The sequence below is a fragment of the Phoenix dactylifera genome, chromosome 2 (assembly GCF_051530095.1).
Source record: "Phoenix dactylifera cultivar Ajwa chromosome 2, Ajwa_hap1_PhDact_Kaust_v1.1, whole genome shotgun sequence".
NCBI lineage: Eukaryota > Viridiplantae > Streptophyta > Magnoliopsida > Arecales > Arecaceae > Phoenix > Phoenix dactylifera.
This window is the reverse complement of record NC_143191.1, coordinates 35,249,860-35,321,948: the sequence shown is the minus strand read 5'-3', so window position 1 is coordinate 35,321,948 and position 72,089 is coordinate 35,249,860. Positions and strand designations below refer to the sequence as shown.

Sequence of the window (72,089 nt, the reverse complement as noted above, 5' to 3'; positions counted from 1 at the left end):
TAGCTGTCGCCGGCGCTTGTTGTCAGAGGCTTTCCTTAATCCCTCATGGTGGCTGGAAGCTGTGGCCGGAGCTCCGACCACTGGGATGGGTTGGTTTCATATTTTAAAAGGTTGGAATCTCTATTTTTGTTGGTTTTTGCACTGTCAGCCGCTAGTCACCATCGACTGTCAGCCGTCTATTGGCCAGCAATAGGTCTCTAACCTCGGGCATGACCTGCAACCACCCTCTTCCTTTCTCTTCTTTGGTTAGAGAGAGAAGCTTCTTTTCTCTCTTTTTTTCCTCTTTTCTCCCACTTTTTCTTTCTTATTTTGTCTCTATGCAAAGTTTCTCTCTTTTGACTCAAGGCTAGACATATCGATTGATCTAAGTTGACCTGTGCCAATGACAACCAAACTCAAATCCCTGATTGAACTCGAACTGAGATTCTCTCTTTTCTCTCTCTTAATTTTCTCTCTCTACTCGACTTGCTCTCTCCACTCTCTCTAGAGATGATAGAGCTAGTAAGATACTTCTCTTCATGATGGGTCAACCCTAGTGAAGAGTCCTGATCCATGTTCGACGGGCGGTACACCAGCCCCCATCTTGGTCCGTCCCAGACACTATTAGATTTGGTCACCTCTGATCTTTATTAAAGCATATGTACCCTAGTTCGAATATGATCTGATGAGTTTTGCCTTGATTAGACCAACCAGGATATTGGGCACTCCCGCTTGGTCAGTCCTATGAGAATATTGAAATTAGGATTTCTATTTTTAGAATGATCATAATAAATTATGATAATTTTTCAATACCAGGATCTTAGAAGAATTTTTGAAACTGATTGGATTGATGCTTTGGATTCGCTCGTAAAATAAGTAATGTAACTCTTTTTCTAAATCTATTGGCAAATTATAGATTTTTTTTAAATGAATCATTCTTAATTTATAAAATTGATGCATTGTATTTTATTATTATATATGCCTTTTTCTAGAATATTGTATAATTCTTAATTGAACGTATTAATTTCGATATGGATTAAGTTCGATTGATTTCGATGTCGTACAAATTTACGTATCTTACGATTTGGAACACTGAATATAAGAAAATATATTTTTGCTTCAAAATAGATTTGGACTTGCAACCAGACTATATATTGATACCTTACCAGTGGGGGTTATTCGTTGGTATATCAATGCCTTGCTAGTAAAGTTATTTGCTGGGCCTCGATACTCTGTCAGTGGGGGTTATACGTTGGCATATCGACATCCTGCCAATGAGAGTTATACATTAGCATATCGACACCCTGCCACTAGAAATTATACGTTGGCATATCGATACCATGCTAATAGGGATTATAAGTTGGTATTTTGATGAGCTCATATTCTAGCCCAGCCACACGTTATAAATGTTGTCATAACTCATAACTATCGAGATGAACTTGATGATTTGAAAGATAATTGATGAAACCACCGATTTAGGTGATGGATTCAAAATGAGAACGTTGAAGTAAGGAGTGGCAAGCAGATAGCTTTCTCTCACCTTAGCCTATGAGAGCCCACCATCGCGGTCCTCCTTAGCTAGAGCTCGAAGATGGAAGCCTCGAACTCCTCTAACTTTCTAAAGATGTTTCCCACCTCTACTCAGTTCTACCGACGAAGCCTCTACTTAATGAGCTCCCGTTTGTGCGTCACCACCAAGGAGTATGGGACTCCACGAAAATGAAAGAAGAAAAAAAAATAGAACCAGAGAAAGGAAGAAAAAGAAAAGATGCTACTTTGTTGGATGATCAGATGGTTGAATGTATCTACATTTGGCTGAAATTTCAGTATGTTGTTTCTGGCATTGAGAGCTATAGTTTAACGGTTTGAATCATTGAAAAACCTTCTCTATTGATTATTTCAAACATCAACACTCGGTAACATTTATTTTCTATTTTGTTGTTTATTGTTGAAATTCGCCTTATTAGTGATGAATGTTCTTGTTGTAGAAGCGAAGATTAAATCTTATTGATGCTTTTGCAATCTCTAATTGAATTAAAGAGGATCTATTGTAATCCTATTATTCTATATAGTGGAAGTTTTTGGGTGGAATAGGTCTGTGATTTTTTTCGTTCATATGGAAGGGTTTTCTATGTTCAAAATTGCTTGATTATTTTGCCAACTAATTGCTTGAGTAAATTGTAGTAGTTATTGTTGTTTGGCGGGTGATTTCTTATTTTTATTGTTTTTTTTTTTTTTTTTTTTTTTTTTGTCTTCAAGGCCTCAGCTTTGTACGGATGGGGGAGGGCAGGTTAGGGGGAGATGGATCTCCGGATCGAGGCGTTGGTGGCGGAGGGGCCGAGGCCGACGGAGCTGGGGGAGGCGGGGCAGGAGATGCTGCGGAGGTTCGCGAACGTGGACTGCTCACATAAGCTCTCGCCGAAGGAGCTGTGAGCGACGTTTTTACCTAAAAAAAAAAAAAAAAAAGGAGCTGTGAGCGAAGATCTCGGTGTGCGACGCGCTGGTCGTGAGGAGCGGGACGAAGGCGAGGCGGGAGGTGTTCGGCACGACGGCGCCTCAAGGTGGTGAGGAAGGCCGGAGTGGGGATCGACAATGTGGATCTCCACGCCGCCACCGAGCACGGGCGCCTTGTCGTCAACGCGCCAACCGCTAACACCGTCATGGCCCGGAACGTCATAAGCTATCTTTCCCCCCCTCTCTCTCTCTCTCTCTGAAATTGATTTCTTGAGGTGTGGCGTTGAATTATTGCATGGATTAGAAAAAGTCTTGGGTTGTCTTTTCATATATATATATATATATATAATTTTTGATAAAAAAACATATTTAGTCTATATTTTAATTTTACAATCAGCACCAGAGAGAGAGCAAGGGGATAGGGTTAGCAATAAACTCAGAAACAAATGGAGCTCGATGTCGAAAGGAGAGATGGACAACGAGACTCAAGGAGCTGGCACAATCAGATAGAGGTGGTTGAGCCGAGAGCAAGATTGGGCCGAAGAAAAGAGGCCAGCAGAAGAAGAATGAAAATCCAGAATTTCTTCTACCATGATTTCAAAAGTTTATTCATACAAACTAAACCTAACTATTGTGAACGAATCGCATAAATTATCCTTATAATTTTTTATGTTAGTCCTTTCTTCCTCCGTCTGCCATTTATATGTTCCTATATTTGTTTTTCAACCATGAATTGTTAGTGAATTGCTTGGGAAATTTAGGTGATTGCTATGCGCAGATCGCAGACCATCTATTTGTCTTAATTTTGTTTTTTACTTTGTCATTCCAATGACAACTAGAATGACAAAAGAAGTAAATGGAGTGCTTTTGTCATGTTAAGCATTTTTTGAATAAAATATGGTATCCATGTAACAGGTAAAAAAATCATGCAAAATTATGTTCATCATTGTCTTCCAAAACATTCAATAACCTCTGACGGTAGTTTGAAAAAAATGAAAAAAAAAAAAGGGGTATGCCCCATCCTCTAGTAACCAGGCTTGAGGGATCTTGGCTCCATTCTGCCTATGATGCATATAATGCACCGAAACTAGATATTTGTATACCGGCTACTTCTTAAATCTTGGATGCAATTAAGCCGAGCCAAATTAAGTAGTTAGAGGCTCAAGGTCAACTCGATTCAAAGTACTCAACTTCAAAACTCAACTCGAGATCAATCGAGCCTCGATATCCAAGTTCGAACTTGACTCAACTCGAATATCAATCAAGACATACTTGATCTTAAGTTCGAGCTCGAATTAGAGCCTTGGTCATGATTAAAAAATGTAGTTAAAAATCATGAGTTAGGTTAAATTAAAAATATAAATAATATATTTTAAATATTAAATTAATAATATTTCTTATAAATAAAAAATAAAAATATTGTGTGTATGTGTGTGTGTACACTTGACTAGGCTCGCGAGTCTTCCAAGCTGGGTATTTTACTGCTCGAGCCCGATTTAAAAAATATTCGAGCTACTCAAGCTCGACTCGAGCTTAGCAATAATTGAATCAAGTCAAGCTTGTATTTGAGCTGAGCTCAAGTAGCTCACAAGCTACTCGACTCAATTGCACTTCCTAAAGTCCCGACGAAAAAAAATTCTCCAATCCACACACTAGAGAATGTCATATAGAGCGAGCTTCCTACTTTGCCATATTCTTTCTAGCACATATCTTTAAGAGAATCCTAAAAGTCAAATCGAGGTGGGACTCCTCTTACTAATAGAGTCCGTTAGTCCATGATTAAAAAAAGAAAGAAAATCACATGCATGAAGAGAGGCCCTCCGCCCGCATCTTCTCTTTTTCCTTTTCAAACCTCTATATATCAGCTCTCTTCCTTATCATGTCGTCTCTCCCATCCATGAGGCTTTTCTTCTCCTCCCCGAGTCTCTTTCTCCTTCTCTAAATCCCTCTATTTTTTCAAGTATCAAAAAAGTTTACAGTATGTATCAGAAAGCCGACAAGTGTATATCACCTGACCATGTATTATATACTAATGAATACCATATTTTAAAAAAATATATTGTTTTACCTAGAGGTAAGTATTGGAGCGCTGAATGACTATTCTGTTACATATATTTATCACCTAGACATGCAATGTGTATTTGTAAATATAATGTTTTGGAAATTATATATTAATTTACTTGGAGGTGTATTTTGGGATGCTAGATGACTATAGGTATGGACACCTAGCCATGTACTTTATACTGATGAATACCAAACCTACAAACTATGTATCAATTTACCTAGAGGTGCGTATTGACTAGTTGCTGGGTATGTATCAAAGAAACTTATAATATGTATCAAGGAGTTGATAAGTGTATATTACCTGGCCGTATACTGTATACTAGTAAATACCATATTCTAGAACCTATATATCGATTACTTGGAGGTATGTATTGGAATGCTGAATGACTATTTTGCTAGGTGCATATCATCTTACCATATAGTGCATACCGGTAAATACCATGTTCTAAAAACTATATATCGAGTTACCCAGAAGTGTGTATTAGGATGCTAGATGACTATTTTGCCAGGTATGTATCACTTAGTCATGTGCTGTTTACTAGTAAACACCATATTCAAAAAACTGTATCAATTTATTTGAAGATGTATATTAAAATGCTAGATAAATATTTTGCTAGGTATATATTACTTGGCCATGTACTGTATATTAATAATACCATATTTTGGATGTCTTTATGAAGAAGAAGATTCCTAAAATAAAAGAACTTGAGGATGAGAAGAAATGCCAAATAAGAAAGAAAGATTCATGAGCTAAAAGAACTCGAGGATGAGAAGAAAGGCCTAATAAGAAAGAAGAGAGTATACATGCAAAAGACCACTTTTTATGTATATATATATATGTATATGTGTATATATGTATATATATATGTATATATGTATATATGTATATATATATATATGTATATATGTATATATGTATATATATATGTATATATGTATATGTATATGTATATATGTATATATGTGTTACGGGGGAACTTAGCCACCATGCCCCACGTGACCGGCACGCGCGCCTAGGAAGACTACGGCAGCCCCTTGATCCAGCAATCCGACCTCCGCAGCCCGACCCCGAGTCGGCTGCCCTTTGATTCAGCAATCCGACCTCGGATCGGATATCTTCGGCTCCGCAGCCCGACCCCGAGTCGGCTGCCCCTTGATCCAGCAATCCGACCCCGAGTCGGCAATCTCTCGACAACAACAGACTGTTCCTCTGAGGCACGCCGCGGCCCTCTGCTCCACTACTCCCTGGAACGGCCGTATCCGGCGCTGCCCCACGATCCCCTGTAACAGCCGTACAAAGCGGAGCTCCACTATGCCCTGCCATGGCCGTACCCAGCGCTGCCCCACGACGCCCTGTAACGGCCATGTCAGTGGCAGCCCCATCGTGCCACACGATGACGAATCTCCGGATAAACCCCCCAGCCTGATATATATGGGGCTGGGGGGAAAGGGGGAGGGTAAGATATATCTTCCAGAGTATCATCTCACCTGCTACCTTCTCCTTCTCCTTCTCCTTCGATCTCCTCTGACTTGATCGTCGGAGGGCCCCCACTACCCCGGTGGTGGTGCGAGGCTTGCTTGCAGGTTTCACGGCGGAGGGCGGAGCGCAACCAAAGCAACTCAAAGGGAACCCCGTTCACACCGCTGTGCCAATCGTTCTCAGTTTGGACCACCAGCAACAGTTGGCGCTAGAAGGAGGGCCCGGATCTCAGAGCGATCGTAATGGCACGGCGAGATCGTCGTAGAGCTTCCAATGCTTCCGGTCGCGGGGCCTCTCGCGCCACTGGCCGGGAGGCCGCTGCATCCCCAACACGCTCTCAGCAACACTCCACCGCCCCACCGCCCATTCAGATGGTCGAAGCCGCCCAGTTCGACCAGCTAACCCAGCAGGTTCGCACCCTCGCGGAGGCAGTGCAGAATCTGCAGGGTGCGATGTCCCGGGCGCCGCAGCAGGCTCAGGAGCCGCCGCTGCCTGAGCGTTCGCCTGTCCTCCTCAACCCGCGTTCCTTCCTCTCCCATGGGGAGGAGCGCCGGCGCGAGGAGGATTCTCGAGCACGCTCCATTCTGCCGGGACCTTCCCACCGGAGCTGCGCGGGGTACGAGAGGCGGGCCCGGGCGCGTTCCCAGACCCCCCAGTCCTCGAGGAACCCGCGCTCCAGTCGGTCCCCCTCTCGCCGCTCCTTGTCTCCCACCCACCGGTCGCGTTCCCTGGACCGGCGGGTGGACGATCTCCACCGACAACTCCAGGTCCTGAAGGGCCATTCCAAAGATCCCTTCGCCGACTTAGAGATCTCCTTCCAGCCGGCGCTCGCCTCGAGGATCCTGCGGACCCCGAATCCGCCGGGATTCAAAATGCCGGCGATCGAGCCCTATGACGGGGCGGCGGACCCGCGGGATCACGTCGAGAGTTTCAGGACCCTTATGCTCCTCCACGGAGCATCAGATCCCCTTCTCTGCAAGGCTTTCCCGGCAACCCTCCGTGGCCCGGCGAGGGCATGGTTCGCCGGGCTGGAGGCTGACTCAATCCGGTCCTTCGGCCAGTTCACTCGCCTCTTCATCACTCATTTCGCTGTCAGTAGCCGGCGGCGACTGGTCTCCGACTCCCTCTTTGATGTCCGGCAAAACGAGGGAGAAAGCCTGCGGGATTATCTTACCCGCTTCAACAGGGCTACGCTGGAGGTCCGGAACCTGAGTCAGGAGGTAGCTCTTTCAGCCCTGAAGCGTGGCTTCCGGAAGGGCAGACTCACCTTCTCCCTGGACAAACGCCTGCCGCGGAGCTTCCCAGAGCTGTTGTCCCGGGCGAACCAGTATGCGGACGCCGAGGAGGCGGCCGCTCACCGGAGCAAGGAGGCCGCCGAGATCCCACAAAAGTTTGGGAAGAAAAGGCGGAAAGAGGCACGCCAGAGGAGGAGCCCGACGCCCCAGCGTCGGCGCAGAAGCCCGTCGCCGGCGAAGAACCACGGCGCCCCACGCCCTCGTTCTCCGCCCCGACGTTTCAACCGGTACACCCCTCTCCTGACTCCCCGGGCCCTGATCCTTATGGAGATCAAGGGGCGGGAGGACCTCCCGGCCCCGAGACAGATACGAAGGATCCCTGGAAAGAGGCCCTCCCGGGCGTACTGTGAGTACCACCGAGACCACGGCCACGACACAGAGGACTGCTTCCAGCTTCGGGATGAGATCGAGGCTCTTATCCGTCGGGGGCGTCTCGGTCGATATGTGAGCGACCGACGTCCCCCCGCAGACCCGCGTCTGGCCGACCCGGCTCCTCCGGAGCCTCGGGAGCAGAATCGACCCGTTGCGGGCGTGATCCACACTATCACTGGGGGCTGCTCTCGGCCCGTGAGGAACGCAGGGGGCTCGACGGAAGCGTCAGGGACGGCCGTCGTAAAGAGGCAGAGGGTCGGCAATGTAATCACCTTTTCTGATGAGGATGTAAAGGGGGTTCAGACTCCCCACGATGACGCCATGGTGATCTCCCTCACTATGGCAAACTATGATGTAAGGCGTGTTCTTGTGGATAGTGGAAGCTCAGCTGATATTTTGTTTTACGAGGCCTTCCAAAAGATGAGCTTGTCCAGACAGTTGTTGCACAAAATGTCCACCCCCCTCGTAGGATTCACCGGTGACGCTGTCCCGGCGGAAGGTGTCGTTGAGCTGCCTGTGACTGCGGGCGTCGCACCCGCAGAAGCCACGGTGCGACTCGGGTTCTTGGTCGTCTGTGTTCCCTCGGCCTACAACGCTATCCTCGGGCGACCCGGGCTGAACGCCCTTCGCGCGGTGGTCTCCACGTACCACTTGCTCATGCGGTTCCCCACGGCGGTCGGGATCGGAGAGGTCCGAGGTGACCAACCGACCGCACGGCAATGTTTTCTAGCAACCCTCAAAGGGAAGAAGCCCGTGGAAGCCCTAAGCGTCGAGTCCCTTGATGCCAGAGACGAGGTGGCCTTGCGGCAGGGGGAGCCGGCCGAGGGTGTGGTCGAAGTCCCCCTTGAGGAAGGCCGCCCCTACCGGGCGGTCCGGGTCGGCGCCAATCTCGACCCGGGAGCTCGGGCCCGGTTGGTGGAATTCCTCCGAGCCAATGCCGATGTATTTGCCTGGTCGGCGGCCGATGTACCTGAGATCGACCCGGAGGTCATTTCTCACGCCCTCAACGTCGACCCGACCCACCGACCAATAAAGCAGAAGAAGAGACACTGTGCCCCGGATCGGATCCGGATGGTCGACCAGGAGGTAGACAAGCTCTTGGAGGCAGGATTCATAAGGGAGGTAAGCTACCCCGAGTGGCTGGCAAATGTTGTACTTGTCCGGAAGGCGAGCGGGAAGTGGAGGATGTGCGTCGACTATACCGACCTGAACAAGGCGTGCCCTAAGGATAGCTTTCCGCTTCCGCGAATAGACCAACTGGTCGACGCGACTTCCGGATATCAGCTGCTGTCTTTCATGGACGCCTTCTCCGGTTACAACCAGATAATGATGGCCCCACAGGACGAGGAGAAAACTGCCTTTATAACAGACCGGGGGCTGTACTACTACAAGGTAATGCCCTTCGGTCTGAAGAATGCTGGCGCCACTTACCAGCGCCTCGTCAACAAAATCTTCAAAGAGCAAATCGGCCGGAACATGGAGGTGTACGTGGACGATATGCTGGTGAAGAGCCGCCATGCAGACCAGCACATCGCGGATTTGGAGGAGACTTTCACCAGCTTGCGGAAGTTTCGCATGAAGCTGAACCCAGCGAAGTGCGCCTTCGGCGCTTCGGCCGGGAGGTTCCTCGGTTTCATTGTCAACCAGCGGGGTATCGAAGCCAACCCGGACAAAATCAAGGCCATCCAAGGTATGTCCCCTCCGACCAAAGTAAAGGAGGTTCAGGAGCTCGCTGGAAGGGTCGCCGCGCTTGGACGATTTGTGGCAAAATCGGCCGAACGCTGCCAACCATTCTTCAAGGTGTTAAAACGCCCGAAAGACTTCGTCTGGACGGCCGAATGTCAAGCAGCATTCGACCAGCTCAAGGAATACCTGGCGTCTCCTCCTCTACTGTCCAAGCCGCAAGAAGGGGAGATGCTCTACCTCTATCTGGCGGTCTCCCCAACCGCGGTCAGTGCGGTGCTGGTTCGGGAAGAGGCAAAGTTCCAGAAGCCTGTGTACTACATCAGTCGGGTCCTACGGGATGCCGAGACGCGGTACACGAAGGCTGAAAAGATCGCCTTCGCGCTGCTGACCGCGACCAGGAGGCTTCGCCCCTATTTCCAGGCTCATTCGGTCACCCTCTTAACCGATCAACCACTACGGCAGATCCTCAGCAACCCCGAGAATGCGGGACGACTGGTGAAGTGGGCAGTAGAACTCGGTGAGTTCGACATCCGCTACCAGCCTCGACCCGCCATCAAGGCGCAGGTGCTCGCGGACTTCCTCGCTGAGTGCACGGTGCAGGAGGCGGAACCTAGACCGCCGGAAACGCCCAGCATCGACCTCCCGATCTGGACGCTTCACATCGATGGGTCGTCGAACCCCGAGGGTGGAGGGGCCGGGCTGGTCCTTACCAGTCCTGATGGAGTGATAGCCGAGTATGCCTTGAGGTTTGGATTTCCAGTGACCAACAACGAGGCGGAGTACGAGGCCCTAGTCACGGGACTCAAACTCACCAGGGAGCTCGGCATTCGGCGTTTGAAGGTCTTCACCGACTCCCAGCTGGTGGTCGGGCAGGTTCGTGGGGAGTTCGAGGCCCGGAGCCCGACCATGCAGAACTACGTCCGGAAGGTGCAAGCACTCATTCCCGACCTCGGCAGTGTCGACATCCAGCAGGTCCCCAGAAGCGAAAATGCCAGGGCCGACAGGTTGTCCCGCTTGGTGGGCACAGAGGCGCACAACTTGTCGAGGGCAATCTACCTGGAGACCCTGGATGCCCCGAGCATCGGCGAGGCTGGAGCGGTGATGGCGATTGATCCGGAGCCGTCTTGGATGGACCCGCTCGTCGCCTACCTCGCCGAAGGGATCCTCCCTGAAGAAGAAGATCAAGCTCGGCGACTTGTCAAGAAGTCCGCCCACTACGTACTCTATGAAGGGAGGCTGTATCGGACCTCGTTCACCGCCCCCCTTTTAAGGTGCCTCCGCCCCTCGGAGGCGGCCTACGTCCTCGGCGAAGTCCATGAGGGCGTCTGCGGATCGCACTTGGGGGCTAAGTCCTTAGCGCACAAGATCATGAGGCAAGGCTATTATTGGCCTACCTTGTTGGAGGACTCGAAGGATCACGTACGGAAATGCGACGCCTGCCAGCGCCACGCCAACGTCCAGAGAGTCCCTTCTGTCCCCTTGGCACCAATCACCGCGCCCTGGCCCTTCGCACAGTGGGGAATGGATATCCTCGGACCATTCTCCGTCGCTTCAGCCCAGCGGAAATTTTTGATTGTTGCAATCGACTACTTCACCAAGTGGGTGGAAGCAGAGCCGCTGGCCACTATCACGGAGGCGCAAGTCCGGAAGTTCGTGAAGAAAAACATCATTGTCCGATTTGGGGTACCTCGGGTCCTCATCTCGGATAATGGTCGACAGTTCGACAACAAGCATTTCCGTGACTTCTGCGAGGAGTTCGGGATCGAGCATCGGTTCACATCTGTGTCGCATCCCCAAACCAACGGTGAGGCCGAGGTCACAAATCGGACAATCCTCCAAGGAATTAAGGCGCGAATCGGTCGGACGGGGCAAGCTTGGGTCGAAGAACTCGAGAATGTCCTTTGGGCGTATCGGACCACGCATCGGACCCCTACCGGGGAGACGCCTTTCAGCCTAACCTATGGCACGGAAGCGGTTGTTCCCGTGGAGCTCGGACTCCCCTCGCCCCGGGTGGCCGCGCACCGACCCGAGGCCAATTCGGAGCAACTCCGAGGGAACCTGGATCTCTTGGAAGAAGCAAGAGAAATGGCACAGGTTCGGATGGCGATGTATCAGCGGAGGGTGGCCCGATATTATAACTCCAAGGTCCGACCGAAACTTTTCAGAATCGGAGATCTGGTGCTAAGGCGAGCCAAAGCATCTCAACCCGCGGAAGGTGGGAAGCTGGCGCCAAATTGGGAAGGCCCGTATAGGGTTCGCTGGGTAAACCGACCTGGCTCCTACCAGTTGGAGGCCCTAGATGGTCGAGAAATTCCGAGGAGCTGGAATTCCGCTAACCTGCGGGTGTATCACCAGTAGAACGACAAAGCCAGGAAGACAGTTCGAAAAATGTACAATTCTTTTCATTTCAATAATTTCTGGTTACAACGGTGTGTTCGTGTGATTACAAAGAATTCTCAGAGGGGAATTGGGGAGTAAAGAAAACAAGGAAGAGGTGGAGACTCCGTGGAGCTGAAGATTTGGGATCCCGAACCCTCCATCCGAAGCAGCTGCAATCCCACCGGGCGTGGGTGCTTCTCCCCGGAGGCGCCATCGACGCCTCACGCAAAAGGCGAAGAGCCGGCGCGGACGAAGAAGAAGTGGACGAAGGAGGAGTTCCCGCTGCCTCCAGAGGAACGCCACCTCCAAGGGATATTCCGGTCCTCCCCAGGAGAAGGGGAGGGAAGGAATACAAAGGAGAAGAGCGCGAGGAGGCGCGATCCCGGATGAAGCGTCTGGCGCAGAGCTCAATCGGGAGGCGGGGCTGAAAGGAGGGGGGATGTGATCCCGGATGAAACGCCTAGAGCGGAGTTCCGCCGGGGAGAACCCCCTTGTTGATCCCAGATGAAACGGCTAGTTGGCGGAAGTCGCGAGGGGCGCGCCTCCCGTTCCTCCGGCGGGGGTTTCCCAGCCACACGCCGGAGAGGAGGTCCACGATCCATGGCAACCTGAATAGCTCCGGCTTGGCAGGCTCCACCGCGCCTGCATTTATATTTATAGCCAAACTGTGGCCCCCCGGTCGTTCCGATGCGGGTGGCTCCAATAAAGGCGGGCGCACCGAATCCGGAGCCGTTCCAGCTCTCGAGGCGTATCCTCCCACGATCTCCTAAGCGTCGTTCTCCTTAATTGCATTCTTCATGCAGGACACTCCGGGCGGTGTGTATCCCACGGCCCACGTATCTCCGCTCGCGCCCAGACCGCATCCGCCTCGAAGAACGCGCGTATCGCGGCCGCTTAACTGACACTCCTTGCAAGCAGCAACTGGCGATCCGATTTCCCAGGTAACGCCTCAATTAGCATTTAATACCCTTCTGGTGTTCCCCAGGCGACGCTTGGAGAAGAGGAGAAACACGATCGTAGCTGGCCACGGAGAAATTCCGTCGAGCGGCAAGCGACAGGCGCGTGGCCAACGAGCGGAATTTCTCGAGGCTCGGCCCTCGGATGCCAGGCTAACCCGATGATCATCCCGGGAGCAGACTAGCCTGAAGCCCCGACCGGTCGCCTCGGCTTGCGCCAGCCTTGGCCGACCAACGAGCGGAATTCCCCGAGGCTCCGTCCTCGGATGCCAGGCTAACCCGATGATCATCCCGGGAGCAGACTAGCCTGAAGCCCCGACCGGTCGCCTCGGCTTGCGCCAGCCTTGGCCGACCAACGAGCGGAATTCTCCGAGGCTCGGCTCTCGGATGCCAGGCTAACCCGATGATCATCCCGAGAGCAGACTAGCCTGAAGCCCCGACCGGTCGCCTCGGCTTGCGCCAGCCTTGGCCGACCAACGAGCGGAATTCCCCGAGGCTCGGCCCTCGGATGCCAGGCTAACCCGATGATCATCCCGGGAGCAGACTAGCCTGAAGCCCCGACCGGTCGCCTCGGCTTGCGCCAGCCTTGGCCGACCAACGAGCGGAATTCCCCGAGGCTCGGCCCTCGGATGCCAGGCTAATCCGATGATCATCCCGGGAGCAGACTAGCCTGAAGCCCCGACCGGTCGCCTCGGCTTGCGCCAGCCTTGGCCGACCAACGAGCGGAATTCTCCGAGGCTCGGCCCTCGGATGCCAGGCTAACCCGATGATCATCCCGGGAGCAGACTAGCCTGAAGCCCCGACCGGTCGCCTCGGCTTGCGCCAGCCTTGGCCGACCAACGAGCGGAATTCTTCGAGGCTCGGCCCTCGGATGCCAGGCTAACCCGATGATCATCCCGGGAGCAGACTAGCCTGAAGCCCCGACCGGTCGCCTCGGCTTGCGCCAGCCTTGGCCGACCAACGAGCGGAATTCTCCGAGGCTCGGCCCTCGGATGCCAGGCTAACCCGATGATCATCCCGGGAGCAGACTAGCCTGAAGCCCCGATCGGTCGCCTCGGCTTGCGCCAGCCTTGGCCGACCAACGAGCGGAATTCCCCGAGGCTTGGCCCTCGGATGCCAGGCTAACCCGATGATCATCCCGGGAGCAGACTAGCCTGAAGCCCCGACCGGTCGCCTCGGCTTGCGCCAGCTTTGGCCGACCAACGAGCGGAATTCTCCGAGGCTCGGCCCTCGGATGCCAGGCTAACTCGATGATCATCCCGGGAGCAGACTAGCCTGAAGCCCCGACCGGTCGCCTCGGCTTGCGCCAGCCTTGGCCGACCAACGAGCGGAATTCTCCGAGGCTCGGCCCTCGGATGCCAGGCTAACCCGATGATCATCCCGGGAGCAGACTAGCCTGAAGCCCCGACCGGTCGCCTCGGCTTGCGCCAGCCTTGGCCGACCAACGAGCGGAATTCCCCAAGGCTCGGCCCTCGGATGCCAGGCTAACCCGATGATAATCCCGGGAGCAGACTAGCCTGAAGCCCCGACCGGTCGCCTCGGCTTGCGCCAGCCTTGGCCGACCAACGAGCGGAATTCCCCAAGGCTCAGTCCTCGGATGCCTGGCCTAGCGTCGAAAGAATTTTCTGAGGCCTAACCCTCGGATGCCTGGCCTAGCGCCGGAAGAATTTCCTGGGGCCTAACCCTCGGATGCCTGGCCTGGCGCCGGAAGAATTTCCTGAGGCCTAACCCTCGGATGCCTGGCCTGGCGCCGGAAGAATTTCCTGAGGCCTAACCCTCGGATGCCTGGCCTGGCGCCGGAAGAATTTCCTGAGGCCTAATCCTCGGATGCCTGGCCTGGCGCCGGAAGAATTTCCTGAGGCCTAACCCTCGGATGCCTGGCCTGGCGCCGGAAGAATTTCCTGAGGCCTAACCCTCGGATGCCTGGCCTGGCGCCGGAAGAATTTCCTGAGGCCTAACCCTCGGATGCCTGGCCTGGCGCCGGAAGAATTTCCTGAGGCCTAACCCTCGGATGCCTGGCCTAGCGCCGGATGAATTTTCTGAGGCCTAACCCTCGGATGCCTGGCCTAGCGTCGGAGGAACTTCAAGAGTCAGGAGTCGGCGAGGCGCTACCGAGAGTTAAAAAGAGGAAGGATGAAAGTGAAATGAGGAAACACTCTGTTTGCATTAACTTTCGTTGCATCAGGACCGAGACCCATACAATATGGCAAAACGCCAACATACAAAGAAAAGAACAAAGAAAAGTACAGAGGGTCAGCTTGGAGGAAACCCTGGGTCGGGAACGGCGAGCACATCCGCAAGGGGTAGGGAGACAGTTGGAGAATCAGCAGGCAATGGCATCGGAGGGGAGTCGAGGAGGGAGACCCCACTCAGGTCAATTTCGGGGTATCTAGCGGACACCCTTGCCAGGCCTTCATCGAAGCCTAAGACAAAGGAGTCGGACCCCGCGTCCGACATGTCACGGATGAACTCGGCGGACTGACGATAGGCCTGTACCGCCTGACGCCCGATTTCCGCGCTCTTCTCGGCCAGCGCCGCCTCCGCTCGCTCCGTAATATGAGCTTTCGCCTCCATGACCTTCGCCACAATCCGGTCGTCCGCCTCGGAGGAGACCCTCAGCAGATCGGCCCGAGCCTCCATGTGCTTCGCCTCGGCAGCAACGCGAGTAGCCTCAGCCTCCTCCAGGCGCGAATGAAGCTCTTGGTTGCTCGCGCGGGACTCCTCCAAGGCCGATTCCAATTCGGCCAGCTTGGCTTCAAGAGATCGGGCTCGGTTGCGGGCGTTGTCGGCTGACTGCTGGGCCTTCTCCTACCCCTCCCGGAAGTCGGCAGCCTTCCGGGACTGCTCTTCGGCCCGCTCCTCCGCCTTCCTGATCTCGCCTTCGAGACCCGAGGCAACCTTGAGTTGCTCCTGAGTCTCCAACAGTTGCCTCTCGAGGGCGGCGAAGCCGAGTACCCGCTCTTCGGCCACCTGGAGCCTCGTCTCGAGGTCCCTGGTCGTTCTCCCCGCCGCAGCCTGGCCTCCCTCCTCTACAGCCTTCAGTCGGCTCTCGGCCCTCGCCAGAAGCCTCGCCTGTTCCTCGTGGCTCTCCTCCAGACGGATCATGTACTGAGCGAGCTAAGAGATAGGAAAAATGAGGGCGTCAGGCGGGGATCAATAGAGCCTATAAATGACGAAAGCGGCCAGAAGAACACTCACCGACATGAGACAGACGCAGCTGGCAGCTCCGACGTCAGGGATCCCCATCTGCCAGACCCGCCTACGGTCACTCTCCAGCAGCACCGTCTCAATGAGGTTTCGGGCGCCGGCGAAAGTGAAGGCTGACCCCGACTTCGCCCCGGAGCCGGACGGTGATTCTGCGGCCTTACCCTTACCCATTGCTTGGGGGAGAGTCATGCTGACCGTGCTCGGGGCGGGGGCCGCTCCAGAAATCGACAGGGTCCCGCTCGGCCGGGGCCTCGGCGCGCTCCTTCTCGTATCATCCGAAGCCGACCGAGTCGAAGGCCGGGCTGGGGACCGATCGCGTCCGACCCGGCCGTCTCGGGCGCGCCCGGGTGACGCCTCCGGAAAAGCGGTAGTCTCATCACCGGAGGGCTGATACGGCGTCAACTGTCGGTCCGAGCCCGCGGAGTCCCCCTGATCGGTGGGTCCGGACCCGTCTGTCGGCGTCGGAGTCGCCTGCTGGCGGGACTTCTTCGCCGGTGGGACCCCGCTCGGAGGAGTCCGTTTCTTCCTCCGGACCGCTTCCAGTAGGGACGCCCTACTGACAGCCGTCGCCTTGTCCGACCGCATGACGTCGTCGATTTCTGCAAAAAGGACGAGATGGTCGGAGACTGAGAAACTGATGGAAAGAAGAAACGAAAGAGGAGAAAAGAGCTAAAAAAGAAGTGGTGGCGGGCTCACGGTCGGCGAGGACCGAGTTCAGACCGACGTTCACCAAGGCATCCTCGGAAATAAGGCGGGTCACCGGAGGAAGCCGGCCCTCGGCAACCAGCCCCCTCAAGACGGCAACGCCATCGGACTCCTCCCTCGACAACCTTGATAAGCCGATCGGGGACTTCATCGGCGTCTTCCAGGTTGTCCCGATTCCCCAAGAGGGATCTACGTCAATGAAAAAGAAACGCTCCTTCCAGCCGTGAATGGAGGAAGGAGCATCCTTGACGAGGCCGCACCCTCGCCGCGCCGCGAAGTACCACCACCCTCTGTCCCGGGGGTGGCCGTTCAGGCCGTAGCATTCCCAAAAGATATTCAGGGTGGCGGGAACCTCATGCATGCGGCAGAGAACCTGGAAGGCCGTCAGGGTGCGCCATGAGTTCGGCACCAGTTGCGTCGGCGCCACTCTTAAACCCCGAAGCACCTGCACGACTAAGTCCGAGGGGGGAAAGCGGAACCCAGCCCGAAGGATGTCCTCATTGATGGCGACCTTCCCTGGAGGAGGATGGGACATCCTCTCCTCAGGCCCCGCGAGCGTAATGTTGCAGGCTTCGGGAAGGTGGTACCGGGCCACGAACCTATCTAGGTCTTCAGGGACCAGCTCCGACTGAATGCAGTCCGCCCTTACTTCGTCCATCCCTAATGGCCAGTGAACCTACGGTCAGGACGGGGTCAAGAGGGGGGAAGGCACCGGAACGACTGGAGTACACTAACACGAAAGGAAAAGGTACGGAGAGCCCTAAATTGAAGAGTGGGGCAACTCACCGGAAAGGAAGGAAGAACGGCTCCGAGAGCGTCAAAGGAGGAGCGAACGAACAGTTCGGCGGCAACGGCAGCGGCACAAGGGAGAAACTTGAAGATGCCTGTGAAGAGAAAGGCGGACGGGGGAGGGGCCCCGGTTAAATAGGCGGAAAGGCGGGTGACGCCTCGGTGACGCCAGAGGACGCCTGGCTGCCGAAGGTTTGTTCGTGCCCCAAAGGCGAATCGACGCCATTAAGGAAGGATGTCCGCCGAAATCCGCAGACCGCCAGATCAGCGACAACTGCCATACGCCATAAAGAAGGCGGGAAGCTCGGAACGCGCGCGCCTTTCCGAGGGATGGCGGCAATCTCGAAGCATCACTCCCTTCACCCGTTCCCCTCCTGGTTCCAGGCTCGGAAGTGGGGGGCTACTGTTACGGGGGAACTTAGCCACCATGCCCCACGTGACCGGCACGCGCGCCCAGGAAGACTACGGCAGCCCCTTGATCCAGCAATCCGACCTCGGGTCGGATATCTTCGGCTCCGCAGCCCGACCCCGAGTCGGCTGCCCCTTTGATCCAGCAATCCGACCTCGGGTCGGATATCTTCGGCTCCGCAGCCCGACCCCGAGTCGGCTGCCCCTTTGATCCAGCAATCCGACCTCGGGTCGGATATCTTCGGCTCCGCAGCCCGACCCCGAGTCGGCTGCCCCTTTGATCCAGCAATCCGACCTCGGGTCGGATATCTTCGGCTCCGCAGCCCGACCCCGAGTCGGCTGCCCCTTGATTCAGCAATCCGACCTCGGATCGGATATCTTCGGCTCCGCAGCCCGACTCCGAGTCGGCTGCCCCTTGATCCAGCAATCCGACCCCGAGTCGGCAATCTCTCGACAACAACAGACTGTTCCTCTGAGGCACGCCGCGGCCCCCTGCTCCACTGCTCCCTGCAACGGCCGTATCCGGCGCTGCCCCACGATCCCCTGTAACAGCCGTACAAAGCGGAGCTCCACTATGCCCTGCCATGGCCGTACCCAGCGCTGCCCCACGACGCCCTGTAACGGCCATGTCAGTGGCAGCCCCATCGTGCCACACGATGACGAATCCCCGGATAAACCCCCCAGCCTGATATATATGGGGCTGGGGGGGAAGAGGGAGGGTAAGATATATCTTCCAGAGTATCATCTCACCTGCTACCTTCTCCTTCTCCTTCTCCTTCGATCTCCTCTGACTTGATCGTCGGAGGGCCCCCACTACCCCGGTGGTGGTGCGAGGCTTGCTTGCAGGTTTCACGGCGGAGGGCGGAGCGCAACCAAAGCAACTCAAAGGGAACCCCGTTCACACCGCTGTGCCAATCGTTCTCGGTTTGGACCACCAGCAACAATATGTATATATGTATATCTGTATATGTATATATGTATATATGTATATATATATATATATATGTATGTATATATATATATGTATATATATATATGGGGATTGATAACCTACTCTCTGTTATGGTAGATTATCAATCTACCCATTTTTCATTGGACAAAAAATACCCTTACTTTTTATGACTGCTAAGGGTATTTATGTCTTTTTACAATCCCACATTAACTCACCCTCTCAACCCTCCAATTAATACTCTCTCCCTCTCTCTCTCTCTCTCATATATATATATATATATATAAACATACATACAAACACACATACATACAAATACACACAAATACATACAAATACATACATATATATATATATACAAGTAAATATATATATATATACATACAAATACACACACATACACACACACACCCACACATATACACATATACATATATGTACATGTATGCATATATGTATATGCATGCATATATATATGTATACATATATATGTATACATATATATATACATATACATATTTGTATACATATATATATACATATTTGTATACATATATATATATATATATATATATATATATATATACATATTTGTATATATATATATATATATATATATATATATATATATATATATATATATATATATATATATATATATATATATATATATATATATATATATATATATATATATACATATACATACACACATATACATATACATACACACACACACACCCACACATATACACATATACATATATGTACATGTTTGCATATATGTATATGCATGCATATATATATATGTATACATATATATGTATCCATATATATATACATATACATATTTGTATACATATATATATATATATACATATTTGTATACATACATACATATATATATATATATATATATATATATATATATATATATATATATATATATATATATATATATATATATATATATATATATATATATATATATATATATATATATATATATATATATATATATATATATATATATATATATATATATATATATATATATATATATATGTATGTATGTATACATACATACATATCCATATACATATATGTATACATATAGATATACATATACATATATGTATATGTATAGATAAATGTATACATATAGATATATGTATACATGTACATATATGTATACCTGTACATATATGTGTATACCGAAGAGAGAGAGAGAGAGAGGGAGAGAGTATTAATTGGGGGTTAAGAGGGTGAGTTAATGTGGGATTGTAAAAAGACATAAAATACCCTTAAGAGTTATAAAAACTAAGAGTATTTTTTGTCTATGAAAAAATGGGTAGATTGATAACCTACCATAACAGAGAGTAGGTTCATATATACACACACATATAGGCTAGAGAATTGATAGATTTCATTAGTAGGTGGAATTTTATTCTGTTTTGATTTTTGATTTTTTTTAGATAAATGTTAGAGAAAATATGGTAATATAAGAAGCCCTTGAGGGGTTTTTTATGTTTATTCGCCAGCTAGCCGCCTAATCTCGGTGGCTCCCATTAATCGCCAACGGAATCTCTCTTTCCCTGTTCCCTTTCCCTTGGAAATACCAGTCCCCGACTCCGGTCTCCAGCCACCGGCTCGAAGAAGAGAAAACTGCGAGTCAGGAAAGCAAGCAGATCTTATTATACTCGTAGATCTCTGTCCAACCGTTCTTGATCTCAGGGAATAGGGTTCTGCGCCCCCGATCTGGATTGGCTCTAGGGGAATCCGAGCCTTCGGATCCATCGATCCGCAGCCGCCATGGGCATCCTCTTCACCCGGATGCTCTCTTCCCTATTCGGCAACCGGGAGGCTCGGATCCTCGTTCTTGGCCTTGACAATGCCGGAAAAACCACCATCCTTTGTATCTTTCTTGTTCTCTTTTTGCTTGCTTGAATTCGTTCTTCGTTTTGGATATCTGGGATTATATCTATTTCGTTTTCTTTATTTTAGATCGGCTGCAGATGGGGGAAGTAGTTTCCACGATCCCAAGTGCGTCTTCTCCCTCCCTCCCTCCCCTTGATTCTTGAAATTTCTGCTTTGCTGATCGCTCGATTTTCTTTTCCTTTTGGTCTCATTTAGCGATCGGATTCAATGTGGAGACGGTGCAATACAATAATATTAAGCTCCAAGTTTGGGATCTAGGTACGTCGATTTTCCCTTTTTTACTTGTTTTAGTTTTGCCCATTTTATTAATGATCTGATCGGGGTTAAACTGTCGGCTATTTTATGAAGAATCTGGCACTGATTTACATGGTTTATAAGTTCAATCATGATTTTGTAATGCTGATTTGTTATTGACGAGTCTTTATAATAATGAATGTGGTAAAATTAAAGTATAAACAGTTTTGTTTGGTTCTCTCGAGCTTAGTCATGCTATGGCAATGCTGATTGCTTTTATCTATTTTATTGTTTTTTGTTTTTTTTTCTTTTGTTTTCTTAATGGCATAGCAAGCTATCAGGATCTGAAATTTTGGATGTTTGATCGAAGATACTAAGTCACTACAAAGGTTAGAGTAGAGGGCCCTCAAATCTCAATTGTGTAGTTGGTTTAACAGTGTCATAGAACTAAGCCAACAAGGTTATCATGTCAGATAAACGAAGGTGCCATTGTAGACATGACTCCATGATGTTCAAAACTAATAATAAAAATTACAAGTAAAATGTTCCATCATCGATATCTAAAGTTATTTATGTTGAGTTGGAGAATGTGAATGTTATTTTGGTGGCTTTATACAACATATTATGAGGATAAACTTTTGGATGCATGCAAATGGGACAACAAACCAACATTTACGAGGAAAGTGGGCCGTAATAACTCACACCATGCATCTTTTAAAATATCTTCTTACTAAAGGCATCATATGTTTTGGACTTATGCAAACGATTGATCAGTGCAAAGCAAATAAGTAAAGCTGCAAGAGACACTATTTGAATTTTTGCTATCAAACATCATTATTCTGAGGAAATAATTATATCAGATTTCAAAAAGAAATTTCACGACTTAGTAGCTTTAGCTGAACATCCAAAAATTTCATATTATCAGTTCTGAAATGATTTAAAAGGAATAAGATCAGATCATTGAATTTCTTATTGAGGAAGCCTTGCTATTTAGAAACTATAGTTTGAATCTTAATGAATTCCACCTATATCTCCATGACATTGAATAATCCAGAAATTTATATGTATATCTACAACCAATTAGAGACATTTATGTTAACATATCGTGTCTATACTGGTCCTGTCTATGCAAAAGGTCATATCTGTTAGCCTATATGTTGAAAAATCCATATATATATATATATATATATATAACTAATCATGGTCATTTATATTATATATATAACTATATATATTTATAACTAATCATGGTCATTTATATTATAAGTCAACATCTATATTGTCTGGTCCTGTCTATGTAAAAAATCATACTGTTAGCCTATGTATCGTCTGTGCTGGAGATTTTTGGGTGTAGATATAGTGTGCAATATGTACCGATACTAGATCTACTTTAGAGAAGCCTATGCTGTACCAGGATTGCGATAAGTGTTGTGTATTAATTGATTAGATACAATAAATTTCTACATTTTCAGCTGTGGTTTTACAGCCATGCATCTAGCTTGAAACTGTTATAATTTATTAGGGTTTCATTCTCACGAAGAAGGATTATACTATTGAACTTTTGACTTGTTGTTTTTGAGCTCTCTTTGTTGCTTGTGATGTTTCATTTACTTTAGTTGTTGCTTTACTAAATGCTATTTTGATGTGAACTGTATGGTTTACTGAAACAGGTGGGCAGACAAGTATCAGGTATTTCATTATCCAGCTTACACAAGTCTTCAAATAATGATGTTATATCATGTCTATTCTTTTTCCTTTCTATTAACATGCTACGTTTTTACTCCTTATTGGCCATCCTTGTGTGTTTGCCGACTAGTTTTTTAAGGGGTCCATCATTATGAGATCATAAAAAAGTCCAATAAATTTCATGCATGACAAGTTAGTTATTACTAATTGGTAATAACCATCACGGTGAAGTCTTATCCCAACTATTTTGGGTTGTCTTTGTGATCCTCATTTGCCAAGCATTCCTATTTAGGGTCATTTCCTAGCTTATATCAAGCTTTTCATTGTCTCCACCCTAACATTCACAAAAGCGGAATCTAGATACATTTCATCATTCAACATGCTTTTCATGATTGGTTGCAGCCTAATATCAACCCTCTGCCTTTTTTCACTTGGGCCTTGGGACTGGCATTGGTGGTGCTACATGTCAGTTTGTAGATATGAGAAAATAATTTTAAACTTGGGAGCATCCCTCTATAGAGATAGAAACATGTTTTCGCTAAGTTTCAATAAGAAAATCATCTACAACCCTACCAATAATTTGTATGTGGAAATAATCTGACAGCACTGATGCTTAGTTGTTTAGAATGGAAAGATTTTTGACATGCCTGAGAAAAAATGGCAAAAACTTCTTATCCTATTAGACTGTTACAGAAGGAATCTGGGGCTGTTAAAATTAAATCTAGTCATATGTTCAGAGCTGAAGAAACATGAGAAAATTTCATGGCTGATTTCCCAAATTCATTGTCATTATGAGTATCCTGTGAGTTATTTGTCAACTAATAAAAGCCTGCAGATTCACATATTAGTGAGATTGCTTTGATAGTTTAGAAAAGATCGGCTCAAAGGAAAATAACATAATCTTGGAAAATCTATATAGTTGTGGCTATACTTCTTATCAACTATGGGGAAGAAATTGCTTATGTAAACATTTTGATGGTGTTTGATTTATTAGCTAAATCAACATTTCTCCTGTGTTTGGCATTCGTAGAAGCTCTGGTTATGAGTTGGGGTGTGTACGTGTGCTTTTTTTTTTCTTCACCAAATCTTTGGTTGTTTGGTTATAAGTTCCTACCTGATGACAATTCTTTTCATGAAAAGGTTTGATGTTTGTCTGGGATTGTATTTCAAGTGTTTAGAATTTAGATAGTTCTGAGTCATGTACAAGCTTGACCAGAAACACTTCAGTAGTTAAGTGATGCAACTGTGTTTTTGTTCCAGTCCTTCACTTTAGTTTGTGTGTATGTGGAGAAGCAACTTAGGCATGCAGTAATAAATAAAAGTGCCCATAAGTTTTGCTCCATCTAAATTCAAATCATGTCACGACCACTTTTGAGGTTTTATATTTGCAAGAATTCCCATAGTTGTGCTTAACATAGTTTACTTATGCCATTTCCGTTGTAGCCTTAAGAAAGTTCGGTATGTAAGGAATGGATCCATTAATGGAATTGTCGCCACTTCTATTCATAAAAGAATAGACAGGTGCTTGTTCAGCACATCAAAATGAAAATTCTCAGTAAGATTGTTACCTAAGGCAATACAAAGGCTATTCTTTATGCTTTTTGAGTCAACAACTATAGGAGTTTGTAAACTGAAGAATTATTTAACTTGCTAGGTCGATGTTAATTAAAAGATATTAAACATCAACAAACAACATGGTCTGTATGGAACATTTTGATGTCGAATCCTAAAAGGCACAATGGAATATGTGACACTGACAACTATGAGTGCTTGGTGAGAACAAGATGCATGACAGATTTGCAGTCTCCTTTAATGAGATTTTTCTCATAGGCTGTGTTTGGTTCAGGCATAAAGTAGGCACAAGGCCTGGGATGTGCTTTATGCCTGCCAGACAACATTTGGGAATGAGGCATAATCAAGGAATAGTTATGATGGTCAAACTTGCTTATGACAGGCATAACTATTCCAGGGGGGTTGTCATAAGCTGTTTCTCGGCATAAAGCATAAAGCACCTTTATGCCTAGTTTTTTACTTTTTTCATGTGCAAAAAAGTCATCGTTCAAAAGTTATTCCAAAAAGGTACCTTTTACCATTCAAAAGTGTAACCAATCAAAAATTGGCATAAGTCGAGGCATAACTACTCCAATAGGCATAACTTTTACTATATCTATTTTTCTTATTCCCGAACCAAATGCAGCCATAGTGGAGATCCTTATAAAAAATATAAAATATGAAATACATATATGGTGCTCCTCATAAGGAATCAAATTTGGAGAAAGTTCCTTCTTCATTCATAGCATCATGGGTGATGCTGTTATCAATATCCAAAAACAATGTTAGGCCTATTTATGGTTTGATGGACATCATCATATTGAAGCATTATATTATGTTGGCTTAATTTTCATTTTGGTGTGTGATGATAGTGTTGTCGTTTGCTCAAAAATCTCTTGTGTGCATGCGGTGTGAAGTGTTGCATGGACATGGATACAATAATTGGATTTGGACATGTATCCAAGTGTGACATGAAGAAAAAAGAAAAAGAGATACATGGATACGTAGGATAAATTATAATTTTAACTAAATTAAATATATTTATACCTTTAATTTTTTATTTAAATATAAAAATAATTGTTAAGAAGATTTTGTTTATTAAGATCTTTCAATATACATGTTTCTCTTTTGACCTTCCCAATTGACTTAAGAATATAAGAAAAATGATATTTTCCAAAGTTATTTCAATATCTACATCCTTGGTCAATCACTAAAAAGAAAAAAAAATACTCACTTTTAACATGAAAATAGAGGGTCAAACTCATTATTTGAAGAGTTCAACTCTTCACCAATCTTTAAAAGTGACGATTATTGAACTTCATGGGTATTCAAGTGTTTAATATATATTTAACTCGAATATGTATCCGACATGGGTTTTTGGAGCCAGATGCGAGTGTCCAGGTATCACGGGTTCAATATTTTTGTTGATGAAAGGACTTGTTTATAATGGAGGTTAGGCAGGGTGTTATCCAGACTATGATGGTTGGAGTTGGTAGAAGATCCCTAACATGTAATTCACATAAAAATTACCACCTTGCTGGTGCTCATGGTGCCCTGCTCAGAGCCCACCTCTCAAACCTTTAAGTGGCTTGTATATGTGGGCTGACCACCATGTAGGTACCTAAGTGGTATGCCCAGGCCTTGGTAGTCTAGGGGGCCAGATTTGGATAACACAGTAGGAATAATATATGTATTTGTTGGTGTTGGATGAAATCATTTGTACCCGAACATCCTTATTTTAAGTATCACTATCTTTTTGTTATTCTTTTATCTGAAACTTTGCATCAACTATTTTGTCATCTTATGAAATTGCTTGGTTGATTAGCTCTCTTGAATAGTTCATCATTCTTTTGAAAAATTAATATTGTTGCATTATCTTTAGGGAATATCTGTTATTTTACTAGTTAACATGTCACATCTCTCTAGAATAGGTCCTTGAATAAATGTATAAATGATTCTTTACCATGTTTTATTATTTTCCCTGTACATCTTCTGATACTTATCTTCTTTTAGAGTATATCTATGGAATTTACTTTTAACTTTTTATCCAATTCCTTATGATCTGCCCGAGCATCTGCTTTTTAACTGAGCGACAGTCCTATCTGCCCACATACTGTGACCACCTTTTAAAGCACAAAATGTGTTGTTGAAAATGTAGCCACAGAACACTTGTAAGCTGTTATGGATGAACATCGATGTTGTACCAGTGAGCAAAAGGATGTGATTCAAATGAATGGGACATTATTAATATTTGGTCCTTTGTTGATATTGAGGATTTGATAGAAGATCAATAGTTTGTGATTGTTGTTATGGAAGATAAAGCTGGTAGTTCCAACTCCTTATTTACAGCTATTCAATCCTTGAGTTGAATTAGTCCATCCTCCAGTGGATTTTGTTAATGGCTTCAGTTTGCTAATTCAACATCTCTAGTTAAAAAGCAGACTTCTCTGTTTTTTGTATTGATATAGAAAATGCTTATGATATACTAATTCGAAATTGGATGAGCAATGAGAAACAAAACTATATCGAATATCTGAATTGACTGTGTTGAGGGTACTTATATAGGAGCCTTTACCAAAAAATCGAGTTATAGGATAGGACAGCCTTTTGGCTTTACAATATACCTTTTACTAATTGGATAAAGTGGACATGAATCTGTAAATCTAATTTGATGTGTTATATGTGTGGAATACTTCGAAGCAGCTCTGTTTGCATGAGTAAAGATGTTGAAAGGTTTGGAAGGCTATTAGTTTAAGATGAAGAGTAAAAGAGATGATGATAAAGGTAAAAAAATTGTACTTTTGGGAGCTTAATAGTAAGTATGATCGAATAACTCTATGTGTCACCACTAGGTGACAAGTGAAAATTTCGTTCAAGATGATTTGCATTTTTTACATCATAGGCTAGTTGCAACCTGGGTGAGGAGAGGGGTGCTTGTTAAACAGTCAGATAGGAAGGGGAAGCTGGTGAAATATTTGCATGTGAGTGGTAAGAATTGCAATATACTTATAAAGGTCGAGTTATTTGTGAAGAAAATTTTTGTCTAATATTGTTTATATTGTGTAATTTTAATAAGCATAGACTTGTATGCTTGCAAAATGAACCATTGGAAGAGCCCATAAATAACTCCCTTTATTCTTTCCTTTTTTATGTGTGTGCATGTGCATGTGTGGTGTTCGTGCACGCACTCGAACATATACAGGCCCTATTGGAGATGCTACTTTCCAAACACTCGAGCCATTATATATGTTGTTGATTCAAGTGACACTGATAGACTGGTGACAGCTAAGGATGAATTTCATGCTATCCTAGAGGTGCAGCATACTATAGATTATTTCTTCATTTGTTGGATTATATATTCTTGCAGCAATATTCATGAGTACTTATTTGTGTCTTCGTCTGCTTTGATTATTCTTTCATAACATTTTCTTGTATGTTTTTTTAAATTATATCTACAAAAATTATTTCTTGTAATGTCTTTATAAATGACATAGGATGCTAATAAAGGACTAAGGTACATCAAACTTGATATCAAAGAAAAATCAGATTGTTAAAAGAAAAAACCTTATATGTGAATGAGCGACCAGAAAAGGCCTTTAATCAAAAGCTTTGACTTGAGTTCCAGCCTCCAATATGATGAACAAATGAGGAAGCCCAGCAATCTCTACTACTTGAACCAAAGAAATAATGATATCTTTACTTATATTTTACTATTAAGTTCAGTTTAAATTTTACAAAATAAATTATCTTGATCTTTTTAACTTTTTACATTCATTGAAGCATGCTAAAATGTTATTTTATTGAAGTAATATGAAATTATGAGAATGTATTTTGATCATGAAATGTTTAGTGACTTGTATTTGGACTTGAACTAGACTCATGACCATGGTTCGCTGTACCGGCATGAATCAGGTGGGACGAGGCATAGCGGTACATGGTACGGAAGGCGTATCGATACTCGATAAGCCAAAAACACCATGTACTGTACCGACACTGTGCTAGTGTGGCACCAGTATGGGGTTCGATATCGAGATGGCAAACCTTGCTTATGACCACCTGGTCGATAAGATAAATATATGCCTGAGGTTGCCTAGGCTATTTGACAACCGTGAATTGCATATTATGATCCATGCCATGGATGTCTTGCTACACAAATGGGAGGACCCTAACATTTTTGGCTCGCTTTGTAAGTTGTATGCATTATAATATGAGAGGCAACAAAAGTTCTCACACCATTTAGTTTCCTTGAGCCCAAATGGAGACATGGTCTTGCTTTTAGACACCAATATTGGAATTGTCAGTAGACAATGGTAAAGAACGATGCTAAATTGGGCAAAGGTAATTTAAATGCGACACAGGGGCATCCATCAGAAAATATTAATTGGTGTTACAGCAGTGTTAGTATCTTAAATTTCAATGGGCTAAAGATGCTGCCAAGACCTGTTAATACCATTGGCTTACCATGCTAATTTTACTTCAGTGTTATTGAGATATCAATTATTTTACACAAAGTCAGGTGGTTCTTAACCCATAATCACAGTTTATTTACAATTTTTCCTATGCATCACCTCCTTTTACTTTATTAATTATATTGGGCTACATCTTGTACTTCTCGTATGGTTAAGACAGCATAAGGCTCTGATAGTTTACTGGTGGTGAGAAGGTAAGATCAAAGAGATTTTGCAAGGAGAGCATGCCTGTTTATTGTACATGTGCAATATTGCATGTATTGTTATGTTAATGTTATTTTCTGGTGACTTGCAATGGCAAAGATCTCTGTATCTTCTTATGTTTATGTCCATAACTTTGTCTTCATGTTATTACAACCATACCAATCTTGATGCACAGAAAATCTTATCATGGTGGCCATTTGACAAATTAGATAAAGTAAAAACGATTCCCCACAAAAAAGATAAAGTAAAGAAGATACACCCAATATTAATAGGTTTGAAATATTTCTGTGGTATTTATATTTTCCCTATTTTTCCCTCCTTGTTTTTAAGCATACATCTAAGACTCATTTAATCCCTTTTCATTCAATTATTGTTGCTGTTGTTGTTGTTGTTTTTTTTTGGTTTCCATTCAATTGTTAGTTTAGCAGCCAAGTCTTTTGATATTCTAAGTTAGGTTGACATGGATCAAGATTCAATAGTGGCTTTAACAGTTTTCTCACAGACCATAATAATGCCAAAAATGTGGTTAATGCACACCTTTAGAGAAGGGGATTGAAAAAATTACAAATTCTGTTCTTCCAGCTACCAAAATGGCTTAAAAATTTACTTGCTTCCTTTTCTCTGCCAGGAGGAAGAGCTAAAAGGTGCAGTTGTCCTCGTATATGCAAACAAGCAGGTGAATAATTGACCTACCACTCAATTAAGCCTCTAAAGTTCCTCTATTTTCTTTCTTTTTGTTGTGCATGTATGCATGAACTTTTCTTTTAGCATTTCTTTTAATTGATTCATTTGTTTTATATTTTGGTCTGTTAAAGAAATCTTTGGTAGGTAGTGCACTATTTCAAGCCATTGAAGAAGTTGCATTGGCATCTATCTTGTTTATAGAAGTTTGGCATTTCTATCCCTCAAAATTCTCTTATTTGCATATTTACCCTTCAAAAAGTAGAAAGTCATATATGCCCCTTCCAAGTTTGATATTTGCATCTATACCCTTCCCATCGTATTACATTCATTTAAATTGTGGTAACTATGGCTTGGCTAGGTTAAAAGTCAACCCAAGTTGTATCTTTATCATTTTTTCCTTCAAATTTTGAAAGAGGAACCAATTTGTGAAGTTGGTATGACAGTCAAAGTAGGTTCTTACAAGCAAGGTTCTAATTTTCTTAACTAGTTTACCTGAAGGGGCTTTATGATGTGATTCATCTGCATATGGTTCAAAAAATTAATCAGATAAGAATCACTATGAGAAGTAGATGGACTAAACAAAAGTCTTAGAAGATTTTTAAAAAGGCTTGACTTTTTGCAGATTTTAAAAAAGAGACCCATAAGAAAGCATGGAAGCTGTGACAAGTCTTAGAGGCCTGTGCTGATGGATTGTTTGGCACTTCATCAGTAATATATGCTGTGTGCATACCAAAATGTTGAAATTTTCTTTGGTTATTCTAAGGGTGAATAGCATCCTCAATTCGTGGCAAATTAGGAGATGATACATCTCGCGATACTGGTATCTTGGTATATGCTTACCTGATTTTGTGAAAAGCTACTTTCAGATAAATAACGAAAACTTATGCACCATGATCAATATTTCCATAATGCAACTGCCTCAAAAACTTTTATATGGAAATAAACAAAAGAGAAAAATCTTCTCTTCTGACATTTACCTATCAATCATCATACTTGTTGGCATTGTTTTTCGAGCCTTTTCTCATCAAATGTAGGGTCAGAAATAACGTACAACTCTTGAAGCTCTAGCATTAAGGGTTTGCTACTTGTTGTGAGATATTTCCTTCCAACCGTACAATGCATAATTTGCTTATATGTTATGTATGTTAGCCTGGTAATGTGACAAGAAAAATGTTAACAAAAAGCAGAAAGAGTTAAGAAGAGACTTAGGAGAGGAATGTGATGATGCTCCATAACTGCAAGCAGTACTAGCGTGCTATATTTTTGTATTTCCAGACTAGTCCTTTTTGTTTGGATGTTCATATATTTTTTCCTCTTTTCTTTTTGCTAACCTCTAGGAATTGTATGCTGAAAAATGGCACTTAGTTTGCTTTCTTCAACACAGTCATCCTAATATATGGAGTTATGTCCTGTGGACTTCATGATAGTTCCTTCTATCATCCAAGCTTTCTTGGTTAATATTTGTTTCACATAGCTCTGCCTTAGACATAGTTGGAACACAATCCTGTGGTTGTACTAGACTTGCACATCCTCTGCTGCATCGGGTCCAAGCTGGGCTTGGGCAAGGTATGAAGGGCCCTAGTCCCAACCTGAGCCTGGCATAGTGTTGGCCTGCGGGGCTTTGCGGTCCCAAATCCCACGCCAAGGTTCAGAGGATATTGTGTTGTTGGGACCGGCTTGAAGTGGGTAACTTCTTCTTGCTGCCTTTGGAACCACGCCATATGCTAGTCCAATATTGGGGCCGACGGTGGAAAAAAGAGTCAAAGAGATGGGGCTGAAATTGAAAGAAAGTTGATTCCATTCCATAAAGCAACGAATCACAAGGACTCTTGGCAAGATCAAGAAGGGATCTTGCGATGCCTAAAACAATCTAAGGGGAGTTGATCTATCCCACCCTAGCCCAAGCCTTGCGGCTGAAATTCCCACTTAGGGGACCTAAGGGAAAACCCTTGACAAAATGACAATTCAACTAAACAAGAGATTCAAAGATGCCGACTAGGGGCCCTAATGGCTCCTTTATATAGGCTTAGTGCCTTGGCTTATTTGCGGAATGAATTCAAAGGATAAAAACATGCTAACTTAGCCGCAGGGGGGTCTAACTAAGTTTGGCCCCCTTCGGCCATGTGCTGAAATCAATGGACGCATGGAATGCGTCACCCGGTTGGCCGGAGCGCGTGTCCTGTGCGAATGTCGCCACTTGTCCGCAGTTGGCCTGATTTGGGATCTTCATTGGTTGGCCGGATAGACTTCCGGGACACGCTTTTCTGCTGGCCGGGACGCGGATCCTTGCGCTAGTTCTCCCGCGGATCGATGACTTGGCACCCCTGTCTTTCGTTCATCTTGCGGCCTGATGCATCCTGGCCGCCCACGTCATTGCTCGGCAAATCTTCATGGAAGAGCCTGCAGGCTCCTTCGTTGATTATGTGCGTTATCCTTATTTATCCCTGCGCTTGCGCTTGAATTTCTGCCATGTGTCTCGGCTTGCTATCCTTGGCCGAGTGCTACCTTGCAGAGACTTACCTTGTTTGCTGTCACGCGCGTATGAGTGCCACTTGTCCCTTGGGCGAGCCAAAGGCACGACCGATTGTGGCTTTCCTTGTTTGGCCATTGGGCGCGCATGCGCTGACTAGTCCGGGTTCAATGTGCAAAGCTTGCTCCGATTGATATGTCATTGGCTGGGCTCGACCCGTGCGCTGGCTTTGGACCCGATTGGCTTGAATGCGCTCGGCTGGATGCAGTTTCGACCGAGCCTTGCGTTTACTGTCCCTTCTGTGTGCGTGCGCTCAAGTGCGCATGCATGGGCTGGTGCCCCTCGTTGCCGCCCATGTCCATGCCCACTTCTGGCATGCGTGCAACTCACTGTTGCGCGTGTGCCGGGTGCTGGCGAGGCATGGGGAGGCGGCCTAGCAGTGCACCGGTCGCTTCTGGCCTTGGTGAGGTTCGGGTGTGCCATGCGAGTGCGGGCGCAAAGCGCCGGGTGCGCGTTGGTGCGCATGGCGCTGGGTCGGCCTGGCGTCTGGGCGTTGACCGGCCCGACTGCTGCTTGTGCGCGCGGAGGGCCGCGCGCTGCAGGGTGTCGGGCGCATGGAGGACCGCGCGTGGGCTATCGGGCTCGCGGAGAACCCCGCACTGTGCTGGCGCGCGTGGAGGACTGCGCGCAGGCTGAGGCGCGCGCGGAGGGCCGCAGCGGGTTGGTGGGCGCGCACGGGTCCGCGCGCCTGCTGCGCGCGCGGAGGGCCATGCGCGCCTGAGGCTTGTGCACGTAGTTGGCTGCGCGCGCCTGAGGCTGCATGGGTGCACGGAGGTCCGTGCGCTGCTGTGGGCGCGCGCGGGGGTCCGCGCGCTGCTGTGGGCGCGCGCGCGGCTGTGGTGGGCGCAAAACCTCGCGTAGGCCCTGGGCTGAGCCGACTGCTGGCGAGGTTGGCCATTGCTTGGGCAAACCTCCAAGCAGTGGATTTGGCCCGCTGGTTGGTCTTGGCCGAGGTTGGCCTCGGCCAAGTCTTCAGGATTTTTGCTTGGCAGGGTTCTTAGGCGATGTGGCCGTCTTGGGTCAGCAACATTCCCCTTCTCTTGGAGAGCACCCTTGTCCTTAAGGGTGAAATCTGGGTATCTCCTCATGATTTCATCGTAATCCTCCCATGTTGCTTCTTGAGGAACGCCCTGCCAATGTTTAAGGACTTGCCAATTTGGTCTTTTTCCCCCACCTCTCCAAATTCTGTAGTTAAGAGCTTCTCTCGGTTGAAGGAGAAGGCGGCCTTCTTCCTCAAAAGTAGGTAACTTTCTTTTAATCAATGAAGGGTCTCCTATCCTTTCTTTTAGCTAGGAGACATGAAATACCGTGAGTTGGGAGGCAACTCTGATGGTGTGCGTGCAGAGGGCTAAGCATGAATTTCAAAAATTTTATGCGGAAAGAACGGGTTAAATATTTTAACCCAAAACATGCTTGATATTTTAGACATTTTGACTCTGATACCAGTTGAAGACAGTCTTCAACTGCACATCACATGTGGCGCGAGCTCAGTCCCAATGGATAGGGTGACACCTGCGCGTACCTATCAAAGCACTCATCACATGAGCCCCTGGGTGGAGAGCCACGCTTCGTCACACGATCACGCGTGAGAGTTTCCGAAAATCGGATAGTCTCCACTAATCCTTTGCTTTGACACCAAATATCACAAAGCCCTCAGATTCCGAGGATTGTGTGATTCAAATAAATATGCATAAATCACAACTTCTTGTGATTTGAAGATTGAGATCATATCTCAACCATAAAAGAGATCAGATCAAAATCTTGGCTAATTGATCGAAGTGGGTAGCTCCAGTAGACCCATAGATCATGGAACAAATAGGGTGGGTAGGCCCAACCACCACCTTAATTGAAAACACAAGGCATTCACCCTTATTTCTAAGGGAGGTCAATCCCATCTTGATCTGCAACTGACTACCACAAGTACTTGACTGGACCCAGAAACCTTCCGTCGCTGGATTAGAAATGCAGGTAGTCCGACACCTAAGTACAATGAGTTGCTTGCAAGTCACATCTTGTGATCTCAGGTCTAAAGGACACATATATCCATATCCACTCGGAACAACTCTTGACAGCAGAGTGTCCAGTCAATCGGTCACGTTGTTAGATGGTTACTTCGATTAGTACAGAAAGTATTTTTGTACTACCGGCTTAGGTTCGAACCTGTGAGGTCACACGCTTAGAAGTTTCTGGATTGATCAAATGGCTGATTGACGATTAAGAATCGTCTAGGGGTAAAATAGTCAATATGATTGACTAATTGTCCTAAGCAATTGTTGCTTGGAGAAGTTAATTGGTGAACGGATCACTGATTAGACTCAATTTGATTGAGTAATAGAGATTGGGCTTGACCAAATTCAAATATAATTTGAAATTGGTAAAACCGTAATTGACACCAAAATTGGTTTGGTGAAAATATCTAATTTGCCCCCAACCAAATCAGATTTGGCTTGAGTCAAATTGGATTGAAATCAATTATGATCCTAGTATGATTAGGACTCCCTTTCCTATGTGGGACCCACGTCCTGCCTAGGTGGGACCCACATACTGTATGTGGGATCCACATCCCGCCCGCCCGCTCTTAAGCATATTCTTGCTTGCATGTGTGATATGTGGCGGGCCTGGACACCTCACACTCCTGATGTCATCCATGACCTCATCTGCCTTATGAGGTCATCTATGACATCACCCTCCAAGCCACCTCATCCCTTTGCATGCGTGACACGTGGCAGAGCAGGACACCTATTTTCCTTGCATGTGTGACATGTGTCCTGGTAGGACACCTCATCGAACACCTCATAGGGACACCTCACCCTCTTGGCCTATAAATAGGCCACCCCTCTTCTCTAGATCAAGAGCACCAGAGAAAGTGAGAGGAGAGAGAAGCTCTGAAGGTGAAAGCCCAAGGAGTTCTTGAGCTATGAAGGTCCATCTTCTTCCTTCTTCTCCCTTTCAGCCAACCTTCTGCCTCCCTGCGAGCTAGCACTCCCCGGGAAGCTGATCATTCCGGAGCTTCGCGTGGACGAGTCATCGAGGCCGGACGCTTGTGCGGCTGCGAAGCATCCTTGAAGGAACCTCCTTCTAAAGGTAAAAGATCTGATCTCCTTTATGGTTGAGATATGATCTCAATCTTAAAATCACAAGAAGTTGTGATTTATGCATATTTATTTGAATCACACAATCCTCGGGATCTGAGGGCTTTGTGATATTTGGTGTCAAAGCAAAGGATTAGTGGAGACTATCCGATTTCCGGAAACTCTCACGCGTGATCGTGTGACGAAGCGTGGCTCTCCACCCGGAGGCTCATGTGATGAGTGCTTTGATAGGTACGCGCAGGTGTCACACTATCCATTGGGACTGAGCCCGCGTCACATGTGATGTGCAGTTGAAGACTGTCTTCGACTGGTACCAGAGTTAAAATATCTAAAATATCAAGCATGTTTTGGGTTAAAATGTTTAACCCGTTCTTTCGGCATAATTTTTTTTTGAAATTCATGCTTAGCCCTCTGATAAGACATGAATAATGCAATATATTTAATTATGAATTGAGTAACGATATAGATCCTAAACTAATTTATGATATAGATCCTAAAGTAATGATATGTGGGTCCCACCTAAGCAGGACGTAGGTCCCACATACAGTATGTGGGTCCCACCTAGGCAGGACGTGGGTCCCACAAAGGGGAGTTCTAGTCATACTAGGATCATAATTGATTTCAATTCAATTTGATTCAAGCCAAATCTGATTTGGTTGGGGGCAAATTAGACATTTTCACCAAACCAATTTTGGTGTCAATTACGGTTTTACCAATTTCAAATCATATTTGAATTTGGTCAAGCCCAATCTCTATTACTCAATCAAATTGAGTCTAATCAGTAATCCAATCACCAATTAACTTCTCCAAGCAACAATTGCTTAGGGCAATCAGTCAATCATATTGACTATTTTACCCCTAGACGATTCTCAATCGTCAATCAGCCATTTGATTAATCCAGAAACTTCTAAGCGTGTGACCTCACAGGTTCGAACCTAAGCCGGTAGCATAAGAACACTTCCTGTACTAATCGAAGTAACCATCTAGCAATGGGATCCGACGACCGGATAGACCGAATAGATGCAAAGCAACATTCTAGAACCTTTTGGATAATGGTTACCGTATAATTCATCCTCTTGATCAGAAAATGCCCAGGGTGGGTTCAGAGTCTGTCTACCCCGAAACGATCCATCCGAAAATATGTTTCAATTCAATAAGTCAAGTGAGTGATTTGACTTTTCCTGGCTAGGGTACCACTTAATTGAAAACACAAGGCATTCATCCTTATTTTTAAGGGAGGTCAATCCCATCTTGATCTGCAACTGACTACCACAAGTACTTGACTGGATCCAGAAATCTTCCGTCGCTGGATTAGAAATCCAGGTAGTCCGGCATCAAAGTACAGTGAGTTGCTTGCAAGCCACCGGTTGCAATCTCAGGTCTAAAGGATACATATACCCATATCCACTCGGAACAACTCTTGACAGCAGAGTATCCGGTCAATCGGTCACGTTCAGTAAACGTACTCTACCATTCACCTGTATACCATACTAGTATCTCTATACTCTTTGGTTAGGAAGACAACCAACAAATATGGTACACAATGACCTACTCTTGATGATGCTATCGTCCAGTTAACAGCACATCATTTGGTCATGAACAATTTAAGGACCTGTGTGACAAAATCATATTTCATTACACAAAGCAGTCCTAAGGACTTCATCACATCAGGAGTTCAAGAAGATGTACTGGTGATGAATAAATACCAAATAATATTTATTAATTTATTGATTCATTTGCAATTACAATTATCAAATGATTGGTTTTAGGACACAATTCCCAACAAACTCCAAACGGTACGCCACTTCCCCAATTCTTTTCAAGATCTTGTAGGGCCCATAGTATTTTCTTGGTAACTTGAAACTAAATTTTTTTCTAAGGGCCTTTTGCTTTTTGGGGCTGATCTTCAAATAAACATATTGCCCAGGTTCGAAAGTTACCTCTCTATGTCGATTGTCATAGTACCTCTTCATGCGTTGTTGAGCCCTGTGGAGTTTCCTTTTGGCGTTGGCCAGCATCTCATCTCTGGCGATCAATTGTTGCTTCACTTCATGAGTCCTAGCCGTGCCTGGTTCATAGGTTGTCATAGTTGGTGGAGGCCGGCCGTAGACTAGCTAATAAGGATTTGTTTTGATGGCCGAATGATAGGAAATGTTGTACCAATATTCGGCCCACACTAAGTACTCTGCCCAAAGTGTTTGCTGATTGTGGCAGAAACATCGAAGATATTGCTCCAAGCTATAGTTGACAACCTTTGTTTGTCCATCAGTTTGGGGGTGGTATGAGGAGCTCGCCTTGAGTTTGGTGCCTTGAAGGGAAAACATCTCTTTCCAGAAGTCACTCAGAAAGATTCGGTCACGGTCAAAGATGATGGTCCTTGGGATCCCATGCAGTCGGACCCCAACTTCCACAAAGGCTTTGGCTACGGACTTAGCAATGTAAGGATGTTTGATGCTTATGAAATGGGCATACTTGCTAAGCCAGTCAACCACCACCAAACTAACTTCATATTCATGGCTTTTGGGAAGGCCTTCCACAAAATCCATGGAAAAGTCCTCCCAAATCATCCCGAGTATTGGAAGGGGTTGTAAAAGTCCCGGGGGTGCCCGAGGGTCATACTTTACGGATTGGCATACATCACATTGGGTCACCATCTTTTTTACTCCAGCCTTTAATCCCTCCCAAAAGAAAAGGTTTTTAATCCGAACATATGTGCGAAACCACCCGGAATGTCCTCCTTCCTTACCCCTATGGAAGTGGTCTAGTATGTTTTTCCTTAGGTTTGGAGTGTTAAGAACATAGATATACCCTTTGTAGAAGATGAGCCCATCACGGATCTTGAAGTTAGCCACTCCTGCAGCGACTTCTACTTTTTCTATGATTTCTTGAGCCCAAACATCCAACTTGATGGCCTCTCAGATCTGATCCCAGATCCTCCAGTCGGCGTGGCTGATAGCTTGGCAAGCGGACTCTCCTTCGGTTGCTGGAATTTCTGCAGGTTGGTCTGCCAAGGTCTGCATATTTTCCTTGATTTGGTGTGCATCCTCTTGGCCGGCTGCTATGGTTTTTGTTGTTGCAGAAATTTTTGCTGCAGAGTTGTCTTCATCATCCGACTCCTTAGGGGATTCCGAGCTGCTGCATTTGTGGATTACGAAGGAATGCCCGGATTCTTCATCCGACGGGTGGGTCTCAGTTTGAGTCCCATCTGAAATTTCTGACTCTTCTTCCTCGAGGAGCTCTATGACAAGAGCCTGGCCACGGTTGCACCGGTGGCCTTTTTCCCACTTCGTGCCGCATTTGTAACATAGGCCTTTGTCGAAGTATTTTTGGAGTTCTTCATGGGTTAATTTTCTTACTTCTTGGGGTTGAGATTTTGAGGTGCTCGCGGCTGCCAGTTGGGACTTGGATGGCATTGGTTTGGCATTGTTGCAGTTAGAGATCTCCCTGGCCGGGTGTCGGTCGTTGTAGCCGCTTTGGTCGAGTATCTCCGCCATCCTCATCGCGTCTTGAAAGCGTGTGGGCTGCTTGAGCTTTGGTTCCTTGGCAAGCCAAGGTTTGAGCCCATCAATAAAGGTGCCGAGGAAGGCCTCTTCCGACCAACCATCAACCATCGTTTGCAGTTGGCGGAAGTCATCAATTTAATTCTGCACCTTGCCTTCTTGCTTCAACTTGGCCAATTGGCCGTGGTGATTTATGATTGGGGACAGTCCCCATTGGTTCATAAACTCCTGCACAAAAACTGTCCACCCCAAGTAGTTTCCTTCTTTCTCAAAAATATTTCTTAGCCACCTCCACCACCTATTGGCTCTCCCCTCTAGATGGTAGCTTGCTAAAGTCACCCTTTCTTCACGAGGGATCTCATAAACCTGAAAATATTGCTCGACCTTATCGAGCCACTCGTATGGATCTCCTCCAAAAGATGGGAACTCAATTTTTGGCTTTCGGCCCCCCCCTTCATGTGGACCCAAAACCCTAAATTCATCATCATGGGCAACCCGATCTTCTCTCCTTTCCTCTTGATCTCGTCGGCCATGAGGCCTCCAAGGGTGAAGACTTCCTATGGGTTCACGCCTTTCTTCGCTCATTCTCTTTGGCCGATCCTTCATGGGGATGCCATCGGCCCACTTATCAACAATATCATCACCACTCTCAATCCTTCCTTCTCTTCTCCTAGTTTCTCTCTTTTTTCTTCCTCCACTCGCATCACTTCCTTTTCTGCAAACCTCCTCTCTATCCTCTCTATATTGGCGTTTCCTTCTCTCCTTATGGTGGCCAAGGTGGTCACCACATGTTCTAACACTCGGCTGATTTTTGCATTATTATTCTTCGTAACCTCAAGGAGCTTTTGTTGGTTAACCGATTCACTACCTGACTCCATGAAATCTGAAAGTTCTACCCAACAAAAATCAACCCGATCCTCCCTTTTATGAGAAGATTACACCACAAAATATATCCCTTCCAGTTTGTACAAATAAGAATGAAAAACAAGATATGATCTCTCAACCCAAAAGAGGTCTTGATGATCTGTGTTCTCGAAAAGATTGTAGTTGGGGAAGGCGCACAAGGTACTACCAGTAGCCTCCCTTTATGCAGCTCCTAATATACCCGACAACCAATCCATTGGGTCAAATAATCCTGGGTACTACCAGTAGCCTCCCTGTTGGACTATCCCTAGATTGAACACAATAGACACAAGAGAACTCTTTTCCCGTACAAGGAAAAATCTCTCACAATATCAAGACAATAAAATAAACCCCTTACAATCAGACCTCACAAGTAAAAACAAGCAATTTTAGATCTGATTTCCAGATCTCAAAACATATGCAATGAAAAGTTTAGATATGAAAGATAGAGCGTTACCCTTAAGATCGTCCTTCCATGGATTTGGACTGTAGCCGATCACCTGACGATCTCCATTGAAGACTCTCAATGAAAGCACCAGTGTTGGCCCGCAGGGCTTTGCAGTCCCAAACCCCGTGCCAAGGTTCAGAGGATATTATGTTTTTGGGACCGACTTGAAGTGGGTAACACGCTTCTTGCTGCCTTTGGAACCACGCCGTATGCTAGTCCAATATTAGGGCCGGAGGTGGAAAAAAGAATCAAATAGATGGGGCTGAAATTGAAAGAAAGTTGATTCTATTCCAATAAGCAACGAATTACAAGGACTCTTGGCAAGATTAGGAAGGGATCTTGCGATGCCTAAAACAATCTAAGGGGAGTTGATATACCCCACCCTAGCCCAAGCCTTGCGGCCGAAATTCCCACCTTGGGGACTTAAGGGACCCTTGACAAAATGACAATTCAACTAAACAAGAGATTCAAAGATGCCGACTAAGGGCCCTAATGGCTCCTTTATATAGGCCTTGTGCCTCCGCTTATTTGCGGAATGAATTCAAAGGATAAAAACATGCTAACTTAGCCGCAAGGAGGTCTAACTAAGTTTGGCCCTCTTCGGCCATGTGCTGAATCAATGGACGCACGGGATGCATCGCCCGGTCGGCCGGGGCGTGTATCCTGTGTGGATGTCGCCACTTGTCCGCGGTTGGCCTGATTTGGGATCTTCGTTGGTTGGCCGAATAGACTCTTGGTATGCACTTTCCTGCTGGGCGGGATGCGGATCCTTGCGCTGGTTCTCTCGCGGATCGGTGACTTGGCACCCTTGTCTTCCGTTCATCTTGTGGCTTGATGCATCCTGGCCGCCCACATCATTGCTCGCCAAATCTCCATGGAAGAGCCTGCGGGCTCCTTTGTTGATTCTGCGCGTGATCCTTCCTTGTCCCTGCGCTTGCGTTTAGATTTCTGCCATGTGTCTCAGCCTGCTATCCTTGGCCGAGCGCTGCCTTGCAGGGACTTACCTTGTTTGCTGTCGCACGCGGATGAGTGCCACTTGTCCCTTGGCCGTGCCTTTGGCTCGGCGGATTGTGGCTTTCCTTGTTTAGCTAGTGGGTGCGCATGCGCGGGCAGGTCCAGGTTCAATGTGTGCGGGCTTGCTCCAATTGATGTGTCATTGGCTAGGCTCGACCCGTGCGCTAGCTTTGGACCCGATTGGCTTGAATGCGCTCGGCCGGATGCAGTCTCGGTCAAGCCTTGCGCTTGCTGTCCCTTTTGTGCGCGTGCGCTCAAGTGCGCGCGCATGGGCTGGTGCTCCTCGTTGCTGCCCATGTCCATGCCCACTCTAGCATGCGTGCAACCCACTGTTGCGTGTGCCGAGTGCTGGCGAGGCGTGGGGAGGTAGCCTGGCAGTGCATCAGTCGCTTCTGATCATGGCGAGGTTCGGGCGCGCGCTGGTGCGTATGGCGCTGGGTCGGCCTGGCGCCTGGGTGTTGGCCGGCCCGGCTGCTGCTTGTGCGTGCGGAGGTTTGCGCGCGGCTGGGCATGCGCACGGAGGGGCCGCATGTTGCTGGGCGTCGGGCGTGCGGAGAACCTCGCGCCGTGCTGGTGCGCGCGGAGGGTTGCGCGCATGCTGAGGCGCTGATGGGGGCTCACGGTCCAGAACCCCTCACCAAGCCCTTTTCCCTCGCACGCCTTGCATGCGGCTTCAAAATACGCTGATGATGGACCGATTATAGGTAACGCCGGTGGAATAACTCAAAAAGAGATCAACAATAAAAGCAAACTGAATTTAATTCCACTCCAATTGAAGAACAAACAACGACAATCAAAAGCAAATAACAAGAACAACGAAAAGCAAAAGAAATCTAGCAAACGATCGAAAGGATCCCTTCCTAGCCCAATCTAGTGGAGATTGGGCTAGGAAGGCCTAATCCCCCAATAGCCCCAGCCTTACGGCCAACTCTCTCACAAGAGAAACAAGACTCAACTCATAGATCATTGGATTCCCTACAATGGCCCCTCACAACCCTATTTATAGACTAAGCCCTAGACAAAACTAAGTAACCCTCCTTTGATAAACATCGCATATTGTCTTCTCATGGATTCAAGGATTTTCCACCGTTGATTGGCATGAGATCTATGGCTCAAAATCACCCACGAAGAGGTCCTCCTGCAGCTGGTTTGACATTGATCCTTGGTCGTTGAAGGGTGGGCAATGAATGACTGGATCTGCATGGATCCTGCGGACTGGGCGCACGGGACGCGTCCCGGTTGGGGCTGGAAGAGTCCCAGTCCGTAGGCGCGCGGGCTGGGTGCACGGGACACATGTCCCAGTTGACCGGGTCGCGCGTCCCAGCTAGCAGAGTCCCAGTCCGAGTGGGACTGGGACTGGGGCTGGGGCGCGTGGCAGGCTGGCTGGTGCGCGCGGGCGGGCGCGCGGCGCTGGGCGTGCTGGCACTGTGCGCGCGGGCACTGTAGCAGTCTGGCTGTGCGCGGTCACTGTAGCTAGCGAGGTTCTTGCCTAAGAACCTCGCCGCACTGTAGCAGGCGTGGTCACTGTACCTGGCGAGGTTCTTGCAGCCGAACCTCGCTGCGCTGTAGCATGCTGGCTGACCGTGGCTGGATCGGGCTGAGGCATGGCTTTGGCGGGGCTGCGCATGCGGTGGGCTCGGCTATGGTTGGGCATACTCGGCCGAGGCTTGGGCACGTATGGGCGCACAGTTGGCTCGGCCAAGGCTTGGCATGCATGGGTGCGGTGTGTGCGGCTCGGGCATGGTCTCGGCCGACCATGGGCGTGCTTGGCCGAATGAAGGGGCTTGGCCAAGGCTTTTCCCAGCAAAGTGGTTGGCCTTGGCTTGACCCTCCGTTGGCCTCTTCATGGCCTGATGTCCTCTTTGGTTGGCGCGGCCACTTTGGCCTTCGATAGGCACATGGTCCTCTCTTGGCTCGGTGCTTTCTTGGTGTTGCTTGCGTGGGTCCTCAACAAACCCCCTCCCTTGAAAAATATCCTTGCCCCCAAGGATATATTCTGAGTGTTGCCGAACTCCTTCATGGGCTTCTTGTGTAGCTTCTTCTTTAGGCTTTCGGCCGTACAGTGTCTCCAACATCTTGGCCTCACAAAGCCTCATGTCATTGCTGCCCCAATAGATTAACCGTCTCCAAGTCTTCAACCCTTCCCCATAGGAAGAGTGCTCTGCTCGAGTGTGAAGGCACCTAGGATGTCCGCCCACTTGGCTGTTGTGGAAGTGCCCAGACATGTCCCTGTAGAAGTTAGGAATTATAGGCACATGGACATACCGCATGTAGAAGGTCAGCCCTTCCCAGTCATGGTCTTCTCGTGTGGTTGATGCCTTCGGTACGTTGCTCAAATGGAATAGCATCTGCCACGTCTTCAATCTTCCCCAGTGGGAGAAGTGCTTCACTATGCTTCGAAGCCATCTCGGATGTCCACTTTCGTTGATGTTGTGGAAGTGCCCGGTCATGTTCTTGCTGAAGTTAGGAATCATGTGCACATGAACATACTGAATGTAGAAGATCCACCCTATTTGGTCATGGTCACAAATTCGCAACTTGTTGTCGGTAAGGGTTGCACCAACATGATCTTCTGTAGTCATCCCGGGTTGTTTGGTTTCATAGCTTGCTGCTGTAGGTCCAGTTGCAGCATCCTCTTTGCTGCAATCATTCGGCAAGAATGCTTGGCCGATCTCTTGATGCTCTGATTCATCACTGCTGCCATCTTCATCAGAAAATTGAGACACCTTGGTTTGGATTGGGGTTGCAGAATTTGGGGCAGCTGCTAGAATTTCTGCGGTTGCAGAAATTTCTGGTTCACTGTGGGATTTCATGCTGCTGCTTGCTGCTGCACCAATAGGATTTTCAGCGGTGACTTCGGCCTCCTGTAATTCTGCAATCTGAAGATCAACAGCCTCTGTTTGATGAGGGACATTAGCTCGGTGGGCTGCTGCAACGGTTGCAGAAATTTCAGCTGTTTCTGGAATTTCTGCTGCTATAGGAATTGCTGATACAGAATTGGGTTCCTCCACAGCCAACCGTTGCTGGTTATCTTCTTCCAAGGTTGCTGCTGTATCCTTAGTTGTTGCAGCTAGTTGCTGAGGTTTTGGGGCTGCACAATTGGCTTTGAAATCAAGTTCATGGTCGTTGGCTAATTTTGTATTGGTGCTGGACGTTGGAAAATTGAGTCTAGGTTCTTTTAGCCCCCTCTCTTGAAGCCGTACATCCCTAGTAGCACTCTCATCATAGAATCACCAATCAGCCGCCTCCTCCTATCCATGTGTTCTCTCCGGCCTTCAAGCCTTCGAGCACGGAAAGGCTCCTCTTCGGACTCCGTCTCATCATCTGCATACCATCTTTTTACCACAACTCCTTGGCCTTCTAGTCTTCCTCCTTTTCTCCTCTCTACAACACTTCTTCGGCTCATGTTCTCCCTCATATTTTTTCTTATGTTTTGCCTCATGTTATGCCTCAGGTCATCATCATCATCACTCTCGCTTTCATACCATACTCGGTCTTGCCGAGAGGCATGTGACCTAGGCATTTCTCCATAAGTTCTCTTTTGTTCCTTCTCTCTTTCCCATCCACCTATTCTCTTTTCTAATCTCTCCATCTTCTCCCTTCTTTCTCTCCTTATTTCAGCCATGCTCATTGCCATTGTATTTGACAAGTTTTCCAATGCCCGGTTTAGGTTGGCTGAACTAACTTCTAGGGCCTTCAACCTCCTATCCTGATTGTTATTTCGGGGTACTCCATCTCCTTTTAACCCTCTGATTTAGAATTCTAAAAGCATGAGACAACAGCCCTTCTAACTCCCAAAAATCAGAACTCAATAAACCCCAAAAAACTTGTTGCACAAAAATTTCTGGACTGCAGAAAATTTCTGCGGCAGTCCACAAACTTCAGCAGCCAGTTTCACCTTCAAAACAGAATCAATTCACCCCCCAAAGAGACCTATGACAGTAACAAATAACCTCAGAAACTCTCCACAAAAAATCAGAATTAAAGCTTCAGGAAAACCCTGGCCGTATCAACCTAAACAAACACCTTGTTGCAGAATTTTTCTGCAACACAGAAACTTCTCAAACCAGTCCCCAAACCTCCTGCGGTTGTCACCCAAAGGATGAACCAACCTACCTGATTTGTACACCACTCAATCAGCCTCCGACAGGGGTTTCACAAGGATGAAAAACAGAAAATTAAATCTCCCAATCGAATACAAGTTCAAGCCCAATATAAGATGCAGAATTTTTATGAACTTCAGATTAAGATATATGGGCTGCAGAATTTTTAATCACCCTCGGATCAACCAATATGGGTTTCAGAAAGTTAAAACAGCAATGGATCAAATATATTTAACACCCAAATCCAATCTCCCAACACTCCAATTCAGATCCGAAAATTTCTGCAGGATCCTTAAAGATCAAGATATATGTATTGCAGAATTTCAGATCAAGGACATGTGGTTGCAGAATTTTTAAAACAACTCCAGATCCTAATATGCTCCACAAATCTATTCCCCCAAACACCAAAAATCAGATCTGGAATTTTCTGCAGATGAGAATGTTACCTCCTTGAAGAATATATATCTTAATGAAAGCACCAATTTGATGGGGGTGCGGCCTAGAACCCCTCACCAAGCCCTTTTCCCTCGCGCGCCTTGCGTGCGGCTTCAAAATATGCTGATGATGGACTGATTGTAGGTAACGCCGGTGGAATAACTCAAAAGGAGATCAACAATGAAAGCAAACTGAATTTAATTCCACTCCAATTGAAGAACAAATGACGACAATCAAAAGCAAATAACAAGAACAACGAAAAGCAAAAGAAATCTAGCAAAGGATCAAAAGGATCCCTTTCTAGACCAATCTAGTGGAGATTGATTTATCAACCACTAGCCCAAGTCCTAGAACAGAAGATCTAAGGACCTAAATCTATTGAAGGCCTAACCCCCAATAGCTCAAGCCTTACGACCGACTCTCTCACAAGAGAAACAAGACTCAACTCATAGATCATTGGATTCCCTACAATGGCCCCTCACAACCTTATTTATTGGCTAAGCCCTAGACAAAACTAAGTAACCCTCTTTTGATAAACATGACATATTGTCTTCTCATGGATCCAAGGCCTTTCCACCGTTGATTGGCATGATATCTATGGCTCAAAATCACCCACGAAGAGGTCCTCCCGCAGCTGGTTTGACATTGATCCTTGGTCGTTGAAGGGTGGGCAATGGATGGCTGGATCTGCACGGATCCCACATACTGGGCGCACGGGATGCATGTCCCGGTTGGGGCTAGAAGAGTCCCAGTCCGGGAGGGACTGGGACTGGGCGCGCGGGATGCGTGTCCCAGTTGACCGGGTCGCGTGTCCGGGCTGGCAGAGTCCCAGTCCGAGTGGGACTGGGGCTGGGGCGCGCTGCAGGCTGGCTGGCACGCGCAATCGCGCGTGCGGGTGCGGGCAAGCGGGCAGGCGCGCGAGGGCGCTGGGCGTGCGTGGGCCTGGGCGTGCGGGCGCTGTTGCGCTCAGGGCTGGGCGCGCGCGGGCTTAGGCAGGCGAGGTTCGGCCAGCCTGGCCGAACCTCGCCGCACTGTAGCAGTTTGGCTTGCGGGTTGGCCGAACCTCGCCGCACTGTAGCAGTCTGGCTTGCAGGCTGGCCGTGCGCGGTCACTGTAGCTGGCGACGTTCTTGCCCAAGAACCTCGTCGCACTGTAGCAGGCGTGGTCACTGTAGCTGGCAAAGTTCTTGCAGCCGAACCTCGCCGCACTGTAGCATGCTGGCTGACCGCGGCTGGACCTAGCTGAGGCATGGCTCTGGCGGGGCTGTGCATGCGGTGGGCTCGGCCATGGCTGGGCATGCTCGGCCGAGGCTTGGGCGCGCAGTTGGCTCGGCCGAGGTTGGGCGTGCTCGGCCGAGGCTTGGCATGCATGGGTGCGGTGTGTGCGGCTCGGGCATGGTCTCGGCCGACCATGGGCATGCTTGGCCAAATGAAGGGGCTTGGCTAAGGCTTTTTCTGGCAAAGTGGTTGGCCTTGGCTTGACCCTCCGTTGGCCTCTTCATGGCCTGATGTCCTCTTTGGTTGGCGCGGCCACTTTGGCCATCGATTGGCACATGGTCCTCTCTTGGCTCGGTGCTTTCTTGGTGTTGCTTGCATGGGTCCTCAACAGGCGCGCACGGAGGGCCGCGCACGGTTTGCTGGTGCGCGCGCGGGGGGCCGCACGCTGGCTGGTGGGCGCGCACAGGTCTGCGCGCCTACTGTTGTGCGCGTGGAGGGCCGCATGCCTGGGATGCGCGCGCGCGGTTGGCCGCGCGCACCTGAGGCTGCATGGGCGCACGGAGGGCCGCGAGCTGCTGTGGGCGTGCGCGGGGGTCCGCACTCGGCTGTTGCTGAGCGAGCGCGCGGTTGGCCGTGCGCTGCTGTGGTGGGTGCAGAACCTCGCGCAAGTGCTGGGCAGGGCCTGCGCGGGGCTGAGCCGGCTGCTGGCGAGGTTGGCCACTGCTTGAGCAAACCTCCAAGCAGTGGATTTGGCCTTCTGGTTGGTCTTGGCCGAGATTGGCCTCGGCCAAATCTTCAGGATTTTAGTTTGGCAGGGTTTTTAGGTGACGTGGCCATCTTGGGTCAGCAACACATGGCCCAACGTTGGGCCTAAATGTTTCAGCCCGAGCCTGAACTGCTGTTTAGGACAGGGCATATCCTGACTTGACATGGCATGAACCTACCACATAAGGCACACTGGCCATGATGATCCAGGGAGAGGGGGATGGTGTTGGGAACCCGCCCATGCCGCTGATATTTCAAAACAAAAATCAGATGGCAGCGGAAAGGGGGCATGTGCGGGATCAACGTTCATCGCATGAACGTTGTTTCGAGACCTTTCGTAATTAGATAAGAATTAAAACTTTTAAATGCATTTAGAAGATCAGATCTTCACCTTGTGCGGGTAGATGATCACCGCAAACTGAAGTTCGTGGTCTAGGATGAAGGTTCGCTTGAAGCCGTTCAAGTGCCCGGCCTCTACGGGTATCCACACGAAGCAGTGATCCGATCAAAGCTCTCTTGTCTTCCCGGGGTGCTAGCTCCCTTGCAAAGGCTTCTTTTGATGGCTGATTTCCTCTCTTTCAATCAACCCTTGATTGTGCTTGAGAGGAGGAAGAAGAAGGATGAAGAAGAGGAAGAAGATCCAAGCCCCTGCAGCCTTCTTTCTATCTCCCTGCGTTGGATGGAGGAAGAGAGGGGAAGGAGGCCGCCACCCTTTCTTTTGCCTTCTCTCTTGCTTGCGGCTGAAACAAGGGAGGATGAGGGATGGCCACGGCTTGGAGGAGGAAGAGAGGGGTTCTCACTTGGGGGCCGGCCCTAGTCCTCCTTTTAAAAGGAGTGGAGCTCCTAACATTTAGGAGCTCCATGACAACTTGCCTTTCTCTTCTCCCTTCTCCACATGGAAAAGGGAGGGGCATATTCCCCTCCTCATGGTTAACCCTAATCCACATTAAGTAGGGTTTGAAATGCCCCAATGTGGTCAAGCCCTAATCCAATTAGGCTTAGCCCAAGGGTGAACCAATTAGGATCCAATCTAGGTAAGTCCTAATCCAATTAGAACTTAAATCAATTTTGACTCAATTGAACTCTTCAATCCTAGTCCAATTAGGAGTCTTATTGATTCATTAGATTAATAATTAATTGTGACTTAAGAAACCCTAATCCAAATTAGGACATATTTAATTTTAGTCCTAATCCAATTAGGACTCTATTTGAATCCGAAGTCCTAATCTGATTAGGACTCTAGGAATCCTACTCCAAGTAGGAATCCAATTTTGATTCAAAACTCCTAATCTCATTAGGATTGCAGGAATCCTATTCCAAGTAGGAATCCCAGTCCTACTCCAACTAGGATTCCCAGTCCTAATCCAATTAGGACTCTAGGAATCCTACCCGAAGTAGGACTCTTGTTTTAAGTCCAATTAATTAATTTCCTTTGTTCCTTCTTCAACTTCTTATCAATCAAATTGATTACTTGTGATTCATAATCACTTTTCAACCATCGGATCGGTCAATACTTCTAGTGTGTGTGACCCCATAGGTTCTACTCTGACTGGTAGTGAGATATATTATGATCTCTATCACAATATCATTGAAAACTCCTTTCAATGGGTTTGAACGATTCCAACTCAACTCATTAGGGTTTATCGATCATCAAGATAATCCTTATGAGTCCCACCATCCACCAGTGACACCTAGCAGCATGTAGTGGCTACCCAGTAGAATAGAAAGATGAACCTCTAGGTGCAGTTAACGTGTGATACAGTCCTACTATCGTGGATCCCTACAGGACGGAGGTCATGGACAATTCGTCAAACCCCATCGTCTGTCATATGTCAAGATTTATTCGACTTGAGTTCGATAGTGGAAAATTCTTTTCCCACTTTATATTACTGCCCTGGCCAAGGTCTTAGAACTCAGTCTAACAAATCACATAGGATCACTCCTCTTCTATCAAGGTCGATAGATTCCTTATAGGTGCATACCCTACTCCTACAGTGAACTTACTGCAGCCAATCTACACTGCATGGACCCATATGGCTAGAGACCATGTATGTGTGCAGTCAAACTACAATAACCTCACTGTGAGTAGCCGAAGCACCGCAGGTCAAAGGACCAGTCACACTACTGCAACATCAAGCAAGTCACTGACGAGTGGATAGACATCCAAGTGACTTCTTGTCTTGGTCACGCTCAGTACCCTTGTTCTCTAACAAACACCTGCACTATCACTTCAGTGTCCCTACACTGTGGACTCAAGTCTCGTCCATCCAGAAGGAAAGTGATCTGTGCACTGATCGGATCGATCACCGTCCTCGTGATGATCCATTGATCAGGAGCATTTAGAAATTAATCACCAATGATACATGGCTCAAATTCTTAACTCTTGAGAATATGTATCATCATCTTATTAATTTCTTGGACGATTCATAGACACATAAATAATATGAATGAAAAAGATGCCTTTTATTTATTCAATAATAAACAGTCAAGTACAAAATTATGTCCCTAGAATCAACAATGTGTCAGCCAAATTGGCTTCTAGGGCATACATCTAACAATCTCCCACTTGCACTAAAGCCAATTGGTCATATATCTTAGGCCCATCTTCTCAAGGTGGGCTTCAGTCTTTTGCTGACTCAGCTGCTTAGTGAACGGGTCCGCCACGTTATCCGCGGAGTCTACTCTCTGCACCTTTACATATTTCTTCTCAACATAGTCGCGTATGAGATGGAAGCGCCGCTCTATATGCTTAGACTTCTGATGAGACCTTGGCTCCTTAGCAAGGGCTATGGCGCCATTATTATCGCAGTAGAGTGTTATGGCATCTGATGTCATCACGTCCAACTCTGCAATGAATTTCTTAAACCAGAAGCCTTCCTTAGCAGCTTCAGAGGCGGCGATGTATTCAGCTTCCATAGTAGAATCAGCAATGATCGGTTGTTTAGAACTCTTCCAATTTACCGTACCACCATTGCACAAGAACACATATCCAGATGACTTCCAGTCATCGACATCAGTCATGAAGTCTGAATCTGTGTACCCTTCTACCTTTAACTCCGATGATCCTCCAAAAACCAAGAATAAATCTTTAGTTCTTCTCAAGTACTTAAGAATATTCTTCACAGCTGTCCAGTGTTCTTCACCTGGATTCGACTGATATCTGCTTGTGACACTCACAGCAAGAGCTATATCAGGTCGTGTACGCAGCATGGCATACATGAGGCTTCCTATTGCCGATGCATAGGGAATCTTGCTCATGCGTTGAATCTCTTCAGATGTGTTGGGGCACATCTTCTTGGAGAGATGAATTCCATGCCTAAGGGGTAAGAGACCCCTCTTGGAGTTTTCCATGCTGAACCTCTTCAGCACCTCCTCTATGTACATCTTCTGTGAAAGGCCAAGCATCCTTTTAGATCTATCTCTATAGACCTTTATTCCCAAAATATAGGATGCTTCCCCAAGGTCTTTCATGGAGAATTCTTTTGACAACCAGACCTTGACCGAGGTTAGCATGGGAATATCATTCCCAATCAGGAGAATGTCATCTACGTACAGTACGAGAAATACGACAGCGCTCCCACTAACCCTTTTGTAAACACACGGTTCCTCTTCATTTTTGATGAAATCAAACATTTTGATTGCGTCATCGAAACGAGTGTTCCAACTCCGAGATGCTTGCTTTAGTCCATAGATGGACCTTTGCAGCTTGCAGACCTTGTGATCTCCATCACTGGAAGTGAAACCCAAAGGCTGTTCCATATAGATGTCTTCATTAAGATATCCATTCAGGAAAGCAGTTTTCACATCCATCTGCCAGATTTCATAATCATGAAATGCTGCAATGGCAAGCAGTGTTCGGATGGATTTCAGCATGGCTACAGGTGAAAAGGTCTCCTGATAGTCAATGCCTTCGCGCTGACTATACCCTTTCGCCACAAGCCTTGCCTTATAGGTCTCTACCTCTCCATCCGAACCTATTTTCCTTTTGTAGATCCATTTACATCCAATAGGTACAATACCTTCTGGTGGATCTACTAAGGTCCATACTTGGTTGGAATGCATGGAGTCTAACTCTGACTTCATGGCTTCCAGCCATTTCTCGGAATCGATATCAGATATCGCCTCATCGTAGGTTTTGGGATCTTGTGTATGATCCCTATCTCCCACTAGGAACATTTCCTCGGTATCCTCTTCTAGTATACCTAAGTATCTATCGGGAGGATGGGAGACCCTACTAGATCTACGAGGTGGTCGAGGGACATCGTGTACTGGCTCTGTATGAATGGGTTCGATAGGATCCATGACTCGTTGCTTTTCAGAGACTTTCTCTTCAAGCTCAATTTTCCTCCCACTGCCTCTATCAAGGATAAACTAATTTTCCAAGAAGATGGCATGACGGCTCACAAACACATTGTGATCCTCTGAGACGTAAAAATTGTATCCTAATGACTCTTTAGGATATCCTATAAAACGAGCACTTATGGTCCTAGCCTCTAACTTGTCCGCTTGTAGTCTCTTGACGTGGGCCGGACATCCCCAAATCTTGAGATGACCCAGACTTGGTTTCTTACCATGCCATATCTCATACGGTGTGGTAGGAACGGATTTAGAGGGAACTCTATTCAATAAATAAATCACTGTGAGTAAGGCATCTTCCCAAAGAAACATAGGTAAATCAGTGAAGCTCATCATGGACCTGACCATATCCAATAGGGTCCGATTCCTCCTCTCTGACATCCCGTTGAGTTGAGGTGTACCCGGAGGTGTCCATTGTGAGACTATGCCGTTTTCTTTGAGATAGTCCCGGAATTTCCCACTAAGGTATTCTCCTCCTTGGTCTGATCGAAGAGCCTTAAGAGGTTTACCGGTTTGTTTTTCTACTTCATTCTTGAACTCTTTGAACTTTTCAAAAGATTCAGACTTGTGTCTCATAAGATACACATATCCATACCGTGAATAATCATCGGTAAAGGTAATGAAGTAAGAATAACGTCCCCTGGCTAGCACATCGAATGGGCCACATACATCTGTATGTACTAGGGTAAGTATTTCAGTGGTCCTCTCCCCATGTCCTACAAAGGGCAGTTTAGCCATTTTTCCTTGAAGACAGGACTCGCAAACTGGATATGACTCGGAAGTCAATGAGCCTAAAAGCCCATCTTTATCCATTTTGTTCATTCTGTCCTCTCCAATATGGCCAAGCCTGAGGTGCCACAAATATCTTTGGTTTATCTCATCTCTAGATCTTTTGGATCCTTTGGCACTCACTTCTTGCTCGGTAATATTCACAGATACATCCATATGTAAATGATAGAGACTGTCGATCATGAAACCACGTGCGACTATTTTATTTCTTAAATAAATAGAACAGCAGTCTTTGTCAAAAGTAAAAACATGACCTTCCTGTGCTAGACATGAAACAGAAATTAAATTTCTGCTAGCAGCAGGTACATAATAGCAGTCTCTAAGTAATAAACTAAATCCAGACGGTAGTCGCAGATGGTAGGTGCCCACAGCCACAGCAGCAACTTTTGCCCCGTTGCCAACCCGAAGGGTTACTGCACCTTCCGCCAGCCTTCTACTTTCCTTTAGACCCTGCATGGTAGTGCACAAATGAGCACTAGAACCAGAATCTATAACCCAACTAGAAGTAGAAGAAACCGTTAGATTAGTTTCAATTATGAGCAAGTTTATACCTTCTGAAGGCGTGTCACCTTTCTTATTCTTCAGGCTCTCGAGGTATGAAGGACAGTTTCTCTTCCAGTGGCCTTCGACATTGCAGTGGAAACATTTTCCTTTGTCGTTAGCCTTTTTCTTTTGAACTTCCTTCTTTGGCTTCTTGTCTTTCTTCTGCTTCCTAGCAGGCTTCTTTTTCTTCCAAGTAGACTTTCTCTTGGAACCAGAAGTCAACTCAGCAGCAAGGACATTGCCCCTTGAACTTTTCAAGGCTCCCTCAGCAGTTACCAACATGTTGATCAGTTCAGTCTTAGTGCATTCAATCTTATTCATGTGGTAGTTTACTATAAACTGACCAAATGAATCAGGAAGTGACTGTAGGATCAAATCCACTTGCAATTCCTTGTGCATGTTCATTCCGAGCTTCTCAAGCTCCTCTAGGTCCTTGATCATAGTCAGACCATGATCATGGACAGACTGCCCTTCGCGCATCTTTGTCTTGAAGAGCCTCTTGGACACTTCAAAACGAGCTGTGCGACTCTGCTCACCATACAACTCTTGCAGGTGTGCTAGTATGTCCCTAGCAGTCTTGAGATTCTCATGCTGGCATTGGAGTTCATTAGACATGGATGCCATCATATAGCATTTGACTCTAATGTCATCATCCAGCCACTTTTGATGCATCTGTCGCTGAATATCAGTAGGACGTGCTGGTATTGTGGGGATATCTGAATCGAGTATGTAGCCTATTTTCTCACAGCTCAAAACAATTTTGAGATTCCTAAGCCAGTCCTTGTAATTGGTTCCGGTCAATCGATTGGTCTCAAGAATACGGGTCAAAGGGTTTGAAGCTGACATTGTATCTGCAGAGAGTAAAGATTCTAGTTAGACTTTTGTACTTGATCCTAATCTGTTCTAAGGTCTTTTAGAATAAATGTAACTCCCACTATTTTCTTGAATCCCTCACACTCCTCTGGTAGGGAAACGGAAATCCCACACGACTAGGGTTTCTAGTAGGTACTGCGGTCCCACCAATTTACATGCCACCTCACCTAACAGTTATTGGTGACACATAGATTGATGAATGTACAACTCTTGTACAATGCTTCTCAAGCATGTTGCAGTGCAACTTGGTCTCTAAGCCATGAAAACCTCACCTAACAGTTATTGGTCCCATCGCTTAGTTAAGTCAGACCCACCGTATAACCGTAGGAATAAAGTCGTCATTGGGTCCTCACCTAACAGTTATTGGTGCCCAACCCCACCTTTATCCTACAACATCTCATGTCTATAGAGAGGTCCAGCCCCCCGATGCAACTTGACCACTGTGTCCAGCCGAGACAAATCAACATCAGAAAGGCCTTAGCAGCTCTACTACAGTGGAAGACCTATTGACTTAATATTGGTTAATCAGGTCTTAGTGTTTGCAACTTGAGCTCTTCATAAGAGGTAATCGAACAATTGGCCAGGTAAGCAGGTGGGAGGCTCCCCTTACTCAGAGAGTAAGGTCCTAATTAAGTAACCACCTTTCATGCTTTCCTAGACACCAATTAGATCAATTAATCTAATATGACTTGCTCATGTCGGTTCACTCTCGACTTGATTGAGGAGGTTTTGATTTAGGTCTCAATTGGGTTTGCTACATCACATGTAAACCTATCTATCCGACTCACATTCACATCACATGCAAACGGCACATTGCAGGCAGTTATAATCGCAGCAATAATTAAAGCTAAACTTTAAATAGGTGATGATCATGGATTCTAGTTAGGTCGTATTACAAACACATGCACGTCAATCGATCAACTGGTCTTCAACTCTTGAATTGGTTCCAAGCCTCCTTGATCCGATCCTTGATCAACTCTTGATCCAATCGCCATCAACCGCTTAGACCCCTGTTCATCTCATGCATCATCTTCGACTTGATCGTTGACGTACATCACATCACAGAAATACAACCAGATGTAAAATAAAAATAAAAATAAATTACATCTCCTTTTAGGAGGCACGCAGGCCTCTCAAAACATCAAATAAGATGCATGCAAGCATCTGAAAAATTACATGACATCGCAGATCACATCGCAGGTCATTACATTTGATACCAAAAGGGTTTGAATCCTATGATCATCACCATATGCAACAATTATAATTTTCAGATCTGAAAACTAACTGATTATGTCATGACATAGGTTGCTGATCATGCTAATCATGATTCTAAACTTTGTAATCTCATTAACAACGCAATTAGAATTATCATTTTATCACATAAAAATCAGCATGCAAAAATCAGCACCCCTGAAAAATCTGCATGCAGAAATTTTCAGCATGCATGATCATTCAATTTTCAGATCTAATAAGCCTTTAGATATTTAATTCTTACCTTAATCTACGAAGCCTAGGCTCTGATACCACTGTTGGAAACCCGCCCATGCCGCTGATATTTCAAAACAAAAATCAGATGGCAGCGGAAAGGGGGCATGTGCGGGATCAACGTTCATCGCATGAACGTTGTTTCGAGACCTTTCGTAATTAGATAAGAATTAAAACTTTTAAATGCATTTAGAAGATCAGATCTTCACCTTGTGCGGGTAGATGATCACCGCAAACTGAAGTTCGTGGTCTAGGATGAAGGTTCGCTTGAAGCCGTTCAAGTGCCCGGCCTCTACGGGTATCCACACGAAGCAGTGATCCGATCAAAGCTCTCTTGTCTTCCCGGGGTGCTAGCTCCCTTGCAAAGACTTCTTTTGATGGCTGATTTCCTCTCTTTCAATCAACCCTTGATTGTGCTTGAGAGGAGGAAGAAGAAGGATGAAGAAGAGGAAGAAGATCCAAGCCCCTGCAGCCTTCTTTCTATCTCCTTGCGTTGGATGGAGGAAGAGAGGGGAAGGAGGCCGCCACCCTTTCTTTTGCCTTCTCTCTTGCTTGCGGCTGAAACAAGGGAGGATGAGGGATGGCCACGACTTGGAGGAGGAAGAGAGGGGTTCTCACTTGGGGGCCGGCCCTAGTCCTCCTTTTAAAAGGAGTGGAGCTCCTAACATTTAGGAGCTCCATGACAACTTGCCTTTCTCTTCTCCCTTCTCCACATGGAAAAGGGAGGGGCATATTCCCCTCCTCATGGTTAACCCTAATCCACATTAAGTAGGGTTTGAAATGCCCTAATGTGGTCAAGCCCTAATCCAATTAGGCTTAGCCCAAGGGTGAACCAATTAGGATCCAATCTAGGTAAGTCCTAATCCAATTAGAACTTAAATCAATTTTGACTCAATTGAACTCTTCAATCCTAGTCCAATTAGGAGTCTTATTGATTCATTAGATTAATAATTAATTGTGACTTAAGAAACCCTAATCCAAATTAGGACATATTTAATTTTAGTCCTAATCCAATTAGGACTCTATTTGAATCCGAAGTCCTAATCTGATTAGGACTCTAGGAATCCTACTCCAAGTAGGAATCCAATTTTGATTCAAAACTCCTAATCTCATTAGGATTGCAGGAATCCTATTCCAAGTAGGAATCCCAGTCCTACTCCAACTAGGATTCCCAGTCCTAATCCAATTAGGACTCTAGGAATCCTACCCGAAGTAGGACTCTTGTTTTAAGTCCAATTAATTAATTTCCTTTGTTCCTTCTTCAACTTCTTATCAATCAAATTGATTACTTGTGATTCATAATCACTTTTCAACCATCGGATCGGTCAATACTTCTAGTGTGTGTGACCCCATAGGTTCTACTCTGACTGGTAGTGAGATATATTATGATCTCTATCACAATATCATTGAAAACTCCTTTCAATGGGTTGGAACGATTCCAACTCAACTCATTAGGGTTTATCGATCATCAAGATAATCCCTATGAGTCCCACCATCCACCAGTGACACCTAGCAGCATGTAGTGGCTACCCAGTAGAATAGAAAGATGAACCTCTAGGTGCAGTTAACGTGTGATACAGTCCTACTATCGTGGATCCCTACAGGACGGAGGTCATGGACAACTCGTCAAATTCCATCGTCTGTCATATGTCAAGATTTATTCGACTTGAGTTTGATAGTGGAAAACTCTTTTTCCACTTTATATTACTGCCCTGGCCAAGGTCTTAGAACTCAGTCTAACAAATCACATAGGATCACTCCTCTTCTATCAAGGTCGATAGATTCCTTATAGGTGCATACCCTACTCCTACAGTGAACTTACTGCAGCCAATCTACACTGCATGGACCCATATGGCTAGAGACCATGTATGTGTGCAGTCAAACTACAATAACCTCACTGTGAGTAGCCGAAGCACCGCAGGTCAAAGGACCAGTCACACTACTGCAACATCAAGCAAGTCACTGACGAGTGGATAGACATCCAAGTGACTTCTTGTCTTGGTCACGCTCAGTACCCTTGTTCTCTAACAAGCACCTGCACTATCACTTCAGTGTCCCTACACTGTGGACTCAAGTCTCGTCCATCCAGAAGGAAAGTGATCTGTGCACTGATCGGATCGATCACCGTCTTCGTGATGATCCATTGATCAGGAGCATTTAGAAATTAATCACCAATGATACATGGCTCAAATTCTCAACTCTTGATAATATGTATCATCTTATTAATTTCTTGGACGATTCATAGACACATAAATAATATGAATGAAAAAGATGCCTTTTATTTATTCAATAATAAACAGTCAAGTACAAAATTATGTCCCTAGAATCAACAATGTGTCAGCCAAATTGGCTTCTAGGGCATACATCTAACAGATGGAGGCAGTGATCATGGATAAGGTGGTAGCAGTGAGGAAAAGAGACATGGAGGAGGGCTTGGGGGTACAAGCGCATGAGAGAGACAGAGAGGAAGATGAGGTCAAGGAGATGGTGGAGCTGGCTTAACTTCAACAACGAGAGGTAGGGAGGAGGGGTAGAGCAAGGGAGGAGGGGTGAAGGGAGTGAGCAAGGGGGAGGGAAGAAAACGTACTAAAACCACCAGGTGGTTGTGATGCTGCTATTGTCGAAGGAGAAATTGGGTAGGATGGTGGCTGCAGCTATAGAAGATGGGAAAGGTTTAGGCTGTGGGATTCTCCCATCAGCTTTTACTTATATGTTTTAACTCAAAATCATTCTTTAAAAAAAAACTGTCTAATCTAATATATAGGTTTTGACTTGTAGTATGAATATAGTGTATAAAATATAAACTTTATATTGTGCAGGTATATCAGGATGGATCAAGATAGGTTAAGAAAAGCCAATTCCAATTCCAGCCTAATATTCCATCGGGCCTAAGAAACCAGGCCGAACCCAGGCAGGGCACAGATCGAGTAGGGCCAGGTGAGTCGAGCTAGATTTGCTCAAGTCCAGTTTGTACTGACGTTTGAAAACTCGATTTTGGTACCAGTTTTATCTAGGTGTGTGAAGTTTCACTATTAGTAGTTTCGATGATTTTTAGAGTCTCACTCCAAGTTTTAAGATCCGGTGAAAAAAGATCTAGAAAAACATTCAAAAAAGAAAAATGAATGAAACCATGAAAATTTTTATACAACAATTTAGAATATTTTGTGTTAAATTGGTTCTTTATTGGAGTTGTATGTATAATTTTAGGCTGAAGTTAATATTGCATATGAGTAAAATTAAGTACATGGATATCTAGTCATGTGATTATGTAAGCATGTATGTATGTGTAGATAGCTTATGTTTATGTGTGTGTTAGTCACTCTTTAAGCTTCAATTCCCAAATTCATCGTTAAACTCACATGTATAGTGAGTTTGTGCATTTTTCTCATATTCTTGAGTTTGTCGCTATTTAGTAAATTGCATGCATTTGTAGAATGTCTTCTGTCTAGTTGTTCACACTATAAAGTATTGCAATAAGTGTTTACCAAAAAATTCTTTGCCTATGAAGGTTTAATTTTATTATCTATCTCTTCTAACTAAAGAAAGAGACAGAAAAACCGTTAAATTGATACTTACAGCCTGTGTACTTAAAATAAATAGAGACCTTGATATCATTGTAAACATAAAATAAAACGTACAAAAAGCATCTATGGCGGGTTTGGGCATGTTTCAGCTGAAACCACTGAAATTGGCCAATTTTGCGCTGATACTGACCGAAACTACTGAAATTGACTGAAACTCAAAATCAGGTGTTAATTTTGATTTAGTTTCGGCCAAAACAGATTAGGTTTCAACTGAAACTGGAAATGTTGGTAGGAAATCAATGTAAATATCTTGTCATCATCATCATGGCTGTCTCTTTTCTGAAATCTATATTTAACTTTCTATTTTGTGCATCCTTTATAAGCAGTTATCTCATATGAGCGTGATATCTTTCTTGGTGGCTGGTTGTCTGCTCCAATTTTTTTTTTCCTCTATTTTTTTTGTTGCTTGGCCGAGTGGATGTTCCTTCAGTATCCGAGTCAATATTTCATCTTGCTGTCTCTTGTGAATGCAGTAAGCTGCTCTTTCTCTGGCAAGTTTTTACACCTCTGATATACTTGATGTTTTGCTTTCTTTGCTTGCCGTGTTCATACTTTATATTATAAGTTGTTCAAGGCTGCTATTCTATATTTTTTTTTAACCATGGCTTATTTATTGTTGGTAATAAGGATAAAATGCCTCTAGGTCTTCTAGCTATTTGGTCATGGCCTACCTTATTGCCCATGTTGGTTGCTCATGTCGCATGTCATTCACTTGCAGAAAATCTTAACATCTTGATCTGTCTCAGTGGTATAGTTATTTGTCTTCCTGTGCAGGATCTCCCTGGCGCACTTGATGATGCTGCAGTAACCGAATCCCTGGAACTTCATAAGATAAAAAACCGGCAGTGGGCCATCTTTAAAACTTCAGCTATAAAAGGAGAAGGGCTATTTGAGGGCTTAGATTGGTAAGCTTAATTGACCATTTCAGTTTTCATCTAAATAATGAAGAGATGATAGCGTTTGCTCACTTAAGCTATGCCTCTCTGTGATCTGGTAATTTGTTTCCTGTTCTAGAAAATATGATTGAAGAAATCAAAATTCACATCACTAGTAAAGAGAAACTAAGTGCTATAGATTCTTGAAAAGAATCAAAAGGTAAACTTTCATAGACGAGCCTGACTAGTTTTATTCAATGATACCGGCCATGCTTTCTGCTTAGCAGATGCAACCTTTATGACAATTTAATGGTGGCTAACATGGTCCAGCAAGAAGATCTAAGACATAGTCGGCTTGTTATGGCCTTAGTATGACAGAACAACCTTATCTGATTTAGCTTTTCGTGGAATACTTGGATTTTCATATTCATTATGTTTTATCTGGCTTCCACTCTGTCCTTAACTATGTGCTGACCATAAAACTACCTTCTCAGAACGAGTGCAGTGGTTTTGAACTTCATTAGTTTTTGTGTAGAAGGTGAAGAAATTAGTGCACAAGAATAATATGCAGATGGCAAAGTAGAATAGATCAAGTGCAGTAACAAACATTGCTGTATGTTGATATTCATGTTTTGCAACTTGTGGTGAAAAACTATATGGCAAGTTACATGAATCGGTATTTATTCCATAGATGATTGATCTCAACAAACTCCATATAACATTTAATTTTTTATCCAGCATTCTTCTTCCATCTTATCTATCTGTTTGGATTTTCCAAGTGTGCAAGTCGTAGATCTTTATCCCTTCTGATGATTTGATGGTTGAACTCTTCAAACATTCACCAAAGCACATTCTCTTCCAGGGTGTTAAGTAGATATGGTTATTTTTTTCCACATAGGGATGCTCTAGTGAAAGTTGATTTAGAAACAAGATGGAAATTTCATGACATGCTGAAGCTTAGCGGGAAGTAATGTTCATTGGTGCAGGCTCAGTAACACTCTCAAGTCCGGAGGCTAATTTGTGGTGCAAGGGTGTACGTCTCTCTCAAGCCCAAAAGTGAGGCTGGATAGAATTATAAATCTTGTGAAAGGACGCAAGAAGATGATCTTGGTTCTTCATGCCATGATGGAAAATCTCGCTGAGATGTCTTATAACCAATGCTTTTTCTCACACATGTTTGCTTGTACAATGGTGGTTGAGTTGGAATATATGTCATTGGGACGCTAAGGACTTTCAGCAGCTGTAGAATGGGAGCAATTATTGTCTGAGGGTATAAAATTGTTTTACAGGATTGCCATTGATCATCGATTATTAATGTTCTACTTATCTATGGATTAGACAAATAACAGTGATTCCATTTTTAATTAGTGTTTCCAAACATTCGTTGTTGATGAGAGAAAACCTTATCAGGTACATATTGCCATTTCAGAAAGGTTTGTTAGTGCATTGAGGCTTTGCACGACAGGGATATGAAATGAAAAATAAAAAAATGCCTAATCATCACAAAACGGGCATCCTGGTGATGAATTTTAAGTTGAACTTTATTTCATCGAAGAGGGCTTGCATGCATGCGAAACTCTTTTTTGGCATAAATAAATTAATTAAAAAATAATAAAAATAGTAAAAAATAAAAAATAAACTATTAAAAGATTGGAAAAGCAAAAAATGTAAAATATAAAAAATACAAATTAATTTTATTATATATGATATTTATATCATAGGAATGAGAGAGTTTTTTTTTTTTCATAATTTTTGTTGGGTACTGTGGGACAACGTCTCAACCAAAATCTGAGCCCCTGGAACTGTCAGCAAGAAGAAGCAAAGAAAGACGAGGACGTAGAGGAAGTAGCAAAGAAGGTAGATTTAATAGCTCAAGTGTCTTGGAGCATATGATTAGATCAAATGCCATGACTAGGTACTGAGATAATCCAATGGATCTCAGTGGCCCTTTTACAACCATATCCTGCTGAAAGCAAACCGGTTAGCTGATCATTACTGATCATTCATAAGCAGCTCTTGATTCTACTGGTGGAACAGAGGAAGAAGCAAAAAATTTTTGAAGCATCAAAGTATCACCGAGCCAGAGTTGCCCCAGTTCCTGGCATGAGTGGGCATTATTATCATCTTGAGCCAGCACTAATATATATCCTACGATTGAATTAACACAAAAAATGTGCATTAGAACTCAATAAACAAACCTTTTAAAGGTTCTAATTTTTGAGAAAGAGAATCTACAACATTAACTAATTAAAAAAAAAATCTCAGAGTAATGGGTCGAATCAGGCAGGTCAATGGTGGGTTGAACCGGACGAGTCAATAGCGGGAACTTTGGTACGAAACGTGCCTTTCTCCTCGCCCCCTAAAAAAACCTGCCTCTCTTACACGGGAGGAGAGACTGCAAACACGGAGCTAAAAGAAAGATTTTGTTTCAGAAGGCCCTACATATGTTCCGGGTAAGCAGCCATTGTCACACCTCGAATTTACTACAACATAACTATGAACAGTGAAAACTTTATTGTGAGGTCCAACTTCAGCATGCAAACTAGTTGAAATGGTTCCCCACAAACTATTTTGAGTGCAAAATCTTGTAATTCTACCGTCAAGCTCTTCTTTTCTGAGTTAATATATCATACGTAATACCATGCTCCTAATATAGTCTTAGAATTAATTTAAGATTTCTGGAATAATGTTGTACGGATATATTTGCAGGAAATTTATTATTACTATATTAAAAAAAAGTCATATTAATTTATTTAGTTCTTCTATCACAAATGGCTCATTTTGCACTTCAGTAAACAATTAAGCTTCCATCACCACATTGATGCATATGGGGTAAGCGCGTGTTCGAAAATGTTCGTATGAATATTTACAAGAGCTACTCTAGAACAGTCCAATAAAATTCAAAGCAAGTTTTTTTATTTGGTGAAAATAACAAGTTTAGTAATTAAATGAAACTTTTTTGCAAGATTTCCTTGATTAAAACATAATTAAGATGAAATTTTTTTCTCGAAAAGTAAGATAGGAAACAAAAAGGATTCATCATTTGATAGGAAAATAACTTCTTGCTTGAATATGTAGCTAGGTATCAAATTTACCCATGATTGATGCATTTTAATTACCCTAAACTAATATATGTTAGGTAATTTTATATTTTTGGCTGCCAGAATGTTGAGTGTTGCTGAACAACTAATCTTAATCAAGAAAAAAAGTGACACCAAATATGTATATAAATTTGTTAAAAATTATGGTTCATTAAAATTGTGTTTCTGAACAACTATCTTTAACCAACGTCCACTTTTTATCAAATAGCTGCATATTTCTAAAAGCCAAAATATTGGATCTTGCATGATACCTCTAGTGTTGCAACCAAATCAGCAAATCCTTTGCCTAAACATTATTTTTTTAAAAAAAATTCTAGGTGGTCTTTGATGGAATAAAACTTAATCCTATCTTTATTACCCTGACATTCTTAGTTTTTATCGACATAGTTAGGGCTGGAAATACGCTCAAATGGTCCAAGGCTCAATGGGCCAAACCAGCTCCGGGTCAAGCCTTGGGCCAAGCCCATGATTGTCTAAGCCAAGTTTGGGCCTAAAAATAGAGTCCAAATAAATTTCAAGCTAGGCTCGGTCCGATGCTTGGCACAGCTAGAGCCAACTTAAATTATGAGCTCCAAAATAAACCCGATCCTAACCCAAATTCATTATTGAGATTTTCTGCAATGAGTCTTTCGAGTTGCCCTTGAGTATTTTGGATCAACTCATCAACCAGGCCAAAAATTCTGAATTAATCGGGTCAATTCGAGTTGGGCCCGACCTTTCAACTAAATGAGCTTATTCAATCCAAATCCAATTGGGTTCAGGCAAGGACCTGGAAAGAAACTTTCAGTCTAAACCCACTTCTAGGCTTGAAAAACAATTTAAATCAAGGTCAGGTAGGCTTGTGGCCCTGTCCACTTCCAACTCTCTAGGCATTGTCGCGCAACCTCATCATCTAAAGCAAACTTATGGATGCTTCTTTGATACTCAAATAAGAAAATTTCTTGCATATATCTAAGATGTGATAACTCCTATATAAATACATGATCTCCCGTGTATATTACTATTTATAGCCAAACATATATCTTCCCTTTTTATTGTTAATCACTCCAATACCTAAGCTTCAGCTAGATATATCTGAGATATCTTCAATATCTGTTCCAAAGTTAGTTGCATGTCTGCATCTGCATGCAGCGCGGGCTATGACGTCGATGCCAAGGCACGCAAGGATCGCAAAAGCGGTCCTCCTCCTTTTTGGACCAACCAAGATTACACGTGGCGACCGTCGAGGGGAACTGCATCGAAGTCTCTTGCAGTTGGCTATGTATTGGATGGGGTTCCGCGTGGTAAGGCCAGGCCGTCGGGTAGGCGACATTGAGGGCATGATGGGGATCTGGTCGCTCGTCGTCCTCATCTTTCGACTTTTAGTGCGTCTGATGGTGACGTGGCCAAAAGCCAACCCAACTTGCCTTTTTGATGTTCGAAACGCCCACCAATCACCGGCTCACCGTCCCCCAAATTTTCATTTTCCAGGGCGTTATTTGCTCGACCTAACACGCCCGCCTAATCCCATGAAAGGGATATAAATCACGCAAAGTAAATCTGGCATCACCGTCAGAACCAGATAACAAATGATAGTATTAATTATAAAAGGAAGAGAGGCATCGAGCCTTCTCCCATATCTCCAATTGAAAAAAAAAAAGCATCAACCGCATGGCTAATCTCGGGAAATTCGAGTACAAAATTTATCCTACGTATAAGAGATTGCGAAGGGGAAAGTTATAATATAGTTGCTTCAAAGGACTATCCTCTTCCATATCCCCTCAAGAAGTTCCCAATCTAGAAAGTTGTACCTGAATCTCGACTAAGTCGGAAGTCAAACTTTACTTCGGTGTTGGCCAAATTCCTAGATCGACCCAATCGAATAGTAAGAAAGAGCCGCATGTCTTCCATCCAAGTCTGTTTAAAAGCAGTTAAATGCTTATTAAGAGCATGGCTACGGTCTCAAAGACGGTTGCGCCAACTCGGCCATTACTATGCAAGAGAATAATTATCACCACGTGAATAACATCGAATTCATTAAGAAGCAATTAATACATGCCTCATTAATTTCAGTGACGGACATGAACCCCATTCTATACAAAAGGATGATAAGGGAACCTCAAGGCATGTTCTTTCATCAATTCTCGCTTGTAAACTTCTCACAAACTTTCTCTATTTTCTTAGAATCCTGACTAAATTAAGCATCGAACCTTCTTTTCTATTTTCAAGTTAGCTAGGTATCATTCTGTTCGAGATTAAGTTCATTTGCCACCAATTGTCTCCACCAACTCTCCAGCTCAACTTCCAAGCTTGGAGCCTAGATATCAATCTCAACTCTTCAATTCGGTCGTTGACCAACCTCAACTCTTTATTTGGATTCTCGAGGCAACAAATCAATATTACATATGGATAGAAATTTGAGTATCTAATTAATATCAATAATTGTATTCATATTAATTTAAAAAATGGATAAATATCGATTTGTATATGAATATTGAATTTCATTTATAATTTTATTTAATTTTATATATTACTCATAAAATTTTTAAAAAATAAATAACCACATTAACATGTTTTCAACTTGATTTATCTTTCACTTAGTAATTTTTTTTTATTCTACGATCATAAAGTTTAATTATGTAACTTATATATGTATTTATATCTGTACTTTTAACATCTCATTTATATTCGTATCCATTTAAAATAAATATGGATATGGATTTTTGCATCTTACTAACATCTGTATCTTTATTTATCTAATAAAACAAATATGAATATGGATATATTGGTATTCGATCCATATGTGATCCAATTTCAACTCTATTGAAAACAAACCAATTTCCATCTCTCTATTTTTTTGGTACATAAACTTACTCTACTTGTATACTTCATATATATAAATATATGATTAGATGACTAACAAAATCTTTGGTTTTCATCAACAAAAAAGAAAAAAAAAACAGGATCTTTGGTGATTACATTGGAGATTAGGAATCGAGTTTTATCCTTTTGGGTTGAGAGGAGTTTAGAAACAGCAAAATTGAGTTGCCCCCTGCGCCATTGCGCAACAGTAAAATGATGTGAAGTGGCGGGTAAAGAATGGCTGAATTTTGTATGAAAAAGGACAATATGTATCATCGAAAAATTTAAGAAACGAAAATACTTCACGCGCATGTCCTAAAATGAAAACTTCGGACTCATAAACTTTACGAAATAAACAAATATTCAATACGGTATCCACATATCAATGCATCTACTAAAACTTTGATCGGTCCTTTTACTCTAGATTTAGAACCAAATGCAAACTTTAAAGTAATATTTTGATTCGGATAAGGGCATGCTGACTCAAACCTGCAACTGTTTTCATAAAGACGCTGCCAGGAGTTCTAAAATTTTAGTCATTATTATATTGTAATATCTTGACAATTAGCAAAATATGGGATTCTTGTTACTTTGTTGATAAGAGCTTTGGAAGAAAAAAAAATAGAAAAATAGAAAAATCACCATACTGAAAGAGCGGTAGTGCACGAGCAACTGGGAACTTACAAGTCGGCCTTTATCTTTTTTTTTTTTTTTTTAATGCGTTTGAGATCTCTGGGTCCGTACATTAAGATCTCTATAAGGAAAGCAACCTCTCGGTTACCCTTTCACCCACCGGCGGGAGCTACATGGCCTTTTGCGGGCCCACCATCCCAGCCACTTGCTAGGCGTCCAGCCACCCAGAGTCATCAGATCGCGATCCAGGGTCTCATGACTACTCTGGCGGTCGTTCCCTAAAGAGAGCTACGAGAAGGCCATACCGGGGCGATAATCCTAATGCCCAAAGGCCACCGATAAGGCGATGATCTGGGGTACCCCTTCTGCTCTTTTAGCACCCAGATATGTTTTCGTATACTGGGTACTCCCATCCCCTGATTTCCTGAAGGTGAACTTCGATGGTAGTATGGCAGCTGATGGGAGAGGCGGAGGTGTAGACTTCGTCATTCGAGATCATGATGCCAGGCTAGTGGCGTTGGGGGGTCAGCGGATCTTCGATGCGTCGGTTGTGTGTGCTGAGCTCCGAGCCGCCTGGGAGGGCATATCTTATGCGAGACGGACACTTGGTGCAGACGAGATCATTCTTGAGGGCGACTCGGCCACTGTGATTGATTGGGTCATGGGCCGAGGTCGTGCAGGTGAGGGTAGACCGCTGCTTCTGAACATTCGCAGACTTCTGCAGACGTGTAAAACCCATCAGGCTACACACGTCTATAGGGAAGCGAATTGTGCAGCTGATTGGGTTGCTTCCTATGCAGCTCAACATTTTGGAGATTTTATTTTGAGGGAGTCCGACACAATGCCGGAGTCTCTTTTAGCTTTATTTGTTTTAGATTTTGTAGGCCGTATCCATACTCGTAGGGTGTGAGGCGAGGTTGTACCAAAAAAAAAAAAAAAAAAAAAAAAAAAAAAAAAAAAAAAAAAAGAAGAAGAAGAAGAAGAAGAAGAAGAAGAAGAAGAAAGAAGAGCAGGAAACCTAGAGGGATCATGGGATGTCCATAATACTGCATGGTCCCCAGCTGCCGTGGAGATCCTTTTCACACCCCGAACCACCTTACATGTTCGCCTCTGCCTCCCTCCTTTCCTGCATCCCGGCAATTTGCTCCTGCCTGGAAGCACGATGACTACGGATTCCATAGCATCGTTCCATCCAAACAACCTTTCTCCACCCGACGCGTGTCCAGTAAACGCGAATTCCCCTAAGGTCGATGACACGTGGTTATCGATGGTTGAAGTCTAGGCCGTGCTTTGATTCGCGATAAGGAGCTTATATGATGACGGCAGCCAAGTCGTCATGAGATTATCGAAAGCACGGTTTTGCCCCTCATCGCGTCGCATCACCAAGGGCAAGTGCCTGCAGTCATCCGTCGGGCGTGGGCCTTAATTTTGCGAGTCGGCAAAAGCCACAAAAGTCCAAGCGATCGATGTCATGGACTCATGGTCCTCCTCCGTGACACGGCAAAGCTTAAAGCTGATAGGCTCACGCTAAAAAGTAAGCCAACCAAAATATGAGGAGACGATATTGCCCCCACTTATCTCCAACATATCTCTGTCCCAAGTGCCCAACCTTCTAAAGCTGCTGACACCGGCATCGGCAGGGAGGGGCAATTTCGACATTCTGACCGATAAGGGGTCATCCCTCGGTACCGGAAGGGATTGGAGTTGCCTATCCTCGTGATTAATCCTCCACACCCGGTTACGGTCAGATATAAAACAATCGCCGTTAAAATGTTGCAGCCGTTTAATAATAAGAGTATATATTGGATTATGGACAAGCAATTCTATAAAAAAAAAAATTTATATATGTGTATATAAATAACTTGCCAATGGCGTAGTTATTTTACCGCAATAAACCGCTGTCTTATTTCGGCTTCAAGGACAGTTTAAACGGAATCACCGGCCGCGAGGGAGCGACAGTGGTAAGAAGCTGGGTCCCACCGGCGTGGGACAGCGCCACGTCAAGAATACTAATTTTCTATGCCTGAGGCCCCAACGGCCCGACCCTATCTTCCCATGGTCCCATGTCGGCACAGACCAACGGCAGCTACGATAGCAGAGATCCGCCAATTCCCTAAAATAGTACTAAAAATCATTTTACATGGCCGCCGACCCTCCACGTGTCCCATGAGGCCCCACCCCCACCCACCCCCTCCTTCCCCTCCAAGAAGATAGAAGCTCTCCCCAATAGAACTCCCCCACCTCAGGAGAAACAAAAGCTAATCACAGAAGGAAGAGAGAGAGAGAGAGAGAGAGAGAGTACTGGTGAAGTCAAGAAGAGGGCTAGAGAGAGAGCAAGAGATGGCAAGCGAGTTGGAAGGAGCGAAGCGAGGAGGGTTTTGGGGGCTTGCGGCAAGGAGGTGCGACTCGTGCAAGGGGTCGCCGGCGCTGCTGTTCTGCCGGGCGGACACGGCGTACCTTTGCGGCACGTGCGATGCGCGCGTGCACGGGGCGAACAAGCTGGCGTCGCGGCACGAGCGGGTGTGGATGTGTGGGGTCTGCGAGCAGGCGCCGGCCAGCGTCACGTGCAAGGCGGACGCCGCCGCACTCTGCGTCACCTGCGACGCCGACATCCACTCCGCCAACCTCCTCGCCCGCCGCCACGAGCGCGTCCCCGTCGTCCCCTTCCTCGAACCCGCCGCCTCCGCCCTCGAGTCCGCTGGCGGCGGCGAGGGGTTCCTCTTCAAGGGCGTCGACGAGTGCGACGAGGAGGAGAACGAGGCGGAGGAAGCGGAGGCCGCGTCGTGGCTCCTACGAAGTCCTACTCCCCCGAACCCTAATCCCAAAGGGGGGATGCTGGAGGCGCCGGAGCTGAAAACGGCCGACTACTTCTTCTCAGATGTGGATCCGTACCTGGATCTGGAATACGGCTCCTCCATGGACTCCCGATTCCAGCAGACCGACAGCGTCGTCCCCGTTCAGGCCAAGGCCGTCGTATGCCCGCCGCCTCCGCCCCTCCTCGCGCCGGACGGTGGCGTGGATCTCGATTTCACCCGATCCAGGCCCTCCTACAGTTCCTACACCGCCCATTCCCTGAGCCACAGCGTAAGAACCCTCATAAAAAACCCCAGATCAAGATAATTTTGGAATTAATTCGCGATTCTCTTGCCTGTTTCTCAAATTCTTGAAATCGAAGCAGGTGTCCTCGTCGGAGGTGGGGGTGGTGCCGGAAGGTGTCTGCGGCGGCGGCGGCGGGGGCGCAATGGCGGACGTGACTGACCCCTACGGTGGCGGGGGGAGGTCGGGGAATCCGGCGGCGCAGCTGGACCGGGAGGCGCGGGTGATGAGGTACCGAGAGAAGCGGAAGAACCGGCGGTTCGAGAAGACGATCCGGTACGCGTCGCGGAAGGCCTACGCGGAGACGCGGCCAAGGATCAAGGGGCGGTTCGCCAAGCGAACGGAGATCGAGGCGGAGGTCGACCGTATCTACTCCACCGCCGCCGAGGCGGCGCTCATGGTGGATAACGGTTACGGCGTCGTGCTGTCCTTCTGATGGGGCCCTGTTGTGAGATTTATTGATGTTTTTGGCTTTTATGTACTCTTTCCCTTCTCCCTCCTGTCTCGCTCTTTGATGTATATTATTATTGCGTTTTTAATGGCCTTGTTTTTGAATGGCGAGAAAAAATAAGTGTTCTCGGTTTGGAAGATCGAGCAGCTTATCCGGGGCGGTGGCGGACTTTTTCCTTGTCCTCACTGCCTTTTTACCCTTTTTTTTTTTAGACTCAATTCTTGGCATCTTTTTGGCTTTTGAGATGCCATGCTGCAAGGCTACTGGTAGTTGGTTTTCTTCTCCTCTCTTTGATCTCTGCAGCGATGGGTATACGGAGGTGAACATGGACGTGGCAAGCGGCGCTTTAGGAGTCGTGTCCGCGCATGATGCTGTCTCCGTTATCCAGGATACGCTGGAACGTGATCATGGATCGACACGAATCTAAGGGGCTGCCGCATCAGCTGCGAGTGTGCAGCGGAGAATATGATGAAGGGAATGGATTCTTGAAGGAAGAGAACGAGGAGCAAGTTTTATGGTTTGAGTTTCTGGTATGCCACTTACGTCTAGTTAATTAACCTTTCTTTTTTTTTTTGGAATGTAAGATGGGAGGCAAGCCTGAAAACAGTAAACAAAGACTAGGTACATCAACTAGGAAGGCTAGATCTATGATCTATCCATGCCCAAGTAAACAAGGATTCGTTCCAAATCAGGTTGCAGCTGGTCAGCAGCTGAGATGAAAAAAATCATCTTCTGATGCTTCGGCAGCCATTCAATCTATCTTCAGCCTGGGTGCCATGGCGTAGCAAGTGTTGTTCTAAACGCCTATATGGACTTCTTGCACTGGATAATGTCCTTAAACAAGGGAATGTTCCTGAATCTACTAAATAATATAGCTAGCCAAGCCTGATGAGCGCCGCGCCCAATATTTGTACCTCCGTGTGAAGGGCCTCCCATGCACCCACAAGTTCAGCAAAGAAAACCTAGCAAGGGAGCGAGGGCTTACCAGTTACCACCCGCAGTAACAAGATGGCCATAACAGTCTCTGATAGTAAAATACGAATCTGATGCATTGTCTCCAACGGAATCATCAAAATTAACTTTTAACATTCCGAGAGGTGGGGGTAGCTAGGAAACGAGTCTAGTAACCAGTGGGCTTGAAGAAGTTTAATTCCCTGGTCTAATAGTGGAGGAATACATTGATAAGAAAGTTTGATTAGCTAAATTTTAACGAGTCTCATCTCATCTAAAAAATGATTTACTACCACTAGACTGATAAAACTATCGCAGAAAAGTTGTCATGAGAAATTGACTTAGCAATTTTATTTTTGCGACTATAGCATGAGAACATTAGTGAGTTTGTCAACAGAAATGGGTGGAAAAATATTTACCCACCTGGGAGATGGATAAGTTGATTTTCTATCAACTGGATAAAATGGCCCTATTTTTTATTTCTAAAATATTTCTCTTAATATATCAACAAATTCTAACCTCTCATTTGCTCTCTTCATCCGTGATGAACTCGAAGCCTAGCAGCACCGCTGCAATCCCCAGCCAATTTCCAGAAAAAAGTTTGGTAAAATCTGGCGAGGCTTTCATGTTTCTTAATTAAAATCTCCTTCTCTTTCTTTTACTCGGTGAGTTCTATATTTTTTTCTCTCTAGCAATTATGGGTATTCTCAACCTATGTTTCTCAAGATACATTTCTCATTGTTTTGGGGTATTAAAATTTTCATTTTTTTTATTTTTCTCAAATTTGATTATGCAAATCTAATATTGATCTCCAAATTTGTTGTTGCAGTTCATTCTTTGGGTCATGTAATTTCTTTTCTTCTGATTTTTTTGGTGATCAAAATTTAGTTATATCAATTTGGTCTTTTGGTTAATGTATTCCATATTATTGCCTCTCATGCAGCATTAATACAGATCTCTGAATAGTTTGAAGGTGACTAAGTTCGAGGGCTCGCTCAAACCAGTATTCTCATCT

General features: G+C 45.5%; 2 protein-coding genes across 4 annotated transcripts; both read left to right on the top strand.

Annotated features, from left to right (window-relative positions):
- Nucleotides 1-20,320: 20,320 nt before the first annotated feature.
- On the top strand, nucleotides 20,321-61,365 carry LOC103701705 (ADP-ribosylation factor 1). Of its 3 annotated transcripts, none has more exons than XM_008783869.5 (8): nucleotides 20,321-20,638; nucleotides 20,728-20,766; nucleotides 20,857-20,919; nucleotides 22,566-22,584; nucleotides 27,335-27,446; nucleotides 29,434-29,481; nucleotides 59,901-60,031; nucleotides 60,988-61,365. In XM_008783869.5, exons 1-8 carry the CDS (start codon nucleotides 20,536-20,538, stop codon nucleotides 61,016-61,018), a joined length of 546 nt encoding a protein of 181 aa, XP_008782091.1. In that variant the 5' UTR covers nucleotides 20,321-20,535; the 3' UTR covers nucleotides 61,019-61,365. The 3 variants fall into 3 exon arrangements, with proteins under 3 accessions (XP_008782091.1, XP_038984892.1, XP_088572303.1); XM_039128964.2 differs by having other exon boundaries at nucleotides 60,900-61,038; XM_088716177.1 differs by lacking the exon at nucleotides 60,988-61,365 and having other exon boundaries at nucleotides 59,901-60,035.
- Nucleotides 61,366-68,796: 7,431 nt separating this feature from the next.
- LOC120109857 (zinc finger protein CONSTANS-LIKE 3-like) lies at nucleotides 68,797-70,211 on the top strand. The gene is made up of 2 exons (XM_039123490.2): nucleotides 68,797-69,660; nucleotides 69,755-70,211. The coding sequence occupies exons 1-2, from the start codon at nucleotides 68,917-68,919 to the stop codon at nucleotides 70,106-70,108; spliced, it is 1,098 nt and encodes a 365-aa protein (XP_038979418.2). The 5' UTR covers nucleotides 68,797-68,916; the 3' UTR covers nucleotides 70,109-70,211.
- The last annotated feature ends 1,878 nt before the right edge of the window (nucleotides 70,212-72,089 follow it).

Coding starts and splice junctions, on each gene's coding strand:
- LOC103701705 (XM_039128964.2), top strand. CDS start 20,536: ATGGGCATCCTCTTCACCCGGATGCTCTCTTCCCTATTCGGCAACCGG. Junction 20,639..20,727: donor CGGAAAAACCACCATCCTTT/GTATCTTTCTTG, acceptor TCTTTATTTTAG/ATCGGCTGCAGATGGGGGAA. Junction 20,767..20,856: donor AGTAGTTTCCACGATCCCAA/GTGCGTCTTCTC, acceptor GGTCTCATTTAG/CGATCGGATTCAATGTGGAG.
- LOC120109857 (XM_039123490.2), top strand. CDS start 68,917: ATGGCAAGCGAGTTGGAAGGAGCGAAGCGAGGAGGGTTTTGGGGGCTT. Junction 69,661..69,754: donor CCCATTCCCTGAGCCACAGC/GTAAGAACCCTC, acceptor AAATCGAAGCAG/GTGTCCTCGTCGGAGGTGGG.